General features: G+C 40.4%; 1 protein-coding gene across 2 annotated transcripts; it reads right to left on the reverse strand.

Annotated features, from left to right (window-relative positions):
* Positions 1–406: 406 nt before the first annotated feature.
* CMTM8 (CKLF like MARVEL transmembrane domain containing 8) lies at positions 407–31,504 on the reverse strand. 2 transcript variants are annotated; one of them, XM_058183766.1, is made up of 4 exons: positions 31,101–31,504; positions 5,077–5,250; positions 3,605–3,721; positions 407–1,064 (listed from the first exon to the last, which is right to left on the reverse strand). In XM_058183766.1, the coding sequence occupies exons 1-4, from the start codon at positions 31,263–31,265 to the stop codon at positions 981–983; spliced, it is 540 nt and encodes a 179-aa protein (XP_058039749.1). In that variant the 5' UTR covers positions 31,266–31,504; the 3' UTR covers positions 407–980. The 2 variants fall into 2 exon arrangements, with proteins under 2 accessions (XP_058039749.1, XP_058039750.1); XM_058183767.1 differs by lacking the exon at positions 31,101–31,504 and adding an exon at positions 15,470–17,724.
* Positions 31,505–58,405: the final 26,901 nt, after the last annotated feature.

Here is a 58,405-nt window from a genome sequence, read left to right on the forward strand (position 1 = left end):
AAAATAATATTCAGTTCTAGCATTGTGAAAACTAGAAAAATTGTTACCTGCTTTTTCAATATTGCATCATTTACCACATTCTTATCATTTAAGAAAAATGATTTAAAAATAACATTTTAAAGTGAAATTATTCATGTCCCTGATTATTTTAATTCTTTTTTCTGCATCTTTTCCAGATCTAAAGTGAAGTCCAGTTATTAGAATGGAACACAGTGTTTTAAGAGCGATCATACTACAGACTTGTGTAAGATTATTAGTGATGCATTTTTTATTCAGTTGGTCTCCTAAATGTATGTATCCCAATGAATTATTAATTATTCCCATCTTTATCTAACTGTAATAAATCTACAGCCTTGAAAAGTTATACACATTTGCAAGAAATAGAAAGGTTATATAAAACAGTAGATTTTTCTAATAAATAAACAAAAACATTTATGAAGATCACAACTGTGAAGTCCACTGATTTTGTTACAACACTATACACTACCTAAGGAAATAATATGAATTGATACAAAGAGTAACAGTTACAGTATTTGATCTGAGGATACATGTGTTTCATGTTACAAAAGTTTTCAGATTTTAAATCAGTCCCATCAGATAGTGGCCCTGGTTGTACAATGCTCTTCAACACTATTGACAAGAATCCTGAGATCTGGAGCAGCTTTCAAAGGGGTACAATACTGTATGGAACTGCCCCCAGTGCAAACAACATTGAACCGCTTCCATGCTTTCTTCTCTTCCCTCCTAGATCATCAATTCTTCCTTCTGCTTGTTTCTAGTAACTGAACTATGTCACAACGATTAATTCAAATGAAGCTGATAGGATAACAGTGTGTAGAACCATTTCTGTCAGGAGAACTATCCTTTCCATAATTTGTAAAAATAACTATTTGTTTTTGAGTGAAAACCATATTACCTAAGTATTTTCAACAAAATTATATAACATTTACATACAGAGCTCTTTTATTAGAAGATAATACTTATTGCAAGGTCCGTGATCTCCAAGATACAAAACTAAAGTAGGTATTTCCACCATAGCAGGAAGCAACAACGAAGGCAAAGAACTGCATGGGGGGAGGGGGGAGGGAAGAGAGAGAAAATTATTAGAAAACAGTAAAAACCTTCAGCCAGATTTTTATTTATATTCAAGTATAATAGAAGAGTTAGTACAAAAATAAATTTAAAATCACATTGTTTCCATTCCTAGCGGGACACTAAATTCTGTGGAAGAAATATTGGGCTTTAATTTATTCATAATATTAGGATGATCTTTGCAAGAAGCAATTTCATGGTGATGTTAGTGAAAACGAGTGACATTTTTTATTGCTGTTAACTGGAGGAAATGAGTAGTTAAATAATATTGCTTCTTTACTGTTTTGTAATGTATTTGACAAGTTTGTTTCCATGGTGCTTTATTCCATAAAAGTGCACAAAAGCGTGGCTTAATAGCACTGCAAATGCTGATTTTGTTTGCAAGGGAAAAGGAAATAAACATTTATTAAATGGTCTTGTATCTAACAGTCCAATAGGTTAGAGAACAAAAGATTTTATGTGTTTGTTTGATTTCCAAAGCTGCCTAATTGCCATGTGACTGAAGCATTTTCCAAATGCTGAATTTCATGCATAACTTCAACATAAGAATTTGGCCTTTCTAGGCAATTTTAGTTTTAGAAGTTACTTTGGGAGAAATAACAATATTTAAGTAAGATGATTTTCTGCCTTGGAATAAAAGCAAGAGATGAAAGAGAGTTGGAAAATGAAATACATCAATGGGATGGTAACATTTTTATTTTACCCAAGCATAACCTATTGAGAACAGCAATGACTTGGGCATAGATATCTGCTACAGGGACATAATTGTGTAAATCTAACCATCTTAATATTCCCTCCATGCAAAGATAAGGGAAGGAAAGTATGATCACACCTGTTTGCTTCTATCATTCTACCTCACAATTTGTTATACAAGCCATAGTAGCCTAGTTAATATTCTACCGTAAATCACAATAATCTGCTAAACCAAGATCAGATCAGCCACTTTATACCTTAGCATATACCTAACCTAGATCGAAAGTGCTAAGATTACAAACTCAGGCATGATCCGTACTTGAACAGGAGACTAGCTAAAAATCACAGGACTGTAGGCGGTTTGCTTAAGTGAAGACTGAAGACAGTTATTTCAAATGCTTTTGAGTCATTTTATGCCTCCTGGCAATTGCCTAAACCAGTGATGGGAAACCTTTTTGGCACCGAGTGCTGAAAAGGTCACATGGAAATGTTGCACAAGTGGCTGTGCGCTTGTTGGGACTGCAGTCTGGAAAAGCTGAACTTCCGGGTTCTACCGTGCACACGTACCTAGCAATCAGCTGGCCAGTGGGCATCAGCAGGCAGGTTTTCAGCACTGCCACGTGCGCAAAGGATCACGCTTCAGAAAAGTCGAACTTCTGGGTTCTATTGCGCATGCGCGCCCAGCAATCAGCTGGCTGGAGCACATGGGTAGCACTACCATGCGCATGAAGGGATCACACTCTGGAAAAGCCAAACTTCTGGCTTCTGGTGCGCAAGCACACCTGACAATCAGCTGGCCAGCATGCATGCACCCACTGGTGTTCAGCACTGCCGCACACGCAAAGGACAGCTGATCATCATGCGCGTGCGCCAGAAACCCGGAAGACAAACAGGCAAGGCCATGCGTGCTGGGTGACATGGCTTTGTGTGCCACTTTGGGCACGCATACCACAGATTCACCATCACGGCCTAGACTATTACTACAGTTTTCTTGACCAGATATTTTGGAAGTGGTTTGCCACTGCCTCCTTTCTAGGGCTGTGAGAATTATTGACCAGTCCCTTAGGCAGGACTAGAACTCACTATTTCCTGGTTTCTAACCTGATATTTTAAACACTACACTAAGCTGGCTCTCTATGGGGAGCTTAGTTTTACTCAAAGGAACTTAGTTGTATAGTATACCTCATACATAAAGGCAGTCTGCTTCATCAAGAATTCCAGCCAAGGGCCATATTTAGTATTGGGATGCAGGAGACCAAAAATTGCAATATGGTTGGGACGATCTTATAGCCAAGTGACAGAGCTTTTTTGTTTTTTTCCAGCATTTTGATTTTTAACTGCAATTTGCTGACTTTACAACTCATATTACAATTTTCATTTGATTCTCATCTCCATGACAGGTTAAGGTGTCAACAGTTGTGGTCAGGAGAGTTACTGTGCAAGAAGAAACCGGATGCTATGGGTTGCCAGTCTCTGAACTATCTGCACTGGCTCCTTTTTTCAGATTTTGGCTCTACATTCCAAGGTCCAAACAGCAGAGCAATTAAATAAGGAAAATTCTTCTCATTAATAAATAGAGAAATTATTTATTTCATATGTGATATAATACAAAAATCTTACATGAAGTGGCAATTAGCACTCTGCTAGGTGAAAAAAGCAAAACTGAAGTAGTACTTTAAACAAAAGTTAAGTACAATTTTACAAATGTCTAATAATTATCAGTTATCTTGAATCTTCTTATATCTGATTTTGGAGGTAAATGAACCAAAGCAAAAACACATTTCTTCCCTCACTGCTGATATTAAGTTTGTGATCTTACCGAAGATGCTGCCCAGCTATTGTAATTGTAGTAGTCAAGTTCTTTGGTGACTGCACATGCTTCTGAAATAGCAGCAATTAAGTACAAGAGAAGGGCACTGCCATTAAAATACAGACCCTATAGGATGTAGGAAAAAAAAATCAGCATTCTCCCTCCTGCAAACATTATTCTATGCACATTATTTCTTAATCTGAGATAGTCTAGCTAGACATGAAGGAGATGTATTCCCTCACATCCAGAGAGCATCAAGTTGGGGAGAAAGCCACTGCGGCTAAGTATTTGTCTGAATTAATACCTTAAGGAACATAATTTCTCAAGCTAGATTTGCTGGTTAGAAAAGCCTCCAACCGACTGATTAAAAAGAAGAGGAAAACCTTTCTCCTACACAAGATTTACTGTACAAGCTGTACCCTTCCCATTATTGCATACACAGCTTCATGTGATACCAGGATGGCCTAAGATCGGGATAAAATACTACCGGTTTGGACTGGTTCGGCCAAACCAGTAGCGATGGTGGCAGGTGGTTCGGAGAACCTGTAGCGCCGGCAGCGTGAGGCTCTGCCCACCCACCTGGTCATCATTTTTTACCCTCTGCGCATGTGCAGAAGAGTTTGCACATGCGCAAAGGGTCCACATGTGCACTTCTGAACCGGTAGGGAAGGTAAGTAGATTTCACCCGCCTAAGACACTGGTGATTGCAGCAGAACAATCAAACGGTAGCCTTGCTTTAATTGAGTTAAAAGCTGGCAAAGAAAAACAATTAAAGCAGGGCTGTCAAACTTCCAGGCTGTGGGCTGGATGAGTCACATGCTGGCCAGACCCATCCCCATTTCAGCAAAGGGTAAAAAAGTCCCGACACATCACATGATGCTGCTGTGATGACTTGAGTTTGACACAGCTCTTTGATAGTGGCTTTGAGTGAGTAACAATCGATTTTGGCATGCAAAACAGTAAAATTCAAGTATACTGCCTTTCAACCCACTAGTGCCAGGGAAATTACAGACTAATTTATCAAAAAAGGGAGAGGAAGGTAAGCTTCTTGTATTCTTTTGGTGGCTAATACACGGGGAAAGGTTTATCTCCATTTAACTAATCCTCCCTTGTCAAATCAATATGTGGATTTAAAAAAAAAACCCTGGCTCAGGTGGTAAGCAATGTTTCATAAAATGATGCTATGCCAGCAGAACTTTTGACATAAATTGGTCAAGTAAATGAAAGATGGTTGTGTTTCTCCCTGCAAAATGGAAAACACAGCTCCACTTAGCATGTATTGTGCATTTATTAATGGAACTGCATAAGCTTCTGCATCCATCTTCTTAATCTAACAATGCCAAGCCAAATATTACAGCCTCATCCACTGTACTTGTTTTAGGAAGTGTCAAAAGGCTGCTACAGATCTGTATGAAAGTCACAGGTCCCTCTTTTCTGAAGTATATATTTGAGTTGCCTGTAAAAAATGAACCTGTACTCACAACTGTGGTCCATGGCACTTGAGGTATCTTCGTATAGGTCATTGTCATATAGATGATCAAAAAAAAGAGTGTAAGAATCCAGTAAAACACAGCCACAAACATTATCCATCCAAAGACAGGGTACAGGAAATAGTTGGTTCCAGCAATCAACATCCACACTAGCAAACCTAGTACCTACAAATATGTGAAAAAATAAGATATTATTATTGAATGCATACAAATATATGAAGAAAGATGTGATTATGGTATGCGAAGTAAAATATCTAAGAATTGTTTAAAAAACTTTAATAAAATCTGATTCCAGAATATGAATTTTCAGGTTTAATTTTTCCCTGCTCCATTAAAATAAAATATCATCCTATCAAATAAAATATAGCCTATAGTGATCTTAGCCAATCATGAAAACGCTAAGCAGAATTGGACTTGGGTAGACTACAGCTTGACTACAAATTCATACAGAATAACAATTGCAGCCACTGGAGGTCACCACTGATCCACAGAGATATTTGTTTTGCATCACTAAAGTGATAAATAATATTGGACATAAAATAATTTTTATAGTTTTCTATTTAATTTGTAACAATGTACAGTTTGAAGTATAGACCCAAGCACACATGGCTACAATTGTCTCTCTCTATTTAACATTACTGAGCTCAGTCAGTTTAGTGATTGAGCTCAGTATGTTTATCTTCATTTTTTTCTGAATTGCTAGATTTATGAATCCAACCATGGATACAATTCTGGTTCTCTACAACATTATCATTTGGAAGTTCTAAGTTAAAGTCAGGAAAGCAGATCCATCCTGCCAAAATAAACTACTTCTTTTTATTTAACAGCACATGTTCAAACATGCTGAATCAGAGGTGGGATCACTTACCTTCCCTACCGGTTTGCAAATGTGAGTGCGTGTGTGGCCTTATCAAGGCATTATAAAGTGGTATTAACATTTAACATGATCTTGATTCTATCCCTTTGTTTATGCAGCCTGAACTGTGTTGGCTTTTTTGGCATCTGCTGCACACTGCTAGCTCAAAGCATGTTTCCTGGAAAATAAGATCCTGTCTTATATCTTTTGAACCCTGAAATAAGCACTTGGCCTTATTGCCATGCAATAGGGCTTATTATCAGGGGATGTCTTATTTTGGTGGAAACAAGGTATTTAAATGGTTGTCCGCTCCAAGATCCCTCTCATAGTTACTACTATTGAGCGAGGTACCACATATACTGTACCTTTGCATTTTGTTTTTCTTGCCTAAATATAGAATCTTACTTTTTTTCACCATTGAATTTCATTTTTTTTTTTTTACATTTATATCCCGCCCTTCTCCGAAGACTCAGGGCGGCTTACATTGTGTAAGGCATTTTGTTAGATAGTGCCCAATGTTCAAGTCTGTCAAGATCCTTCTCTTTCTTAAGCCTATCTTCTGGAGTGTTGGCTAGTTTGGTGTCGTCTGCATATTTGATGAGATCCCCATCTATCCCCTTGCCCAAATCATTGATGAAGATATTGAAGAGTACTGGGCCTAAAACAGAGCCTTGGGGTACTTTACTGCATACTTCCCTCCATGTAGATGTAGTTTTATTGAGGACTACACGTTGAGCATGGTTGGTCAGCCAGTTACAAATCCATCTGGTGGTGATGCTGTCTAATCCACATTTTTCTACTTTATCTAGTAGTAGGTTATTGTCTACTTTATCAAAAGCCTTACTGAAGTCCAAGTAAATTATATTGACAGCATTCCTCTGGTCCATTAATTTTGTCACTTTGTCAAAGAACGCAATAAGATTAGTCTGGCATAATCTGTGTTTGACAAACCCATGTTGGCTTTTGCTTAATACTTTGTTTGCTTCTAGGTGATTGCCAATTCGTTGCTTGATGATCTTTTCCAGAATCTTTCCTGGTATTGAGATCAGGCTGATAGTTTGTAGTTTCCTGGATCTGTTTTTTCCCCTTTTTTGAAGATGGGAACTACATCAGCTCTTTTCCAGTCCTCTGGCAGCTCCCCTGTGCTCCAGGATCTTTGAAAGATATAGTTCAGTGGTTCTGAGATCTTGTCTTCCAGTTCCTTCAGAACCTTGGGATGTGGTTCATCTGGTCCCAGTGATTTGAACTCATCTAGGGCAGACAGGTGCTCACTTACAATTTTCTTCCCTATTTTAACTTGTGTTCCTAGTCTGTTTTTTGTGGTGCTGTTTTTGATAGGTTGGACTGTTTTTTCCCTTTGTGTAAAGACAGATGCAAAAAAAAGTTAAGTAGTTCTTCTTTCTCCCTATTGCTTTTCACCTTCTTGCCACTATCTCCCAGCGATGGACCAATTGTTTCCTTGACTTTTTTTTTTAACATGTTGGAAGAAGTTTTTTCTTGTTATTTTTTATTTTTGTTGCAAGCCTTTGTTCATTGTGAACCTTGGCTTTCCTCACTTCATCTTTGTAGGCTGGGGCTATTTGTTGATATTTTGCCTTAGTTACAGACCCCCCTTTCCACTTTTTATACTTGTCCTTTTTGTATTTCAATTTGTCAGAGAGATCTTTATGCAGCCATGCTGGTTTCTTTTGAGAGCTGTTATTTTTCTTCATTGGTATTGTGCTAGATTGGGCTTTTATAATCTTACTTTTCAAAATTTCCCAAGCTTCTTCAGTTGTTTTCCCCTTGAGGATTCTCATCCATGGAATCCTTCCCAAGCTCTCTCTAAGTTTATTGAAATTAGCTCTCTTAAAGTCCAAGACTCTAGCTTGACTAGTTTTTAAACTGTCATCTTCCAAAAAGGCTATAGATATAAAAAGTTAAGGTTGTCAGAATAACGTAATTTTATGATTAATGTTTTTATATAACATCCTTTTTTATTAGCTTAATTAGTTGACATTCTCTATGCTTTAAATTAAACTAACTGCAATCACAAAGGGCATATTAAATGTATTAATATATTAAAATACCACAGTACTTTTTGCTATGCTAAAGGATAGGCGGGACTGAGTAGTAGTCTTAAGGTTTTAGTTCTGCTGTCTGATTCTCATCAGTGGCAGAATTGTGTTTTCCCCTCCTAAGAAAAACACCCAGATAATATAACTTCAGGCACGGTGTGAGGTCTGAGGCGCTGTTCATTTATTTTGGTCACTGTGTTGAGATATAATGGAGTAAGAGATAGTTGACATTTTCAGCTTGCTCAGGAAAATGGAGGACCATATTCTCCTGAGCCTGACAAACTTCAAAATAATATTACATATTTCTTGATTAGCTTTTAAAAGGTCAGGCTGGATATTCTCAGATAAATTATATCCAATCCATAGCTGTGAATAGGTAGGTAATACAGTGAACAGATTTCCATAGAGTTTAAATGTCTCTTGCAAATTGATTTAAGATTCACAGGCCCAGCCAACTTAGGAAATATATTAGGCTCTAATACCACAGTTATCTAGGAAACACAACAGAACAATCCTTTCATTCTTAGCCACTGCTTGGTAGGTATGTTGAAGAACTACCTACCACAATTATGTAAGCTTGTCTCATAATAACCTGATTGTTCTTTGTGTTGCTTTGATAGTTTGTGGAATCTGATTAGTTTCTTATTGTAGTCTGACATAGTAGTAAGAAAGAAAAGGATGCATGTAAAAAGGTTATTGCCTGGAATTCACAAAGAAGTAGCTTTGAACCATACTAATGTAGTTTTGAATTATTATGTAGAAGAAATAAGTCTTAAGTATCATTGGCAGACAATAAAGCTGGGTAGCTTTAGCAAATGCTGCAGAAAATCCCCTAGAATTTGCCAGAAGTGATAATCCTGTAGCCTTCGAGCTTTCTGCTGGTGGGCACCAAATATGTCTAAACTGAAAACCATTCCAGACTACTTGCCCAAAGTGTAACACACCTAGACAAAGTAGATCTGGTACATATTGCAAACAATCCCACAGGGAATTCTGGAGTCTGAGCAACCTTGGAGCCTCCCACCACATGTTGAAGATCTTTCAGGCTGGGTAGCTCCACCATGTATTCGGGGCAATCAGACAGACCCAAATTCAAAGAACAGCAATTTGGCTACCACAAAAGAAATAAGCAAAAGTGTAAGTCAGATCTTGCCCAGTTGAGGCCAGCACTACATTGCCAAATTAAAGCATAGTCAGTAGACTCTTAAAAATTCAAGAGTTTAGTTAGCTCCCATAAGTTTATAAGAACACAGCAGTATTGTGGGAAACTACACATTCTGTTTACTAAGTGAGCCATGTGGCTACTTAAGCTCTAGATAGCCAAGCACCATCTTAGGTTAACAGATGTATAGTTAACTTACTGCTGAGAAACAATTACTCCCTAGGAACTTGGCACTTCTTCATCATTCAGATCACTTCATCATTCTCTTCCCTTTTCTCTGGTTTAGATTCCAGCAGCATGGATGAAAATGTTCTGGATCAAGACGTTTTCTGTGGGCATCTGAATTCAACTTCTTTTTTATTCTAAGTTGTGTGGGGCGGTGTCATTTAAGGGCTTTGGATAACCTTAGGTAGATAATTTGGAAGAGCTGAGAGCTGCAGTAGGCAGGTTACAATGCACAATGGACAAGTCTTCCACAAAGAGACATTTCTTTTTCCAAGTTTTGGGAAGAGTTGAATGTTTCATTTTTAAAATCTGTGCTAACCATATTTAATAGCTTACAGGATAGCTTTTGTATTTTAAGTCTTAAAAAGGTAGAAAATTGGGTTGCAAATTTTATCAATTGTACCATGACACATGTGCAGATGGGAAAAACTCCTCTATCAAAAAGCAATCTCATAAATATTTCCCTTGAAATAGAAAGTTCAATGCAATTTTCAGGTGGAAAATTAGTCCCTGCTAGTGAAAATACTTCAAGTTAAAAGTAAATACTGCGGTATCCCAAATTATACTTCTAATGGCAGCATTATTTGCTTAGTCAATGCAATGCATGAATAATGCATACAACATCCTTGTTGTTACTGTCATTATTAAAGAATACTAAACAATGCCTATGACTTCTTGACCAAAACTCTTATTTACATAAGCCAGTTTGTTTAAAGAACTTCTAACTGCTTCAAAAGAACAATGCTTCTTTGCTCATAAAGACAAGCTTTGTTGTTTTAAAATCTCCATCTTCCTGTTATGGTTGTACTCCTTCTATTTATAGATAGCAGCAGCATTGTTCTGTGAATCTTTTTTTTAAATATAGGAAACGGTCTCCCTAATGCAAATAACAAATGAAAATTGCAAGGGTTCCTATTATAATAAAATTTTACAGTGTCAAAGATTGAGATTGGACAACATAAAAGGCATATCCTATGGGAAGTAGCATTTTTTTAAAAAAAAAAATCAATTTATTCCCTATGTTCCTACTTTTCTGCAATAGCATGATTTTGACTGGATGAATGGACCCTTCATGAATGCTTATGAATTACGGTAGAGAATTTTCAGATACTATGAGCAAAACAATATAACAATTGACTGTTAGCAGCATCCCAAAATCCAAAGTTTTAAAATATATTGCAGAATTAAGTCCATATATTCATGAACTGAAATGAAAAAACTGTTGAGTCACAGGGAAGTCCCAGTTATTAAATGTCAAAAGACAGAGTATTTTGAACATAATATATATTTGGACAGTGCATTGTAAACAAATCGCAACTGTGTTTTTCTCATATATTCAGTCATTTCCAGTCAAACTGATTGGTTTACACTAACTTATAATTTAGCATGATGGGTTAACTCAGTCACTATTCCATAATTTTTAGTTAAAACAAGAAAATGGCTTGACATGTGAATCAGCCAATGGCAAGATTGGTATTGAGAAGATGCATAAAATGTCCAACACCATCTTCTGTTGGCTTACTTGTGCCACTAACATCTTCAACTTGGTGACATCAAGTTCTGTTAGACTGCAATTGCTGTAACTTCCATCTCTACCAGTTACCAAAAATACAACTGAAATGCTGGTCATGAAAAAACAGAGCAACTCCTTGTGTAAAACAATAGAGTTATGTGAGAAGAGCCAATATTCAGTTCATTACTTGTCCACAGAATTCATTAGATGTATTTAGATAGATTACTCTTTTTAAACCACATTCACCCACCTCATAGTTAATGTAGGCATAATATTAGAGGAGATTCTCAGGTATTGCTCCTTAAGATTTCAAGAGAAAAGACAGGAAATAACTATAGTAAACAATGATACAATTGATAGCAGGCATGAAAATAATCACCTATTGGGGCCTTCCTGTTTTAGCCAGCTTTGCTATCATGCATGTAAACAACTAAATGGCAGTTGAGTTTAGTCATTTAAGTTTTCCACTGGACCTCAAAGATCCTAATTCAAATTCTCATGAGAACAGCAATGCCAGATCAGGCCAGGGCTATATTAGTCCAATTATTATAAATCTAATAATTATTATTGTTTTATTTATGCAATATTAAGATAATTATTGATGTCAACGTTGACATCAAAACTGATTTAACTGGTACTAGAATAGATGGGTAGTTAGCTTACGAAAATGAACTTTCTAGAATTTCAGTCTGCTTTTAGAGTATGGTTGGCTGGGCAATCTCCAAAGTCCATATATTCATGACTGCACTATTTCACTGATCATACAAGAAAACATTTCAGTGATACAGTTAATACACAATGTTGTTAGCAAGAATAAAAGCCAATATGCTATTAAAATAGAATATTCCAATACTTTATATCTATACAAGTGCATGTCATAAATTAGCAATAGAATCTGGTACAAAAATTTAAAAAATTCCATCCTTTCTCTAAAATGAGAACTAACACTCTGTTATATTAAAACATATTTCTAGTAGCTAATGTAGGAAGTTTATCCTATAGGAAAGAAAAATAAGCACAGTATAAACAAGGCATTTAGTCAATTATATTGACTACTGGATGCCCAGACCTCATCTGGCATTAAAAAAAACACTCTAGAAAAATAGTCAAACACAGTATTATGAAACATAATATACATCATCTAAATCCCTACGCTCCTCTTTCTCATTCCAGAATTTAAGTATTATTAAAGATCAGAACTGCAGATCTTTGTAATGAGAGTTGTCCATGAACTTCAAGCTGTATGTGATGTAAAGTAGACAGAATAACTGTACAAACTCATCCAGTATCCTTTTGTATCCCCACTCCCACCCAAATATAACCACAGAGTTGATAGGCCCAACCAAAATTGGTACCTTAATGCTTATAAAAAAGCTTCTGAATCAGTCAGGCAACATTATAAAATCACTAATCATACCTGCAGTTCTCAAGACTAAAATAATGTTTTTTTAAAATTGTTAGCTCTTTAAAATTGTTAGCTCATTTTCCTGACTTTTATTTCAGTCATAGTCATTCAAGTGGAAACATCTGAATTACATCTTCTATCACTTCGTCTAATTAGCACAATTTAAAATTAGCACTTAGCAACAAGTGATCCCATTGAGCCTGCACTACTCCTGCATTCTACTGTAAGGCTACTACAGATGACATATTTAGAGGTTAAACCCATTTCTTTCTCCATATTTTGTTTAAACTTTACCCTAAAGAGACATTCTTGTGAACCAGCAGCTTGCTCAGAATTTTGTGACATTTCATTGGTCTTTAAGTGATTACCTTATCTGACCTTTTCATTTTGAATTTTTCCCTAGTGAAGCAATAAAGTCATCTACATTTTTTATACCATGCATGTTTGAATGTAGTTTTTCATTTGTATTAATTGGCAATAGTCCATCAATGCAACATTAGTCCATTCTAGGCTATGGTTCTTAAGTGCTGCTTGAAAGCTTGCAGCTCTTCTAATGTTGCCCAACAAGAACATTTCCTTTCAATCATATCCCATCTAGAAATATTCAGAAAGTGGACACTATAGCGTAAGGAGGTCTGGTGAACAGAAAGGAAAGGAATTATATGGTGACAATCATCCATTTTTTTTCATCATAGCTTCTCAAATGCAGCAGAATTCAGAAAACGAATCACTAGATTATTTCATAGATTTCCTCACTTTTTTCTTTTGCTTTCTAATTGAAAATCTGCTCTCTTTTTTTTTAGCTCAGAGAAAAGCAGCCCCACCTGGAACTATCACATCATCTGTATTCAGTGGTGAGATCAAATTTGTTAACAACCAGTTCTATGGGCATAGCTGGGTGGTCATATGACTGGGTAGGTGTGGCTGGGTGGTCATGTGACTAGATGGGTGTGGCTAACTCAACATTAGTCATGTCGAGGGCCGTGTGAGAGCCTCATCCGGCCCCTCCCCTCCCAGTTACTCCTGGTCTCAACGTATCTATAGTTCTGTAAAAATGTTGTTCACCTTTTTTCAACTTTATTATCTGCATGTACATACTATAGATATATTTTCATGGATCATTGAAAGCAGGAAATGGCTCACATGCTTTGCCCAAGCATGTGATAGGCAGGTGACAAAACAGGCTTTTGAGGGGCTGCCACAAAGAAGGGGGGGACAATGTATTTTCCAAAGCAGCAGAAGGCAAAACAAGAAGCAATAGATGGCAACTGAACAAAGAGAGAAGCAACCTGAAACTTCCTGACAGTGAGAACAATTAACCAGTGGAACTATTTGTCTCCAGATATTCTGGGTGCTCGATCAGATTTTTAAGAAAAAACTGGATAGCCATTTCTCTGAAATGGTATAGTGTCCCTCCCAAAGTCCCTTTTAAGTGTTATTCTGACACCTTTCCCAGGCCCTCCACTCAGATTTTGGCATCCTCAATTATTATATTATTCCTGAGAAACACACACTCTCTCTCTCAATTTAAGGAAATTCCCTTGTTTTGGAAACTTTAGAATCAGAAAATACTTTGGAGGTCTTATAATTCAACCTTCTGCTCAAGGCAGACCTCATACATACGCTGGTCTGCAGGCATCCCGGCTTTGGCTGCAAGAACTGCAGGCAGCCTTCCTCAACACACACTTCCTTCTACTGCTGCCCCATGCGAGGCAGGAGGCCTGAGACAAAGTACCTGGTCTGGACACACAGCCCTCCATGATGGAGCCCTTCTCAGTAAGCAAGAACTTATTGATCTATCCTGAAGGCGAGCTCCAGAATGGTGATGGCAGTGGCGCTCTGGGCAGGCGACCCCCAGGGAAGGAATTTTCTCTCAGACCTCCCTCCCATCAAGATGTTGCTTAATCTCGCACCAGCTTCTTGTGGCCCTTGTTGTTGCTAGGCATACCTTGGGCGCTCGGGGAGATGCTCCACGTACTCTCCGGGTCGACAGCTGTTTCTCTCCACTGCTGCTTTTGCTGGGAGAGTGTCTTGCGCAGCACAGCAAAATTTAGCAGCCGTGAGCCACCATTTTCCTCTAAGGCACATCTGGAAAGCACTGCGGCAGAGAGAAGCAGCCAGGTTGAATGCTGTTTCGCTCAGCTGCAGCACTTTTGTGACTTACAGGACCCAAAATTGTAACTCATGGTTGCTAAATTTTGCTGTGCTGCACAAGACGCTTTCCCAGCAAGAGCAGTGGTTGAGAGAAACCACTGCTGATCTGGAAAACACATGAAGCAGCTCCAAGTTCTTTCTGGGTCTGTGGCTTCTTCTCTCCACTATTGGGAGAGCATCTTTCACAGCACAGCAAGCCTCAGGCATTCAGGGAGATGCTCCATGTGTTCTCCCGAGACAATGGACCGACTGGGCTGCTTCTCTCCACTGCAGAGCTTTACAGATGGGACAGTAAGGTAAGAACTGCTTCATCCCCCCTGCCCATGCTGCCCCCCCACCCCTTTGGCTGAGCGCAGCAGGCTGCAGGTTGGATAAATTGCTTCAGACTGGGGGGATGGTGTAGTTTGAGGCCAGGGCGGGGTTCTCTAGATGAGTGTGGGCAACGAGTGTAGATTTCCCGGGGGGGGGGATGCATTCAATGGCCCCAGAGGTGAGATATAAGTAAAACAGAAACTTACCTAACTAGGGAGTGGTGAAGGCTTAGGTTGGGTTGGGAGCAAGGAAGCCAGAGAGCAGCTGGGCCATGGGTGCCACATGGTCTAGGCTAGGGCCTAAGTGAGCTGCGATGGTTGAGGAGTCAGGAAAGCGGGTGAACTGGTGAGGGAACCGGAGAGGACCTAAGCGAGCTGTGATGGCTGGGGAGCCAGGAAAGCAGGTGAGGTGACTGGCTGGGCTGGGGGAAGGCAGGCAAGCTGGCTGGCCTGCAGAGACTGTGCCGTCAACACAATAGATGGGGCCAGCTGCACACCGAGGCAATCCAACCAGGGTAGGAAGCTGCTGCTTGGATGGGAGGTGGGCACAAGCCTACAGGGCTGGTTGCAGAGTGAGGCAATCTGATGGGGGTAGGCCATCTGCTCATCTTGGCCTGCTCCCAAGATGCAGTGGCAGGCGGCTGCAGTTCGACCACTCTTCCCAACCCCACTTTCCTGAGGGGTCACCCAGCTGTGCTTACCTGTTCTGCTGCTGAAGTGGTTGGGAGCAGCTGGAGGTGGGCGTTCGGGAGCAGGCCAAGATGAGCAGAAGGCCACCACGTTGTAGGCCGCGTCAAAAGCAGGCAAGCAGGCTGGGCCATGTGGCCATTAGGTCGAGGCAAGGGAACTGAAGAGCAGCTGCAGCTATGCTGCGGTGTGACTTTAAGGCACCAGCCAAGGTGTGCGAGGCAATAAATAGTGGCTGGGTGAGGCAGGGCCAGCCAGCAATTTAACAACCGGTTTGGCTGAAATTATGCAAACCGGTTGAAATCATCACTGTCTATTCCACCAAAACAACACTCAGGATAGCTTAAGAAGGCTCTATTCTGACCTCAGAATAAAACTTTTGGAACACAGACTTTGGTGCAAGTTTAGAACACCTGAAATGGCAATTATGCCTGAATAATTTGTATAACCGTAATGATCTGTTATTGTGGTGGAATGTAGTCTGGATTCCCAGGAGGAAGGACTGATTTTCAGAGGACAAAGAAGCAGTTTATGCAACCTAGCAAGATTCTATCTATATGTTGATATTGTTGTTATTATTATTGTATGACATTTTTTATATTAGCCAGTAGAGTACAATGTTAATAAAAGTAGTAGCTTGGCTGCCAATTTACTAGCTCTTACTAGCATGTACATGGTCACGTACTTCCCAAGGTGTGTCACAGGAGGGAGAGCTAGCTTTGCACTAGGAAGGAAGACAAATGGCTCTTCTTGCAGCAGCATCCAGGCCCCCTCCTTCTACCAAGGCTGCCTTGAAAATGTGATTTGCACCCGGGAAGTTTCAGAACCAACAGAAATCTGATTCCTACATGAAGCACCAGCTCATCTCCCCACCAAAGTGGTACCTGTTTATGTACTTGCATAGAACATGCTTTCAAACTGCTAGGTAGGTGGCAGAACTCATCCTGCAACTCTGTGCTGGGACTCAAACTGTTGCAGCAAAGACCATCTCTAGGGTCATTAAGCCATTGAGTCATCACGTCTCTTACGTCTATAGGAGAAGAGCAATAAAGGAAATTGCTCAGAAGTAACTCTACCTCTTATTCTTGGATCTTGGGGCCTGACATTATTTTATTCCTATAAGTCAGGGGAGCCACAGGAAGGGGAGTGTCAAAAAACTTAATGTGGCAGTTACAGTCATATGACTGAAGCCCTACCCCCTTTTATTCTAACTTCAGAAGCTTTATACATGGGTATCCCTAATTTTATCCCCACAACATCTAATCTGGGGTAGACCGAGAAGTATAATTTAAAATGAATCTATGAATTGTAGAGTCAAAGGGGACTTGAAGACCAAGTCAAAAATATAACCAATACATTGTACTGCAATGGGATGACATAGCATTATCCTTCAACCATTTGATGAATAAAACAAAGACATTTCAATATAAACTATTCATACCCAATCACTTTTTAAAATCCACATAAAACAATACCAAAAAACTACTGAATTTTCTATCTCAGAGCAGATAGAATACCGCACCGCCTCACTGTAATTAATGCAATAGGATTTTCCAAGTTAATTTTGGTAATATTGCTGTTATTTATTAAATCACTATGCCAGGAACAGTAAATACACTGACTTTTTTAAAAGGAAGCAAGGAACCCAAATCTCTGTCAGGGAAGGAAAAAAAGATAATTCCAGAAGTTGGTTTCAGTAACATTTGATAATCTAAGGCATAAACCTGATATATTGAACATCTACTGCATTTTATATTTTATGGAAAGAGGTTAGGCTATATCTTGTTTATCAAGATTTTGACAATTTTGATACATTTATTCTTCCTTTTATGCCCCAGACTAAGGATAGGAAATCTTCCCAATTTGACAATTGAAATAAGAATTATAACTTTCCAATATATTGTGAAAGCCCTTTTAGCAACATCTCTTGCCTGAAATAGTTGATCAGAAAAAAATGCCACCTATTAAAATCAATTGTGTGGGTTTAAAATTCAGTCTTGTAAGGAAAATGTAAATGACAAAATGTAACTAACTGAAAAAAATTCAACCTCATTCATCGAGTGTTATGAAAAGTTTTTAAACTGGCCTCAACAATGGCACTTTCTAAGCAGACTTTTGACCTTCTAAAGATTCATCTTGTTCTGCAAATATTTGTCCCTAAAGCCTGCTTCTGCAGGACAAAGGGACAAGAAATTACCTTAGCACAAAGTGTCTGTACACTTTTAATATAACTAGACTCCAGAAAGAAATCTTCAAATTGTAATAATTAATCAAGTGTGCCTTATTTCAAAATAAAGAAGTAAAATAAACTTTTTAACACATTATTGATATCACCAAATAATTTGTCATTTAAAATATATGATTAAAAGCTGACTTTTACTGAAACCAGTATTAGGATCTGTTCTTATTTCATATAAAATTTTTATAAGATTGAGTAGTCTATTAGAACAGTTACTTTTTATCAGTAAATTTTTTGTTTTGAGGAAAGAAATTAAAATATATAGATATATTTTGGACTACCATAAATCATAAAATAATAATATTTTGTATTTATGTTATTATATTTGAATACAGAACAATTCCTTTATAAATGTGGAAATTATTGACTATTCTTTTGTTATGACTTTAGAAAGATACAACTTTTTAAGAAGCATGAACTTTATGGTGATAATATATTACAAAGAGTATAGATCTTGGGTTAAACAAAAGCAAAAAAATAAGAACAAAAAGTGCATCTATCAGATTTGTTTTGTATTCCCTATATTTTTCTTTGGTAATATTTTTCTATCTAAATTATTTTGATAGACGTATGCCTTTACCAAAAGCAGTGTTATGTGACAATGTTATCTTCTTTCTACAGTGTGAAAACTGAGCAAATACCATATTGAAATTTGAGACAGAAATTCACATAATTTCACATAATATATCATTTCAAATAAGAGGTATTGTGATGGGGGAATCCTCAAAATGAAACAAAATGAAACTTGAAAGGAATTTCTCTTCTTCTCTCATTAAAATTGTACTTTAAAGCAGACTTTTGCATTAACTCAATAGCCCTGACAAGTATTACATAGATTTTTTGTAATAGCTCAAAGTTGCAATTTCATTGCATAGGAACGTGATGGCGAACCTATGGCATGCATGCCAGAGATGGCATGTAGATCCCTCTCTGTGGACATGCGCGCTGTCACCAGTTGCTCTTCTGGTTTCTGGCATGTGCATGTGCCCCAGCCAGCTGATCTTTGTGCATGCCGGAGCCCCAGAAACCCAAAGACCAGCTGCTTCGGGTTTCCTGTGCTCACGAAGACCAACTGGCCGGTGTGCATGTGTGTGCCAAAAACCACAATACCAATATTTGATTGTGGAACTAGATGGGTGGAAGTGGAGAGCTAAAGGAAACAGTTTTAGTACCTCTCGTGTGAGAGGCAGAGAAGGACAGCAGTGATTTCTCTTGGTCATTCTAGTCCACTCCCACTTGTAATAAGACTCTTCTCATGCAAGAGTGTATTTTGGAGGGCTTGTATTATTGAAACATGTGTGGCACAGAAAGGGAACTCAGGAGCCTTTCAGGAATGTGCTCTTTGGCTTTGAATAGCACAGCTGAGATCAAAGAAAAATGGCTGTTATTACCTCAGACATTTTACCAGCTTTCATATATTAAGACAAAAGGGTGGTGACAGCCTTGATTGTGCCTGCATGGTTTGTCTCTGTGGATCCTGGAGAATCCCAGGTTTTTAGAGGGGATCTGGGAGACGAAATGACAGAAGAGTGTGATGTCTCCCTTGGACGATCTTCAGATTTTTCCTCGGAAGTTGGCTCAAGGGAGAATGAGCTCATTCCTGGCACATCAGGAACTGGGTTAATTAATGACTCTGAACAGCCAGCGAAAGACATTTACAGGGGACCAATTGCTGGAGACAGGTTGCAGGGGCAGATGGTCAGTGAAGAGGAGGAGCTGCCTTCCGTGGTAGATCCAAGAGCATGCAGGGCAGAGCAAAGACAAGAGCAATGGAGATCTGCCAGATTTCTTAGGAGAAGGCCCCACCCATCTTGATGGGCTGCACCAGAAAGTTATTTTTCACAACAGGCAGAGGGAGGCATTGCTGGGAACAATGTGTTTAGTTTCTGGCTGTCCTTGTTCCTCATATTTCCTGCTGGACTTTAGAGACTCTGAACTTCTCTTGCCAAGTGAACTCTTGTGCATATATTTCAATTTGGCCTGGTGGATTAAGTTTTTTGGTGGAGTTATTTCTTGGAGCAACTTTTCATTGTTTTATGGACTATTGGCCATTGCTTGTAGCTGGATTTATTTGGAACAGTTCTGAGGCTGGTGAAGGGAACTGTTGGGGAATATTAATAAACTCTTTAAACCACACTTACATGTGTGCGTTAGTGGGGCAGCACAAAGAGACAGCAAGAGCTATACTGCAGGAAAACAAAGAGTGAATAGGTAAGAGCCTTCATTAGGGAGCAAACTATTAAATATAAACTTTGCTAGTTTTATGATACCAGCAGACTGCCATCCAATTATCTTTTAAAAGGTGATTTGATCCTTACTGGGGAGGACTGGGTTGTAAGATCCCCTGCAAGTTGTGAGGATTTTTTAAAATGAATCTATTGATTTAAAACAGTTTGAATAGGCACTCTGATTGTGCAAATCCTGTAGCAGTTAAGGCATGATCTGGTTATTTGGAAAGTGTTTGATGTTGTTGGATTTGAAATAAACTGGCTCCTTGGAGCTGTGAGTGGATAAATCTGCATTTTAGACCTAGGCCTATTTGGGAACAGTTGGCTCCAAATGGTGACAATCTTCCCAGAGAGACAAGATGGTCTCATTTGTTCTTAAGGAAACAGTAACACAACCCCTTCTTAAGTAGCCATTGTGGGATAATTTCTGATCTGTCTCCAATAGAAAGAAAGGTTATTGAGAAAGTTGCACTGAACCTTTAAAGAGCCCTAGATGAAGTATATTATTTGGATCCCTTTCCACTATTTCAGAGCTGGCAAAGTATAGAAACAGGATTGGTCATGGCTGTTGAAAACCTGTGATAGAACTGGGATGGAGCTGTTGAATCGAAATTGACCCTCACTGATCTCTCAATAGTCTGATATCATGGATCATGACATATAACTCCAACCAGTCCTAGCAATGCCAATTATGAGAGATTATAAAGTATGCAGTCTAACAATAGATTTTAAAGCTGCAGGATCATATGATACATACCCTTGCTGCCTAAAGGAGATACCAAAATTCTCTTGAATGTATAGAATATATAGAAATTGAAACAGATGCAGGAAACTCTTTTCTAATTGCTTCATTGCTTAATATTTGCCAATTTCTTGATTGAAATGAATTTACAAGTATACTATTATCTCTAAACATATTGGCCATGTTTAATGTAGTTTGTTTGGATGTCTGTCTTACTGTAATGCAATCTAATCCAGAAAGGAAAATACAGGCTATTTGTTCATATTTTATGTTAATCTAAAGGTGAATTAATCACATTAATAGATTAACATTATATATGAACTTTAATCAAAGTTTAACATTAACGTAGCTTATACATTAAATATGAACTTTAATCAAAATGTCTGGTTCATACACAGAGTTAGATGAAAAGAGGCATCACAGGGAAGAGCATAAAAAACATAGCCCTAACTTTAACCAAAATTCTCAGTTAAAACAAGGAAATTCAGCTCTACTGATATCATAACTGGTCTATTCCCGTGATGGTGAACCTATGGCACACGTGCTGGAAATGGCACGCAGAGCCATTTTTCCGGGCACGTGAGCCGCCCATTGTTTTTCCAATTTCTGGTGCTCCCACACACGTGAAGACCAGCTGGCCAGCGCACTGGAACCCGGAAGACCAACAGCTTGTGTGACCAAAGGAGAGGGGATCCTGGTGGTCGCTTCCTAAGGAAGCAGAGCTGTCAGCCAGGATGGATGGGCCAGACTTCTCTCCCCCCACCTGAGCTTCTTGTGCAGCCCCAGCCCATGGCACCGCCGCTGTCCCCAGCCCGCTGCTCCTGCCACCACTGGGGGGTGAGGGGTGACAGCGATTCTCATGCTGCCACTTCCAGCCGGGATGCTGGAGGAGCCACCATCAGGGAGGCGAGCTGCCCCAGGCGGGCCGGAGGAAAGCGCAGTTTCTCAAGCACGGAGATGCTACCAAGGACCCAGCTTGCCAGCAGGGGAGCAGCTGCAGGGGCTGGCCGGTCGCTCCTGCCCCTCGCCCTGCAGCTGCCACTCTTCTGGGGCATCAGGGCTGTGCAGGAGCAGAGTCCATGGAGGAGGAACATCTGTCCGGTGCTGGGCTCAGAGGCACACCGGCCGGCAGAAGTGGCGGGAAGGGGGGCTGTGCTGGCTTGTTCTCAATGGCAGGCCTGGGGGGGCACTTCATTGGCACTCTTCTGGTTTATGGCACATGCATGCACACTGGCCAGCTGGTCTTTGCACCTGCATGCGCACCAGAAACTAGAAGACCAGGTGGCCAGCGCGTGCATGCAGCTACTCATCTGGTTTCTGACACGCGAGTGTACATGCTCCCATTTCGGCACTCGGTGCCGAAAAGGTCCGCCAACAATGGTCTATTCAGTGAGGCCCTGATTAATCCTCTCACCAAAATGTTCCTCTACCACCAAAAATTGCTGATTCCTGCACTAAGCTTTATCTTATTAGTAATAATTTAGTGAATAAAATGCAATTAGCTGGATTCATACTTTAGTCTAATTTTAAAGTCCAGTGAACTAGAAACATTGAAATAGCTGTAATATGTATTTGCATTAATATAAAACTTTGGAAGCACTGGGGGTGGGGAATATGCAGGATTATTACTCTTCAAAAGTTAGTGCATAGGAAAAATAAATATAGAATACAAAGCAAACATCACTCCCAAATGACAGGAAACACTGTATAAAACAAATACTGTTCTAAGAGAAACAAATACATAATGGAACAGAATAAAAAAATCTTAGTAAGCTTTTCCAAGCTCAACAGAGCTCAAATGATGCTTTTATATGAAAGAAACATTTTTTTAAAAGACAAAAGAGAATTCCTTAAAGCATTGAGCTTATGTTATTCTTGTTTGTTCTGCAAATCTTCATTTCAGACAAGGGTATCACTACATATTGCATTTGAACTTCAGATCAGTAGCATTTAATTCCATGCCATTGTCTCCATTTTATATACAGCTCAGTACAATGTCAATAGAATTACTGTGACTGAAATTTTGGATCAGGAAAATTAGAATACTTCACTGTTAGAAGCAACAGTCTTTCCCATTGATGGGAATGCTGGCTCCTCACCCTCCCTGTGGAAATGAAGCCCCCCTTAGTGCTAAGGTAAATAGACTGCACTTACAATCATTAGAGGAGTAGGAAGATCAGAGGACAATCTAAGAAAATGGGGCTTCCTTACTGAAGATACTTTATATGAATGTGGAGAAGAACAATCCATCTCACATATGCTACAGTACATACAATGTTCTTCAACATGTATGGAGAAAGACTCATGCTGGCAAGAGAAAATGCTTCAGTGTGGTCAAATGCTAGGTAAATGTCCTTTAGTTTTAACCCTGTTTATTTTACATACTTTTTACACATGCTGTATTTCTATGACCCTATTTATTTGCCTAATGTTGAAAGTTATGTTTATAATTTGTAGGTGCTTCTGACGCAAATAAAGGAAGTGTTAAGGAACCATTTCAGAGACCCCTATAATATAAATAGCCATGCAGCTTCTCATCAAAACAAGCACTTTACTTCCACCCATCAACCCCCATTTAATTTAATTTAACTATATGAAATATGGCTACGGAGGAGGGATGACAATGGATAGAGATTGATTTTTTGAGTCTCTCTTGATCAGTAGGAAGGACTATAGCTTTGCTCTGGCATGTCAGTCAGTGGTGGTGAGAACAATTAGGGTTAGTTCAAAGACTAGCAGTGTTGAAGTTCTCTGTGTGTGAACAATTTAGGAACAGTTTCTTATGATCAATTTTCCTGAGTTCTTTATATGCAGAATGCCTTCTGTGTCACATTCCTCTTGTGTTTTCTTCTATAATCTCCAATTTTGAATCTTATGGACAAGAAAGGCTAATTAACAAATTTACTCTTTATCACTTCTTCTGCAACAAGGTAATATGAAAATCATTTAAATAAAATATTTAATCTCAAAGACTTCAGAATATTTTAAAGTACACTCTCATTTACATTGCCAAAAATGTATAGCAAGTAATACTTTATATTTTCTACTGATAAATATGTTCTATGGTATTGAGTGAGATTTACTCCCAAATAAGAAGAAAAGTGGATTCTAGCCAAAAACTTTTATCATTAATGCAGCATACAATCTGTACACAAAAGATAATTCTAAATTGCCATTACCAGTTTTTACCAACATTCTTTGGTAACTCCCTATAAAAGGAGTTAACATTTGATAAGAATGCTCTTCCTGCAATATGAAGCTGTTTCCCCAAAATCTATGATGACTTCTTATTTCTAGTTATTCTTGCAAACAATGGCAAAAGGATGCATTGAATAAAAATTCTATTTTTATTCTCAAGACATAGATATGTCAAAAATAGTTTTTGCATCAACCCACAGTAATTTATAAAGGTAGGGCAAAGTGCTCACCGAAAAACAAGTGGTACAAAGTGTCTTAGGTTCTTGTAATGATTAATCACTTAAAAGCCAATGGTACTGGGGAAAGACATGCACATACTCACCAACCCAAAAATTACAATGGTATCTGTATAATCCTTTGAAACAAAATTAATCATCACAGTGATAAATGACATTTCTATTTTATATGTAAATAGCTTTGGCCTATTTACTATTGGCCAATAAAAGTAAAATATTTAACATATTTTAATATACAGGTATCATTAAATATATTAGATATTAAAAAGAGACCCAGTGTGGTTTAGAATTTAAGGTGACAACAGAATGTGAGTTTTATTGTTGCTTTAAGTATGAAAGCTAGCTGGGTTACTTTGGGGTAGTCACTTTCTCTCAGCTGAACCCAGCTGACAGGGTGATTGTAGTGAGGAAAATAAGAGGAAAGAGTATTATATGTTTGCTGCCTTGAGTTTGTTATATAAAAAATAGAATGAAGGTGAGGTAAAAAAAAATAAATTAAAAAAAATGTTTCCACTGTACATACTAGATGTTACGATTATATTAGCAGCACAACAATAATCTCTCAGTTTCCAATCTCTTACAGGAATTTTGGCAGAACACTACACTAAGGGTGTGGCAGCTAATGAGTGTTTCAGGAGAGAACCCCACTCACTGACTATTCTTTAAACCAGAGCTGTATTCGAACCTCTTCATCAGAGGCAGCTGAAGCAGGAGCAGTACAGTTCGAACTTGGTTGTGTGACTACATTCAAACTAAACTTCTATAAAAGAACAGTTTAAATTATCTAACCACTTTGGACTCATTGCAAATTAATTCAAATTTATTTGTTAATTCTAAATAAATAAATACAAGGTTAGACTTTAAAACTGTCTACTAAGGCTGAGTCAAATGTTTTATTTTCAGTCTTACTATTCAAAGGGCATCATCATTCAGTTTCTTAATATGAAATGAAATTATAAAACTGCTTCAGACAACCCAATCAATAAACAGCTGAGTTCATATAACAGATTAACTCCAGATTGGTTTAGTTATTTTGCTGAATACGCTCCAATTAGTTGGATAGATATACTATTTATTTATTATTTATTATTTAAATTTATATACCGCCCTATCTCCCGAAGGACTCAGGGCGGTTTACAGGCATTTAAAAATAGATAAATACAGTCTAAAAACAATTAAAAAACTTATTCTAAAAGCCTAAATTAAAAATATGAAAATAAAACCCAATTTAAAACCCGTAAATTAAAATCTAGCTCAATCCTGCGCAATTAAATAAGTATGTTTTAAGCTCGCGGCGGAAGGTCCGAAGGTCCGGAAGCTGACGAAGTCCTGGGGGTAGTTCGTTCCAGAGGGTGGGAGCCCCCACAGAGAAGGCCCTTCCCCTGGGCGCCGCCAGACGACATTGCCTCGCTGACGGCACCCTGAGGAGTCCCTCTCTATGAGAGCGCACGGGTCGGTGAGAGGTATTCGGTAGCAGTAGGCGGTCCCGTAGATAACCCGGCCCTATGCCATGGAGCGCTTTAAAGGTGGTCACCAAAACCTTGAAGCGCACCCGGAAGGCCACAGGTAGCCAGTGCAGTCTGCGCAGGATGGGTGTTATACGGGAGCCACGAGGGGCTCCCTCTATCACCCGCGCAGCCGCATTCTGGACTAACTGTAGCCTCCGGATGCCCCTCAAGGGGAGCCCCATGTAGAGAGCATTGCAGTAATCCAGGCGAGACGTCACGAGTGCGTGAGTGACCGTGCATAGGGCATCCCGGTCCAGAAAGGGGCGCAACTGGCGCACCAGGCAGACCTGGTAGAACGCTCTCCTGGAGACGGCCGTCAAATGATCTTCTAGAGACAGCCGTTCATCCAGGAGGACGCCTAAGTTGCGCACCCTCTCCATCGGGGCCAATGACTCGCCACCGATGGTCAGCCGCGGATTTAGCTGACTGTACCGGGATGCCGGCATCCACAGCCACTCTGTCTTGGAGGGATTGAGCTTGAGCCTGTTTCTCCCCATCCAGACCCGTACGGCCTCCAGACACCGGGACAGCACTTCGATAGCTTCGTTGGGGTGGTCCAGTGTGGAAAAGTACAGCTGGGTGTCATCCGCATACAGCTGGTACCTCACGCTGAAACCACTGATGATCTCACCCAGCGGCTTCATGTAGATGTTAAACAGAAGGGGCGAGAGGATCGACCCCTGCGGCACCCCACAAGTGAGGCGCCCCGGGGCCGACCTCTGCCCCCCTGTCAACACCGACTGCGACCGGTCGGAGAGATAGGAGGAGAACCACCGATAAACGGTGCCTCCCACTCCCAATCCCTCCAACCGGCGCAGCAGGATACCATGGTCGATGGTATCGAAAGCCGCTGAGAGGTCTAATAGGACCAGGGCAGAGGAACAACCCCTATCCCTGGCCCTCCAGAGATCATCCACCAACGCGACCAAAGCCGTCTCCGTGCTGTAACCGGGCCGAAAACCGGACTGGAACGGGTCTAGATAGACGGTTTCATCCAGGTGTAAGGGAAACTGATATGCCACCATACTCTCTACAACCTTCGCCGCAAAGCAAAGGTTGGAGACCAGACGATAATTACCTAAAACAACCGGGTCCAGAGAAGGCTTCTTAAGGAGGGGCCTCACCACCGCCTCTTTCAAGGCGGCCGGAAAGACACCCTCCACCAAAGAAGCGATCGTAATCGCCTGGAGCCAGCCTCGTGTCACCTCCTGAGTGGCCAGCACCAGCCAGGAGGGGCACGGGTCCAGTAAACACGTGGTGGCATTCAACCTACCCAACAACCTGTCCATGTCCTCGGGAGCCACAGGGTCAAACTCATCCCAGACAATGTCACCAAGACCACCCTCGGGCGCCTTTCCTGAGTCACCGCAATTTTGGTCCAACCCGTCCCGAAGCTGAACGATTTTATCGTATAGATAACCGTTAAACTCCTCAGCACGTCCCTGCAGCGAGTCATCCCGCTCCCCCTGATGAAGGAGGGAACGAGTCACCCGAAACAGGGCGGCTGGGCGGTTATCTGCCGACGCAATGAGGGAGGAGGCGTAGCAACGCCTCGCTTCCCTCAATGCCACTAGGTAAGTCCTAGTATAGGACTTCACTAGTGTCCGATCAGCCTCTGAACGGCTAGACCTCCAGGAGCTCTCTAGGCGTCTTCTCCGACGCTTCATCCCCCTCAGCTCCTCGGAGAACCAAGGAGCCGGTTGGGACCTGCGCCGGGTCAGAGGCCGCAAAGGCACGACACGATCTAGGGCCCCCGCCGCGGCCCATTCCCCGGCCGCAACAAGTTCCTCAGACGTGCCGTGAGCCAGACCCTCAGGGAATGGCCCAAGCTCCGTCCGGAACCTCTCTGGGTCCATCAGGCGCCTGGGACGGAACCAACGCATCGGCTCCGTCTCCCTGTGGTGTTGAATGGCGGTCAGAAAGTCCAGGCGAAGGAGAGAGTGATCTGACCATGACAAAGGATTAACTATAAACTATATTGAATGAACTACATGATGGCTAACACATAAATATCAAAAAAACATCAGCCCAGCACAAAATGCCATAAAATCCAGGCTCCATCTACATGTTGATGCAGCTGCCTCATTTGGCATCATGTTCCTTGAAACTGAGGACCCAAGTCTTTTACAAATGTGTAGCTCTGGCTAAGAAGGCCCACCATTATTTTTAATATACTGTATGAAACCAGTAAGTAGATAACATAAATTTTTGCTAAGGTAAAACATATCCCTATCTTTCTACCGTAATGTTCTCATAATAAATTACTCCAAACATCTCCACATTCCCTTCTCTTTCCAGCTGTTCTTCTACAGTGCCCATTACTGGAGTGGATTTCTAGGCTGAAGTCTGTATTCCTTAGCATCATTTTACCTCTTCACTGTCAGTATGTTAACAGAATAAGGTATGACCAGCGTACTAAAGTGTTTATAGGAATAAAGCCTGCCCTGCATGCATAGTGTCATTCTGCTCCAGGAACAACAGGATTCACCTGATGCTGTTTCAGAAATAGTCCTTATTAATCAAATATCAATAATGATCACTTCATCATCCTATATTCCCTCTTGAATAAAACTGCTGAAGTGAAACCCAAGGAACTTTCCAACTTTTTCATTCCAGCACTGTTTATACATGCTCCAGCCAGCTTCTTTGTAGACTTTCAACTGTCTTGAACATGAATGGTTCTTAACAAATGGAGAAAAGCAATTACTAAAGAGTGTCAACTAGACATATAGAATGGAACTACCATGTTTCCCTAAAAATATGACATTTCAGAAAATAAGTCCTAGCTGGATTTTTTGGGGGTTGACCTAATATATGCCCTACCCCAAAAGTAAGCCCTGGTGAAAGGGTGGGTGTGGCCAGCACAGGAGGCAGCCCTTCCCTTCCCAGGTCAGCTAATGGCACCTGGGCCCCTTAATTGTAAGCCACAGATCAGCTGAGCTGATCGGGAGCTGCCTCTTGTTCTATCTTTCTGGGCATCCGGAGGTGTTTCTTGCATACTCTTGCCAACCATGGGCCTGCCACAGCACCAGGCAACCTTGCAGCCAAGAGCCCCTTGTTGAGTCCCAATCTGGGGCTCACCATACCTGGAGATGGTGGGAGGCATGGAGCTGCAACCATTGGAGCTGGCAACTCCAACGACAAACAAGACTGCGGTAGCGGGACACGTCAGGACAGCGCTGGCCAGCCATTCTTCAGCAGGCTGCTGTCCTGGCCAGGTCTGGCCATGAGTGGCACCTGCAGGCAACAAGGTGCACAACCGGCGCAAAGAACAGGGAGGCAACAGGTCTTCCGGTTGCAGCACAACACAGCGGCTCATCAGCTGTTCGCCCCTGTGGCCATGCACGCACTTCGAGCCCTGCTTCCCAGGACTCTGCACCATGCTGTCAGCCTGGCCAGGCTGCTGCAACTGGATGTCACCTCCCTGTTCTTTGTACTGGCCATGCACTTTGTTGACTGCTGCTTGCGGCCAGACCTGACCAGGATAGTGGCCTGCTGATGAGTAGCTGACATATCCCACCATTGCTGCCCTGTTCTTTGCACTGGCCGCGCATCTTGTTGCCTGCCAGTTCCGCTTGCAGCCAGACCCGGCCAGGAGAGCAGCCTGCTGATGAACAGCTGACTGGCACTGTCCTGATGTGTCCCATCGCTGCAGCCTTGCTCATCATTGGGACTTGCCAGCTCTGTACCCTCCCCCACGGTAGTAATGGTAGATCTGGGACAACTCATCCCACACCAAGCAGGAGCAGTCCAGCAGGACGGCCAAATGCAGTGCTCTCAGGAGGACGAAGAGTCCCCGCAAGGCCAGCAACAGCACAGGCAGCTGCTCAGCTGCCTGTGGCCAAAAGTGTCCCAGCAGCAGCCGGGTCAGCAAGCAGGAGAGGCGGAGGCTGGGGCACGCCAAGCACTTAGGCCATTAAAGCTGATTGAGGTAAGACTGTTCTTAAAGGGGGCACAAGATGTGTGGTGCCTACTGCTGCTTTTGCAGCCTCAATCAGCTTCAAGAGTGGCCGGGATTCTTTGAGGTGGGGGCAGGTCACCCGCTGATCAGCTGTTCCACGGACCAAGCTGCTGGTAAGAGGGGCAGCTTCCCCACCCCACCCCACCTCCCAGTACATGGGGAAAAATAAGATCTCCCTGAAAATAAGGCCCAGTGATTATTTCGGGGGTCAAAAGAAAATAAGACCTGGTCTTATTTTAGGGGAAACCCGGTAAACTGCAGAGTTAAGAAATCAGATGTAGCACTTCTGAAAAGGAGCCAATTTAACAGTAGCTGCCTACAGATCTTATCTTATGGGAAGACAGGAAAACTCTTCTACTTTTCAGTAATGGCCCATAAAGCAATAATTCTTACCTTTCTTTTTTATAGGGCAGAGGAGTAATATATAGGAAACCTATTTATTACAAAATTTTAGGTAAATAAATTATATTATATATAGTGGGCTTGAATAAATTTATTAATCCTTAATTTGCTAGTCGTAGCTATATTCTTTGTTGTCTCTGGTGTAATTGACAAATAGAGCTATTCTTCAGAGGGAAAATATTTTATTTTCTTATAAGATTTAGAAATAAATTACACATTGCTTGATTATATAATTTGCACAAGACTTGGTAGTAAAAAATGGTTTCACTATCAATAGTCCTGGCATATTTGAAACAATTTGAAAGTTTTGCACATATTCAGGGTATTCACAATGTGAATTGACTATCAGTTGAGGGTGGGGGAATTGCCTTCAAGTCAGTCTTGATTATTACAAGAACAACTTCCTATTCTTGGCAACATTTTTGAAAGGGTTGACTATTGTCTTTGTTCTAAGTCACCCAGATGATTTCTTATCAAGTAAGATGCTCCCAGTCCAGCACCTTAACTACTAGCCCAAATTGGCTTATTTCACAAGCCAGAATGAATAAATAAGTTCCTTCATAATTTTTAAATATGGCTAGAAAACATATCATTATATTATGTTGACTTATTATATTGCTTAGATGTTTAAAACATTCTTCTGAATTTTGAAGCCTCACCTGTAGAAAAACTTAAAAACCATATGTGAAAAGAAATGAAAATACTAAAAGGTCATACCAGTAATTTGAATGGTTTTTGATGAAGAGGGAAAGGGCTGCCTAAATTTAAAGCTTCCTCCTCAGTTTTAGCCAAATGCCCTTTCTTGCTGGCTATCTTGGCTGTGGAACGTATTTGTGTTCTGCTTTGAGTGAAGAGTGGTAGGAGTAAGGTGGAAATCTCAAATCCTAGCAGTTGTGTTAACAAAGTTAAAACAAATACCAAGATTTCCGAATTGCAAGTCATACTGACCAGTAAGCTAAGCACTTTAGCTGCGTACGCAAAGCCCCTAAGGCAAAATGGGGCTTGAGGTAACGTGCGAATACAGGCTTTTGTTGGCGCGTATGTTTATATTCCAGAAGCCAAGTTTGTGAGACTTCTACCCAACGTATATTTGCATTGCTTACGACCGCCCCTTGGGAGTGCTGGACTTACTATCTCAACCACCATGAGGACTCCAGGAATCGTCTTCAGAAATTCTTTGTCGTAGGCGAGCGTGCTGGATCTGGACGTGAAAGTAGTCGCAAAAGAGCTGCTGATTGTGGTCACCATGTGCGAACGAGCGCGCTCCTGATGGCTCTCGCTGGGCGTCTGTTCCATCTTTAGCGGCAGCAGGACACCGTCGAGAGCTTGACTGCCAGCTGCCGCAGCCAGAAACAGGCTCTTCAACCCAAAGGCTCTGGACTTGCGGCCGAAGGTTGGCGTCCGGAGAAGCAAATTACACTAAGGGCTGTTAGGAAGGTGCAGGTTTTAGCGCAGCGTCCGCAACCGTCGCTTGTGAAAAGCCCCGCCGGCGGGAGTCCTGGGGGCAGAGCTAAGGGGACGCGCGCGGACGGGGAGGGGAGAGGCCTCCGTCACCTGGGGCCGTACAGTTTGGGGAGGGGTCGGGGAAAAAGAAAAAGGGTTATGCTAGTTCCAAGCGGTATTGCTGCCTGCTTCAAATTGGGGTCGGTTTGGATTTTTTTCGACCTAATAAGAAACTTATCTTGACCGACTTCACTATTGATTGGGAACGTTTAACTGGGTAAGCGCCTCTGAAGTCAGTTCGAATTCCGAAAGAGGTAATAGAGATATAGTTGGGTCGAACAGAGACCTTGAAGGATTACATCAGAAAATGCATAATTGTCGTTAATCAGTATCTCCTCCACCTTCTCCTGTTCTTCATTATGATTGTTAGCGACGAGAATAACAAATAGAAAACCAGTTGCAGATACAGACAGGCTCTCTTATTTTCTAGGAAAATATAAATTTCTTGCATATTCTCTTCGATATTTATTATTCTTGGTTTTGCTTTGTTTATTTATTTATTTATTTATTCATACTTTTATACCGCCCTATCTCCCTAGGGACTCAGGGCGGTGTACAGCCATATAAAAAACACATAAATATACAAAGTAAAACATTAATCTAAAAAACTTATTAAATAGGCCTTGTTAAAGGCCTATTTATTAAATAACTTGTTAAATAGAACAACCGCCCCTCAGAATCTAAGCGGGACTTTCAGTATAATTTTTGAATATTTTTGTGAGCCATTTTGAGTTTTATATAGTTTGTAAATCAGGTTGCACATTTTATAGTAGCTAATGAAGCAGATTAATTGTCTTTTGAATACAGGCATGTATTGTATGCTTGGCAAACCAAGCAGTCAATACAAAGACTATATATTTGATCAAACTCAGCATAAAAAAATGGACACTAACGCCTAACCCTTGATGTAATGCCAACTCCCAATTTATCATGTGGCACTCCTAGTACATGGATAATAAAATGGGCTGATATTCAACAGAATAACCCCCAGAATATCAACTTAGTCCTTAACTAAGTTACATGACCAATGTATACTTCTCTCGTTTGAACAGTCTACAGTTTTATGGCTATAAGCTATGTATTAGAAGTTAAGAAAAATATAAACTCCTGAAAGAACAAATTTACCCCTTTAATTTTTCCCATGGAAACAACATGATCCTGCCCATGCAGTCACTAAGAGTTAGGTTTAAATAAAAATAAACTTTACTTGCAATATGTAGCAATTTTCACACTGATTTCAATCAAGTATCTTTACATATGAAATTCCCACAATAAGCTACATTTGCCTAACAACAGTTTATTGAATGTATAACTCTTGGTTCAGACAAGCAAACATACTGTATTTTGGCTTGAATCCAGTCTATAGTGTTTGCATCATAGCAATTGCAGTTCATTGTTGCTCATGACTAATATTTAAAAGACACATGTTATAATCCTTCAAGGATTTGCAGTTTCCTGCCTGGTGCCCACCCCACTGCTGGCTAGGAATTATTGGGCGGGAGGGGGAAATAAATATGTTTTTTATTCCACTTTTATTATTTTTATAAATAACTGACGGCAGATAACATATCTAATACTCCCTTCTATTTTCCTCACAACAACCACCATGTATGGTGAGTTGGACTGAGGGAATGTGACTGACCCAAAGTCACTCAGCCAGCTTTCCAAACATAAGGTGTGACTGGAACTCACAATCTCTTGTTTCCTAGACTGGTGCCTTAATCAAAAAGCTATGCATGTGGACAGTTTATTTTGAGGGGATAAACAACACATCATTCCCATGTTGACATTCCGATGTACTATGCTGTTTCTAAATCATTAGAAATTTTAAAAATCAGCCCTCTGCAAATTTTAGTTTGTATCCATGATGAGGAGCTGTGGTGGCACAGTGGTTAGAAGACAGTACTGCAGGCTACTTCTACTGATTGCTGGCTGCCAGCAGTTTGGCAGTTCGAGTCTCATAGGCTCAAGGTTGACTCAGCTTTCCATCCTTCTGAGGTTGGTAAAATGAGGACCCAGATTGTTAGGGTCAATATGCTGACTCTGTAAACCACTTACAGCGGGCTGTAAAGCACTGTGACGTGCTATTGCTATTATACTTGTAATCCAAATGTCACCTCAATGTTGGGATCAGATTTGCATCTGGGTCTAAGTGCCGGAACCAAAGATGCATAAGCTTGATTAATTTTTATAAGAATATTGGGGAACAGAGATCATGCACTTTGAACCTCTGTGCACTGGAATCTATGCAGAGAAGCCCCTGTACAGATTTGGCATTCTTTTGGTCACCGGTCATGTTGGGACCTAGAGCTAGTGGACATACTCCTATTTTATATACATGCATATGCATTTATATAGGTGACACATGATTCAACAAAGATGTATTCTTTTTTAATTCTTGTTAGGAGACATGGAAGGTATTTTTGCAGAAATGTACTTAGAAAAATGATAAAGAAGCTAAGATTCATTTATAGCAGTGGTCAACCTGGTCCCTATCACCCACTAATGGGCGTTCCAGCTTTCATGGTGGGCGGTAGGGGTTTTGTCCAATACTGAATCACTTTCCTTTTTCTTTAATTTAATTGACTTTAAAAAAAAATTTCATAGCATTATTTAAAAACATTTTCATTAGGTTTTCATAAAATTCCCCGTGACAATTTAAATTTCTGAAAATATACTATTTGCACTGCCCGCGCATAAGTTTAGTTCACGTTACGTAAGTAAAACTAAATGGCGCTATAGTGCGACTGCAAACAAAAGAGCCTCGTCCCAGAATAGCTCGTGCATCTCCCCCCAAACCACCCAGCTGTAACAGACAAGCAGAGCTGGTAGCCAGCGCCCCACCTCCACAAACCCAATCGATGCGCAAGAGGCTTGCACAGATGATGATACACTTTATAAATCACCATTACTGTGGAACCGGTGGTCAGTTAGAAAATTTTACTACTAACAGAGATACAAAAGTGGGCAGTAAGTATAAAAAGGTTGACTACCCCTGGTTTATAGGATTCATTTTGTTAAGCAGGTTGTCCTAATTTAATGCTTTCTACATGTGTTGGAATAGGTAATAGTTAAGGTGTTGGACTGGCACTAAGAATACCAAGTATTATTTTAATTTTAGCGATGAATTTCAGTGGGTACTTTAGGGCCAGTCCCTCTCAGAACAATTTTCTTCCAAGATCACACTTTTGGGATAAAACAGGAAGCAAGGACTTTCTCCTCAAGAAATTAGCTGCAAAAATAATTTATTTCCTATTGGATAGCACTTCATTTTTAAAATACAAAAATAAATTGCTTTCAGAACAAAACAGCTATCATTAGTTTATTCCCCTCCCCAAGGAAATTTCAAACCTATTTTACATTACTGTTCATTTCCACCAGTTGGCAAATTGACCGAGATTAATGTAGATTTCTTAAACATATCAAGGTTGTTATTTCGCAAAGGCATCATTTCATACCGAAAGGCCATGTTGCATTTTAGTGGCTGACATTCAATAAGACTAAATTCCTTACATCCCCTTTGTTATTCTTTTTGAACTGCACCCATTGGAAGCATTCTTTAACTTAAGGAATTCCTCTTATCCCATCATCATCATCATCATCATCATCATAATATTTTAATTTGTATACCGCCCTTCTCCTGAAGGACTCAGGGTGGTGAACACCCAAAATAAAATACAAAAGAAACAATACATACAATACTAAGAACAACCCTTAAAAAACTTATTCAAATGGCCAAATTTAAAATACAATAACACCCTATAAAATTGATAATAATAATAAATAATGGGTCAGTTTTTCCCAGATCAATTCTGTCAGGTACAATTGTAATACTTCACTTTGCAATTACATAGTTAAGAAATATTTTTAGCACTTTGCCCAATTATCTTAGCTTTGTTAGAACTCAAACCAAGAAACTTATTTTTTTGTACTGCAACTTTATCCTGACAAATAAAATTGAAAGTTGCTGAGAGACCGACAAAAATGACATTTTTCTTACATATAGATATCATCACAGACAAAATAATTAAATGCTGCCACCTGAACAATCACCCTTTTATTGCCATGTAGCCAGTGAAAAAGAAGAAACCTTAATATTATATTTACCTTAATATTATTATTAACCATTCAAGTAAAAATGCAGCATAGTTGTTATAGGAAGTCAGTCAATGCTTTACCTATACTTGTTTCATTAAGACCTCTATCATTGGAAAGAAAGTTCTACATGTATAGATTCATCCAGGAATGAAATGCTCCCGGTTCGGACCAGATCGACCCATCTGATAGTAATGGTGATGGGTGGTTCAGAGAACTGGTAGCAAAAATCTGTGGCCCTCCCACCCTTGCCCATCCAATGCCTGGTCACCCGTTTCCCCACTTGCCACTTCTTTTAAAAAATGCTTTTAAAAGGTAAAAAAAGAGGCTCTGACGATCACAGCTGAGCCGCACAATTGTCAGAGCCTTTTTTTTACTTTTAAAAGCATTTTTTACAACCTATTCAGCTGAATTCACTTTTAAAAATAATTAAAAAAAGATCACGGGCCACAGCTGATCACCACCACCACCCCGCGCGCTGTTCTACTTACCCCATGCCTCCTTTTGGCTTGTACTACGTATATGCACACCTTGCATTTGTTGCATGGTGCGTGTGCGCAGACAACAAACCGGCAGTAAAACGGTTCAGATTTCACCACTGGATTCATCTATGTATAAGCCTGTAAAATGTGATTGCCATTTTAGGAAATTAGCATCCACCCCTCTCCTAGAAGAATGAGATATTCTAGGAAATATTAAAAAGGCAGAATATTATACCTCCCAGGATGAGAAAAGAAGACACATGCTCTTGAAAAGCAGACCCCACCTTTGTTAATAACCCCAGAAAGAATGATGCCAACCTATCTACAAGACAAAAGAGTGAACCATCTAATCTACAAAAGACCTTCAGCTCCAGGGTGATAGGATTAGCCTTTTCTCAAGATCCAAACCAGGACAAAGCCATTAAGCCATAATAGGAATTGCCCAAAGTCCCTTCATTATATCACCCAGCAAGATTCAACCAAGCCTGGGACTCAAGACAACCTACAAAGTTAGTCCTGCATGGCCCCATGGGAGTCTGACAACCAATCAGAGTACACTTCTTACACAGGAACCGGAAGCTCCAAGGTGGGGCCCAAGAGAGGGTATAAATCTCTCTCTTTCACACACCCCCATATGCTTGATTGCCCAGGACGTCAAACCACATGGTCCTGTCCACCATTAAACCATCTTTCCAAACAGCTTCCATGTTTCCAGTGTCCTTCTCCCCTCTTGGAACTGAACCCAGATGAACATTTCTTCCAACACCATAATCCCTAATCCTGAATTCATTTATCCAGCAGAGATATTTTATAGAGTACAAATATATAGAGAGATTTTATATATGTATGATGAAAAGGAATATGAAAAATTCTTGGTTTGAAAAGTACAAGTTGCATAGCTTTTTATAGAAATTAGTTTTATTCTCCGTTGAATGGAAGCAGAATGTATTTTAAATATTTTTAATACAAATACATTATGTTGATAATAATCCTGTACAAAAACACTAGAATATTCCTAGAGCTTGGCATTCAGATAAATCAGCCATTAACAGACACATTGAAAGAAACTGTATTTGTTGTTGTTCAGTCACTGACGTGTCTGAGTCTTTGCAACTCTATGGACCATAAACACCAGGCCCCCCTGTTCTCCACTGTCTCCTGAAGTTTGCCAAATTCATGTTCATTGTGTACTGTACACTAAACAAGAAACTACTAAACTCATCAAAACTGGCAGGGCAAGTTAATATATATAAACAGGGAGCAAACCTCACACCCACTCACATTGATGATGTTAGTTGGATAATGAAATGTCTACAAATAAACAACCAAACTCAGCACAAAGGATTCCACATTGAGTATTGTAGAGTTATGTATGTTGTCCTTTTCCAACCTGGTTCCCTCCATATGTATAAAATCCCAAATTATTGTCATTCTAGTTAGCTATTGATGAGCATCCATTACATCTAGACAACAAGTTGGCTGTAAAATTAAGTAAAAGAAGTTACTGTAAAATTTTCTAAAAGACAAAAATTAAGGAAAAGAACACTAAAACAACAAAGGCACAATTATATATTATTAGTTTGCAGTGTATATAATACTCTCTTGAAAAGGGACAGATATAACTCAAAAATAATCCCAATAAAGCTCTTTTTGGCAACATTTTAAATATTCTTCCCAGATGATTACCAAGCTATACATGACCATGAAGGGGCACAATGGCTCAGAGGTTAAAGACACTGACCTTATCAGTGGGAAGCTGACAGCCTGGATTTCAGACACAAGTGCTATGTGATGGGGCAAGCTCCTGTTAATTGCCCCAGCTTCTGCCAACTTTGCAGTTTGAAAGCATGCAAATACAAGTAGATAAATAGGTATCACTTTAGTGGGAAGGTAACTCTATTCTGGATGCCTTGGTATGCAGTCATTCTGGCCACATGACGTGGAAATGTCTTCGGGCAATACTGGCTCTATCAGCCAAGAAATGGAGATGAACATTGCCTCCTAGAGTCAGATGTTATTGGACAGGGGAAAACTTTCTTTTACATGACCATGAAAAGGAGAGAAAGCCAAGCCAGCCAACTATTCCCAGAAATCATATAATTTTAGCAAAATTCCACAAGAAAGCTTCATTACCAAAATGGATTAGAAGAGTGGATATAAATTATTCAACATGGCTAGGAAATACCCCCTCTCAAATAACTGGTACTAATGTACAAAAACTAGTGATTTCTAGAATCTGCTAAATTGTATTTACAACTGGCTAAAATTTGTTCTGGCTTCATTCTGCTCTTCCAGATTCCATTTTAGTTCTGTCCCTATTCTGTTCTATCCTTTTCTACCTTGGTTCTTTTGGAAGAAACCTTAAACCAGACTCTGCTTCAAGAAGGAAATACATCTAGACTTGCACCTTCCTGAGAAGAGAGAAGTACTGACTAAATCTCAATCTGCTATATTTACAAAGCATAAAATATTTTTATGTTGAAGTTTTGATATTCTTAACATCTTTCATTAAATAGACGTACCTATCCATAAATGTGACAAATATGAAGCAGCATGGAAGATACTTTAATATGTTGTACTGGTTTTTAGCAAATGTTTAAAAGTGGCTGGTACAGAGCAAAAAACAAGAAGCTAACTTCAGGTGAATGATCTTTGATAACATTTTAAAAGCAAGCAAATGATGCTATCTTTTGATAAAACTGGAAGTTTAATTAAGTTAAAACTGGAACCAGCAAATGTGAACAATGGTTATGTAAATCTACAGAATTTAACTGAAGGAATACAAAAACTGAGAATACTTGTACCTTTAATCTGTACTAAAACAGAATCATTCATTATGAATACTTCAAAATTATTATACAGTGGTACCTTAGTACTTAACTGCTTTGAAACTCATAGAATTTGGTATTCAACTTATACTGATGGGAAATTTTTGTCCTAGTACTCATTATTTGTTTGGTACTCAACACACAAGCTAGAATTTGTTCGTGTTGGCTATCTTGTGACTCACTACATTATTGAATTGAATTGAATTGATTTTATTTGATTTCTATACCGCCCTTCTCCCAAAGGACTCAGGGCGGTTTACAGCCAACGTAAAAACAATTTTATAAATAGAGTTAAAAACATTTTAAAGATCTAATTCAATTTGGCTAACCCATTTAAAACTATTAATAGAAAAATGATAAAAAACCCCAATTAAAATCATAATACATTAGGCCAGTCCTGCGCGGTAAAACAAAAAGGTCTTGAGTTCATGTCGGAAGGTCCAGAGGTCGGGGAGTAATTGTAACCCCAGAGGAAGCTCATTCCATAGGGCAGGTGCTCCCACAGAGAAGGCTCTCCCCCTGGGGGTCGCCAGCCGACATTGTTTGGCTGATGGCACCCTGAGGAGACCCTCCCTGTGTGAGCGCACAGGTTGGTGGGAGGCTATCGGTGGCAGCAGGCGGTCCCGTAAATAGCCCGGTCCTATGCCATGGAGCGCTTTAAAGGTGGTAACCAACACCTTGAATTGCACCCAGAAGACCACCGGCAACCAGTGCAGCTTGCGCAGGAGAGGTGTTATATGGGAGCCACGAGTAGCTCCCTCTATTACCCGCGCAGCCGCATTCTGGACCAGTTGGAGCCTCCGGGTGCTCTTCAAGGGGAGCCCCATGTAGAGAGCGTTGCAGTAGTCCAGGCAGGAAGTGATGAGGGCATGAGTGACCGTGCATAGGGAATCCCGGTCTATGAAGGGGCGCAACTGGCGTATCTGGTGCACCTGATAAAAAGCTCACCTGGCGACGGCCGTCATATGTTCTTCTAATGACAGCCGAACATCCAGGAGAATGCCCAAGTCGCGAACCCTCTCCATAGGGGCCAATGACTCAGCTCCAACAGTCAGCGATAGAACCAGCTGGCTGTACCGGGATGCCGGCATCCACAGCCACTCAGTCTTGGAGGGATTGAGTCAAAGACCGTTCCTCCCCATCCAGACCCGCACGGCCTCCAGACACCGGGACATCCCTTCAACGGCCTTGTTAGGGTGGTCAGGGGTGGAAATGTACAGCTGAGTATCATCAGCGTACTGATGATATTTCACCCCAAAACCACGGATGATCTCACCCAGCGGCTTCATACAGATGTTGAACAGGAGAGGCGAGAGAACCGACCCCTGAGGCATGCCACAAGTGAGGCGCCTCGCAGCTGACCTCTGTCCCCCTGCCAACACCGTCTGTGTCCGGTCAGAGAGAGAGGAGGAGAACCACCGAAAAACGGTGCCCCCCCACTCCCAATCTCTCCAGCCGTCGCAGCAGGATACCATGGGTGATGGTATCAAAAGCCGCTGAAAGTTCTAATAGGACCAGGACAGAGGAACAACCCCTATTCCGAGCCCTCCAGAGATCATCCACCAACGTGACCAAGGCCGTCTCCGTGCTGTACCCAGGTCGGAAACCGGACTGGAATGGGTCTAGATAGACAGTTTCATCCAGGTACCGGGGAAGCTGTCGTGCTACCACATTCTCGACAACCTTCGCCACAAAACGAAGATTGGAGACAGGATGGTAGTTCAATAAAATAGCTGGATCCAGGGAAGGCTTCTTGAGAAGGGGCCTCACCACCGCCTCTTTCAAGACGGACGGGAAGACACCCTCCATCAAAGAAGCGTTAACAATTCCCTATAGCCAGCCTCGTGTAACCTCCAACCTGTGGCCAGTACCAACCAGGAGGGACATGGATCCAGCAAACATGTGGTCGCATTCAGCCTCCCCAGTATCCTGTCCATGTCCTCGGGAGCCACAGAATCAAACCCATCCCAGATAACATCATCAAGAATGGCCTCCATCATCCCACCTGGATCTACCCAATCGGAGTCCAGCCCATCCCGAATCTGAGCAATTTTATCGTGCAGATATTGGCCAAAATCCTCAGCACACCCCTGCAAGGGGTCATCCTGAGCTCCCTGATGAAATAGGGAACGGGTCACCCTAAACAGGGCAGCTGGGCGATTATCTGCTGATGCAATAAGAGCGGAAAAATACTCACGTTTTGCCACTCTTATCGCCACTAGATAGGTCTGAATATGAGACCTAACTAGTGTTCGATCAGATTCAGAACGGCTGGCCCTCCAATCACTCTCTAGGTGTCTTTTCTGGCTTTTCATCTCTCTCAGCTTGTCGGAATACCAAGGGGCAGGTCAAGAGCGATGCCAGATCAGAGGCTGCAAAGGCACGACTCGGTCCAGAGCCCCTGCCGCCACCCTTTCCCAGGCGGCGACTAGTTCTTCCACCGAGCCATGAGCTAGGTCCTCAGGAAGTGGCCCAAGCTCCATCAGAAACCTCTCCGGGTCCATCAGGTGCCTGGGACGGAACCAACGAATCGATTCCGTCTCCCTGCGGTGTGGGTTGGCGGTTCTGAAGTCGAGTCGAAGGAGCGAATGGTCTGACCATGACAAGGGGTTGATGACTAAATTCCCTAATTCTAGATCATTCAGCCACTGTCCAGAGACAAAGATCAAATCCAGTGTGTTTCCCCCATTGTGAGTGGGACCATTAACTAACTGGGTCAGGTCCAAGGCTGTCATGGAAGCCATGAACTCCCGAGCTGTCGCCGATGACTCACCAACCGACGGCAAGTTGAAATCCCCCATAACCATAAGTCTGGGGGTATCATCCGCCGTCTCGGCTATCACCTCCAGCAGCTTGGGCAGGGCTGCTGCCACGCAGCAAGGAGCCAGGTACATGATCAGCAAGCCCACTTGCATCCCCTGACCCAACTTCACAAAAAGAGACTCACATCCGGCTATCTGCAGGACAGTGACCTCCCTCCATTCTTTATGGGAATAATTTATTTGGTGCTCATCATTTTTGGTACTCATCGGGCCTCCTGGAACCAATTAACAATCAGTACAGAGGTGCCACTGTATATAACAAGTTCACTTGAAATGGTGATGAGTACTGAAAGGACACGTCAAAATATAAATATACTCCAGCCAATTATTTTTATTTTCCCATCTTTTAATTTTCTGATTGCTGTTTTGGGATTTCTCTCCTTTTATTGTCTGTACCTATAGAGATACTAAAAATGCATTTTTTTAAATTACCGTATATACTCGAGTATAAGCCGAGTTTTTCAGCACGTTTTTTGTGCTGAAAAGCGGCCCCCTCGGCTTATACTCGAGTCTACGTCTTCGGGAACCCGCGACAGGAGGGGTACCGAGCGGACTCCATGGAAAGGCTGGGACACACCAAGCGCGCCAAGAGCGGCTAGCTGTCCTCTCCTCGCGGAGGCGGCACGGGTTCACGAGCGGGAGGAGCAGCCGGCACCGCCCGCACCTGGCAACCGCAGGCAGCTGGCAGCGCTGCCCGGCGCTACGGGAGGGACGGGGAGCGGCCCGCCGAGGTCTCGGGATTTGTCGCCCAGGCAGCCCCCATTCCCGTGTCTGGCGGGCGGACGCAAGGAAGAGGAAGCACGAGCAGACCACGACCAGACCGCCAGCGAGCACCGCGGACGGCGCAAACTTGGCGGGCTGCTGCTGCTGCTGCTGCTGCCGCGCCGCCACCGCCACCGCCACCGCCACGGAGCGAGCCCGACCTCCTGCCCGAATCGCGCCGTGCAGTGCTGATGGGGAGCTGCCGAGTCCGCCTGAGCTTGGCGGCTGCTAGAGCGCGAGGCCCGGGAGGCTGAGCTCGCACAGCATGGGTAAGGCGGAGAGGAAGGAGCCTTCGCCCATTACTCCGATGGAATGACCTTTTCTTCTGGCCTTTGGGTGGCTCTCGCGGCGGCGGCTCGCATCGGGAAACCCTCCCTCCTCAGCCGAGAAGGCTGGCGGCTCCCGCCCGCCTCTCACTGCACCGCCAGGCTTCCCCGCCAATGCACAGCCTGGCGGGAGTTACTGCGGCTCACCCGGCCCCGCCCCAACTGGTGGTGTCGGGCAGCCGCCGCCGCCACCGCCACCGCCACGGAGCGAGCCCGACCTCCTGCCCGAATCGCGCCGGCGAGTGCTGATGGGGAGCTGCCGAGTCCGCCTGAGCTTGGCGGCTGCTAGAGCGCGAGGCCCGGGAGGCTGAGCTCGCACAGCATGGGTAAGGCGGAGAGGAAGGAGCCTTCGCCCATTACTCCGATGGAATGACCTTTTCTTCTGGCCTTTGGGTGGCTCGCGGGCGGCGAAGCTCGCGCGGTCGGGGAAACCTCCTCCTCAGCCGAGAAGGCTGGCGGCTCCCGCCCGCCTCTCACTGCACCGCCAGGCTTCCCCGCCAATGCACAGCCTGGCGGGAGTTACTGCGGCTCACCTGCCCCGCCCCAACTGGTGGTGTCGGGCAGCCGCCGCTTAGCAAAAAGGTCGCCGCCCAAAACTCCTCGCCTTCTCCTGGGAAGGGCTGGATGGCTAGCCGGAAGGGTTGAATAAGCCAACCTCCTCCCTCCTCCCTCCTCTCCCCGCAAGCGAAAGAGCTGCTTCCGTTTTGCCGCTTGGGAGGGAGGAGGAACACGAGCACCGCCGGCTGGCATTCCGGGATTTCCCTTTGTTTAGAGCTGGGAATCCTCCTTCCTCAGCGGCCTTTCCCTGCCCCAGTCCTCAGAGCTCTCTCTCCGGATCGCTTTTCTAGTTGACCCTATACTTTAGGCTGGAACAAGCGGTTTGAGAACTGGGTTATTGCTTTACTATCTTCTCTTGCTTTTTCATGTTCGGGCAACCCTGGGCTTTCCTCGAGTCTCATTTCCCACCCTAGGCTTATACTCGAGTCAATAGTTTTTCCCAGTTTTTTGTGGTAAAATTTGGTACCTCGGCTTATATTCGGGTCGGCTTATACTCGAGTATATACGGTAAGTGAATCTATGCATGCACTCACAATCCATTTATCACATTTTTCCAGTTTTTTCCAGTTTTAACTTTAAGTGTTAGACTTTAACTCCAGGATTAAATGTACTTTGATTCTAGTTCTCCAAGATATACATGAGCATGCATGAACACTAAAGCCCAGTGTCCTGCACAGCTTTGGCAGTAAGATTCATTTTGAAAGGTTAGGATAATGTTCATTTTTATGAAGATCACTTTGCAATCTTGCAATGGTCCAAGATTATAGCTTTTGATTTTTGAGGATCTAAACATAAAATCCCAGGTATTGTCCTTTTCACTTCCTTTATATCTTCTTCATCAGTGAAGATCAATCTATATATGCTTAAAATTTACGTTTTACAAGAAATACAACTGCATTTATTACAAAAACAATTTAAAATTCTGAATTATTTTAAAACCAGATTGCTAATTAGTTGCTTCAGCAATTTGTAAAAGATGTATTATTATGCAATATTCAAGGAAGATTATACCACTGGATTGGCTTGGTAATTGAAAATATGTTGATGCTAAAGACCGCTATGTCTTCTGCACACTTTGTCATTGGATAAAGGAAAGTATATAATATTTGAAATATCCATCACAATGTTTCAATAGCTACATTTGATACAACCTGTAAGTGGAAATGATATTATTGTAATACTTTGTCAAATGTATACAGTAAAACCAGAGATTACAATTTAAGAAGACTTTCTAAAGGCTACAGGACAGAATATAGTTGAAAAAATAAATAAAAATGAACAAAATGCACAATGGCTTTATTGTCCATTACCAAATGTGTAGCACTCCTTTCTAACTTGTGTTCATGATATATGTTGAAAAAGAAAGCAAAAACATTTGGCAAGAGGTGATGAAAATTCTAGTCCTACATCTTTGAAGGGTGCTAAGCCTGGAAACTGTGACATACAAACCCATATTTATAGGCCCTGTATCAATGAAGATTTTCAACACAAATACTAGCAGTAAGTAGCTACCATGAAATTCTGACTCAGCCAGTTTTCTTCATTACAGATAGACATCAAAGAATTTGTAATATTTATTATACAGTAGATATGTGTTTGACAAACAGCTGCAAGGAGAAATGTCAGTTTCTGAAAATAGCTTTATTTATAGGTAAATATAGTGTTAAGATCAGAGAATCACCAGGGATCATATCAAGCAAGCTGCTAATGGTCTAATATCACCTCCATCAAAATTATTATATTTTCATAGCATTTTCCATTTGATTCAAGATAAATTTTACTAATAATCAAGAATATGGTCCATAGGGTCTAAGACAACTCACTGCCACTACCCCACCCTGCTGGTCCCAACCAACTCATGTACAACTCACCATTGGCAACTTGCCACAGGACAACTCACTGGGAGAAGGTAGGAGACCCCTCCTTCAGTCTCTATCTAGTCATCTCCTACATCTATTCCTTGAATTATGACAGTAATGAAGTCTGACCATTATTGTCAGAAGTTAGGATGATTTTTAAGTGAACCACCCCATTAATAACTTTACTATCCCTGCTTCCCCAATGCATTTGTTAAAAGAACCCATGGGTCATTAAGTGGAACATGGAATGCCTCAAGAATGGGGGAAGTGTCTGGGAAGCCTAATGTAGGCATAAACATACCTGTATAGGACTCCCAAAGCCTTTCCATGTACCCTGAGATATTCCATGCTCACAGGCTTATATGCAGGAGTGAAATCCACCAGGTTCTGACAGGTTCTGGAGAACCGGTAGCGGAACTTTTTTTTTTAATTGAAAAAGTTATTACAAAATTTTTAATCCCCCTTTTCCCCCCCTCCACCCCTCTCCCCTCCCTCCAAAACCACCCTCCCCCCCCCCACGACTTCCCAGAACAAACACAAGGTATAGTTCAAAAAACAATCATTCACTAAATTTTCCCTTTCCCAGAACACCCATAAGGTATAGTTCAAAAACAAACATAAGCTAAATTATTCCAAAGCAATTATACAAATGTTTCCTCTCTGGCTCTGACTTCCCCCTTACATAACCAAAATCCTTCAAAAATAACAATTAACATTAGTAAAATATATTCAATACAGCAGATTAATCTTAAAGTATTTAAAACCAGATAATGCTTAAAAATCCAATCCAATTCAGAGAATATCTCCCTTGTAACTTCTATAAACCATATAATCAACCCATTTTCCCCCCAAATCTTTCTTACATAAAGTCTTTCGAGAATATTCTATTTACAATTCAGTAAAACACATTACATAATTTCGATACAGCCAATTACAATCTCTATTCAACTTTAGTCGTTCCTCCTCTGACCATTGCCATTTTTCTTAGTACACAAGCTTAAGAGAAAAAAAAAAATCCAATATAATTCCAAATATCTAGTCTTTTGTGATATATATCAAACATATAATCAACCCATTTCTTCCAGATCTTTCTTGCATATAGTCTTTCAGGAACGCTAATATTTTTTATCTGTTAATATTTTAAAAAAAACTTCTTTCAAGAATAATACTTTTGTCTCTTGCCGTTTTTTTTTTATGCATTAGTCTCTGTCTTTCCTTCATTACTCCTTTTAAAAAGTCAATCACAATATCTCCTAATGGTTCCTTTTGTACAGCAATCCACAAATATATTCCATCAATCCGGAAAGAAAACTCTTTTTTTTTTTTTTTAATTAAAATAGTTTTACAACAATTAAATTTTTTCCCCTCCCCCCCTCCCTCCTAAACCCCCCTCCCCCCCCCCGGACTTCCCGGAGCAAACACAAGGTATAGTTCCTTAAACAAAACAGTCTTGCATTAAATTATTAAGATCTAACACAATTATAATCTTTCTCTCACATAACCTGACTTCTTCCATTAAAATCAAAATAACATCCTTCATTCAAAAGCAATCCGAAATTTCTTAATCTGATATCTATTTTGAATATAATCAATCCAGTTCTTCCATTCATTTAAATATTTTTCTTGAGTACTGTCTTTCAAGAAGGCTGAGATTTTAGCCATCTCAGCCAAATTGGAAACTTTCAATATCCATTCTTCTATTGTGGGTAATTCTTTTTTCTTCCAATATTGTCCAATCAACAGTCGTGCTGCTGTTATTAAGTTCAAAATCAACTTAGTCTCAATCACTGTACAGTCCGTTGTTATTCCCAAAAGGAAAAATTGCGGTAGGAACTTTATCTTCTTCTTCAGAACATTCTGCATAATCCACCAGATTCTTATCCAGAAAGACTTAATTTTCTTACAAGTCCACCATACATGAAAATATGTAGCATCATCACAATTACATCTCCAACATTTCGCTTGCATATCTGGATACATACATGATAATTTCTTAGGATCTAAATGCCATCTATAAAACATCTTATAAAATTTTTCCCTTAAATTCTGCGCTATGTAAATTTAACATTTCTAACCCAAATTTTTCCCATGTTTCCAACATTATTGGTTCTTGAATATTCTGTGCCCATTTTATCATACAATCCTTTATTAAATCTCTTTCAGAATCTATTTCTATCAACACAGTATACAATCTCTTTATATGCCCCTGAGTTTGATTTCTAATTTGTTTAACCAAATTTTCTTCATTTTGAATGATACCAATTTTCTGATCTTCTTTCCATCTAGCCTTTAACTGTCCATATTGAAACCAAGTATAATTCCTCCCTTCTTCTTTTAATGTATCCAAAGATTTTAGTTGTAAATTTCCCCTCTCATTGTATAAAAGATCTTTATAAGTAATCATTTCTTGTTCCTGTTCTATATTTATATTCTCTACTGCGTGCCTAGGACATGCCCATATAGGAATTTTGTAATTTAACTTATAATAATATTTTTTCCAGACACGCAGAAGAGAAATTCTCAACACATGATTCTTAAAAGCTTTATCTACTTTCTTATCATACAATAAATATGCATGCCAACCATATAATAAATCATAACCTTCTATATTCAAAATCCTTTCCTCCGTCAAATTAAACCAATCACTTAATACCGAAAGAACAACTGCTTCATAATACAATTTTAAATTAGGCATTTTAATCCTCCTCTTTCCGTGTATCTTGCATTATTTTCATTTTGACTCTCGCTTTTTCCCTTCCCATATAAATTTATTAATTCCAATCTGCCATTCATCCAAATTTTATCTTTCTTAATTATTGGTATCATCTGAAACAAGAACAAGAATTTAGGCAAAACATTCATTTTATAGCTGCTATTCTCTAACAAAGATAATTGTAATTTTTTCCAAGTATTCATTTCCTTCTGAATTTTTTTCCATAACACATCATAATTATTCTTATACAATTTTCCATTTGATGAAGTAAGAAAGACTCCTAAATATTTAACCTTTTTTACAATTTCAAATCCTGTTATTTCCTCTAGTTTTTCTTTCTGGTTCTTAATCATATTTTTGGTTAACACTTTTGTTTTATTTTGATTCACTTTAAACCCTGAGACCCTTCCATATTGATTAATTACTTCCAACAAATATACACTCGAATTTATAGGCTGAGTCAACATAACAACCAAATCATCTGCAAATGCTCTGACTTTATATTCATATCTTCTAATTCTAATACCCTCTATCTCCCTTAACTCTCTTATCTTATCCAATAAAGGTTCCAAAGATAAAATAAACAATAAAGGTGATAAAGGACACCCCTGCCTTGTTCCTTTCGCAATTTTAAAACTATCTGTCAAACTACCATTAATTTTGTTGTTGATTAGGTGCATATATGCCAATCACAAGTGTCTTTTTTCCTTCTAAAATCAATTCAATAGCAATATATCTTCCTTGAATGTCCGTTTCAATTAATTTACTTGATATATTTTTCTTCAAATATATAACTATACCATTTTTCTTATTTGGAGCAGAAGAAACAAAATGTTTACCTAATTTCGAATTAATCAAATATTTCTGATCTGATAATTTTATATGTGTCTCTTGCAAACATATCACATCATTTTTAAATTGTTTCAAATAATGGAATATTTTTCTTCTTTTCTGTGCTGAATTTAAACCATTAACATTCCATGTCAAAAATTTATTTGCCATCACTGGCCTCTTGAAGCTTCTGAGCAATTAGCTGAAGACCCTCACTCTTGACTTGGCTCCTCCCACAGCTTCAGTAGTAGAATCCGTTCCTGTCTTTGAAGTCGTTCCTCCATCTCCTTACGCCTAATAGCTCCCTTGTCACTCTTTGTTCTTGAGATTGTTCTTGAGGACTGATATCACAGGTGCAGTTTCAGCTTCCCACTCTGTTTCTCTTGAAGACTTTTATCCACTGTTTCTACATCCACTTTCAATACATTAAAAGAAAATCTTTGCTTTCAATTCAGTATCAATTCGATATCTCCTGCCTTGAAAAATACTGTTAAACCAATTGGAACCTCCCATCTATATTGAATCTGATGCTTCTTAAGCTCTTGTGTAAAAACCTAAAATCACTTCTATCCTTTAACATTTTAGCAGGGATCTCTTTCAAAACCAACACCTCCTGTTCTGCTATTTGCAATTTCTTTTGGTATGTAGCTTGCAAAATCTGATTTCTTATTGTAGAAGTTAAAAAATAAATTACAATATCTCTTGGGAGCTTTTTCTGCCTCGCTACCCAAGAATTAACCCTGTATGCCTTATCAATTTGAAAATCAACTTCTCGAGGGTCCATGCCTAACATTTCAGCTAGGGCTTCTGATATAACTTTTTTAAGGTCTTCTTCCTTTCGGTCTTGAAGACCCCTAATTCTCAAAGCCTTCTCCAACGCTCTATATTGCAATACCACCACATGATCCTCATTTTTATCCACTTTATTTTGAAGCTCTCCAACTTTATTATCCAAATACTGATTTGCTTGACTAATTACTTCCACTTTATCCTCCATTACTTCCAAATTTTTTGCCAAACCTTGGTAAACCATCAATAAATCTTCTCTAATTTTTTTATTAGTCTCTTTAATTTCTTCCCTAAGTTGATCCTTCACACCATGAATATTATTCATAATTTCTTTAAATCGCTCTTCAGAAACTCTGTTCTGTTCCTTTAATATATCTTCTAAATTAGTTTCAGACCCCCTTCTCGTCATGGGAGCTTTTGGTGGCTTAGAAGCCATTTTAATTTAAGTAAAGTCTCTAATTAAAATTAGGAAATCTCAAAGTCTCAAAAAGTCTCCAATTAAAGTTGTAAAATAAAAACTTTCACCTTGCCTCCTCTGGAAAGCTTCTATTCAGCTAAAATCCACAAAGACGAACTTCGCTTTCTCTCACAAGCAGCCTCCAATCCACTTCCTTTCAGACGCCATTTCTTCCTTCACTAAGTTCAAGTGAGAAAAAGTTTTCCCCTTTTAAAAAGGAGTAGAAGTCAGCTCTCTTCTTGCTTCCCCAGTAATCGATCACTTGTATTTGCCCCGTCTGCTTGAAGTTATTCAAAACGGAATCAATTGAGCAGAGGTGGGCGTTTTCCTCTTGTCCTGCTTAATTAACAGGATCGAGCCGAGTCTGGAGTGGGGCTGGGTTATGCAGGCAGCCCTCCGAGACTCTGCATAAGAAAGCAGAGCCCCTGGGGCAATCTTCCGCTCTCCAGCCGCTCTGGCTAATCTCTTTCACCCAGAGAAAAGCTTTGAAGCTGGCTAACAGCCGTTCTCCCGCTGTTTCACCAGCTTTTACAGAATCTCAGTTCGGGACGCCATTCCAGGCGTCCTTCTCGGGGAAAACGAAACCACCGGAAGTCCGGAAAGAAAACTCTTGTAAAGCATTAGCCCTGTGTATTTTATCGGTTCGGGAAACAACCTCTTGTAACGCAAATTCAGGTGTTTCATCCAAATCTTTTGAAGAAAGCCTCTTTACATCATCTTGTTTATTCATAATCATATCTTCATTTTTATCCACTTTTGCTTGTATCTCCTCCACTCCATTTTCCAAGTACTGATTGGACTGATTAGTTTCCTCCAAACTCTCATCCAAAACATCCCGATTTTTTGTCAATTCATATTTTTGGATAATTACATACATTTTCTCTCTATATTCCTGTATAAAGTCACGAATCCATTCTTCTGAAAGAACCTTCATGGCCAAATTCTTACTGAGAGTCCGCTTCTCAAATACCTAAGCAAACTAAAGTAATCCAGCAGTTTAGATCCAAATAAAAAAAGAAGAAATTAAAAATAAGCAAAAATCCAGTCTGCTCTGCTTACAGTCCAGCACAATACAATAGAGTTTCCATTCACTTTTGCTTTCTCAGCAACTAACGAGCGCCATTTTATTTCAATGTTGATTGTAAGCGGAAAAAAGCGGATCTCTTGTGTTTGTTTTGTCTGCTTATTAAAATCCATAGCAATCATTTAAAGCAGAGATGTTTTCTTCTCTTTCTGCCGAAGCAGAGACACACTGGGTCTGGAGCTGCTGCAGAGGGATTTCCAGGGAACTTTCCCCTTTGAGTTCCCCACTTTCAAATCGAGAAAGCGGGGCCTCTAGGGAATTCTTCCTATCCCTCCTCTGCTCTTTCATTTCCCCTTTACCCGGGGAAAGTACTTTTAGCCGGCGAACAGCTGATATTCGCTGTTTTCACCAGCTTTTTACAGAATCCCAGCGCGGGCGCATTTCAGGCATCCATCGAAGAGAGCGGAGCCACCGGAAGTCGCAGTAGAGGAAATTTTGAGTAGTTCGGAGAACTGGCCCCAAAGTGGGATGTGAATGGAGATTTTGCAATATCCTTCCCCCAGAAGTGGGGAGGGAATAGGGATTTTGCAGTATCCTCCTCCTGCCACGCCCACCAAGCCACACCATGCCTACCAAGCCACACCCACAGAACCGGTAGTAAAAAAATAAATAAAATTTCACCACTGCTTATAACGCCTCTCTCTACCCCATCCTGTCACAACTGTGCACTTATTTTTTGAAAGTCCTCAGAGTTCAGGAGGTCTAGGTAGGGTTGTGACAAACAGGTTGTTCTGTTTCTGGGCCATGTGGCACAATTGAGAAGAAGAAATCCTGCCAGTTTTCCTTTTGTTGCTTAGCCTTAGCTCTCCAAGTGTTAGCTGTGCTAGCACTGCTAATGCTGGGGAGCTAAAGCTGTTGCTAGCAAAGAGAGCAATTCCCACTGGTTTTTTTCTCATTGCCAGCATTCACTTCCCAAAGGGTAAGGGCCGGAATAGCTCAGGCTGTAAGGAGCCTGTTATTAGAACACAATAGCCTGCAATTACTGCAGGTTCAAGCCCGGCCCAAGGTTGACTCAGCCTTCCATCCTTTATAAGGTAGGTAAAATGAGGACCCAGATTGTTGGGGGGGCAATAAGTTGACTTTGTAAATATACAAATAGAATGAGACTTATGCCTTATACACTGTAAGCCGCCCTGAGTCTTCGGAGAAGGGCGGGATATAAATGTAAAATAAAAAAAAAATGTTAGCAGTGTAAAGCTAGCAAAGCTAACACTGAGGGAGCTAAGGCTAGTGATAAAAGGAAAACCAGCAGGATTTATTCTCCTGCATCATGTGGCCCAACAATAGTCCAGCAACAGAGCAGTCTGTCTTCCTTCCCTATCCTGACTTCAGAGCTCTGGATACCTTCAAAAGGTAAATGAGTGAATGGTGACGGGGAGGAGTGTCTGGAATCTGGGGGGGTGGCAAAGCAAGCCCAGTGCCTGTAGGAACCTGATGGGGCAGGATGGTGGGAAAGTAAGTTGGCAGATGCAGTTAGTTGCAAGAACAAATGACCACAGGTGCGCTGCATACATCGTAACTTTAAAACAGAGTCATATTGTAGCTTTTGGGTGGCTTATTGTAATTTCAAATAGTCATTAAATGCTATCATACCTCGAGGACTACCTGTATAGAAAGTCACTTACACTGTATTTCTGTTGGTTGTCAGCATGATGTTTTAAATTCACTTATGTATCACTTTATTGCAATCCCCCTTGATTTTTCTTGGAATTAATGGAAATAAAACATAAACTTTATACAGACTCTGCACTACTTTTGCAGCCTCCAAAACATGATCTGAGCTATCATCAGCATAAATAGCAACGTATCTCCTACAGAATGCCAACTTTGTTCCTTAACTATTCTCTTAAGAATCACTTATTACATTGTATTTCTTTTTCTGGGATATTAGTTACTGAAGTGAATTGATTTTGGTTAAATCTTTGTTTCTTTTCACTCACAAAATTTCCTTTGTCTCTGATTGCCACTGCTCCCCCAGAAAACATAATAAAACCACCCATATTTAACTGTGCAATAGATGACAGCCTATGGTAATAGCCTTCCCCTATTTTATAATCATGAATAATATTCATTTTCAAATGTCCAGTCAGCTGCTAAGACGACTCAATAAATGTGGGGAAAAAATGGAAATACCACAATTTGACAAATAACAGAGTCAGAATTCCTTTTTCCTGGCAAAGTAATCAACTATCATTATTTGGGCCTTATTAACAACAGAGAGGTTTTTGCTTTTAAATTGCATTAAATCAACAGGGAATGTCCAAACTTTTATACCTTTGTGTTGACTTTTATTATTCTCAATCTATGAACAGCTGCAATAAAATAAAAGTCTGCATGCAACTTTGCCAAATGTGTTATATTTAACTTTGTCCCGAGCAGAAGTTGTGTCAGCGAAAGTTTCTGTCATGAAGAGAACTCTTGAAATATACAATTTGACTCAGGTACTGAAATGTTTGCATGCAACGTTTGAATATATATATATGTCAGAGAGTAATAATAGTGACCAATATTATGTTATCACTGGGAAGAATGATTTCAATATAATGGAAACTTTCTATACAAAGCTAACATTGTCCCAAAGCACTTAGCAACAGTGTTAATATGGAAAGTTAAGAGCCATATAGCAGCTAACTAAATCACCATGTCAAAAGCACATGTGACTTTTGATGATGCACTGGAGTATTCATTGCAGCTTATTCCAGTTTCCTCATTACTTTCTGCCAGTCAACATGGGAAAATAATTACTTATGATGTATAAAGAATGAGGAATGGTGAAAAGACTCTTAAGATTCCTCTTTGTGGAAACAAAGAGAATCTCCATAAAATCCAAATAAGCTAATTTTTCTTCTCTGGATTCAATTTAGTTATTAGGAGCAATAGCACATCCTGGCCTTAGTGTATCTGAAGACAACTTCTTGCCTTCTTCACCTATTAATTTTAAAAACTATTTAACTAATAGAAAACAAAGCATAGGCTTCTAGTATCTTTATTTACAAAAATGTTTTAAGCTTCACATACACCTCTTCAGGAGGCGTGGAGGCTCAGTGGTTAAGACATTAGGTTAGTTGGCTGGAAAGCCAGCAGCCCAGGTTTAAGACCTGAGTTCTATGCAATGGAGTGAGCTCCCATCTTCACCAGCTCCTGCCAACCTAGCAGTTTAAAAGCATGCAAATCAATGGTACTATTCAGCTGGTTCTATCTGGTTCTACCCAGCGAACTGGTAGCGGTGGCTGCAGGAGACTCCACCCACTCATCAGGATGTGATCACATTCCGTTTTTGACACTGTGCATGCGCTCCCATTTGTGAACCAGTAGTGACGATAAGTGAATATCACCCCTGATGCAAATGCAAGTAAATAAATAGGTACCACTTTGGTGGGAAGTTAACAGTGCTCTGTGATGTCATGCTAGCTACATGACTGTGGAAATGTCTTCAGACAGCACTGACTCAGTGGCCTTGAAACAGGTGAATACCCTTCCTACAGTCAGCAGTGACTAGTGAAGTAAAAATCTTCAGGGACTGCTCTACTATTACACCACTTCAGGTATTCTTGGAAATAGAAGCAATGAGAGACTGCAACCAGTGCTTTATTTGAATTTTTTTTTTTTGTCACAACAGTATATATAAGCATAAGCATGAAACAACCATACAACATATGGTTGTTTCATGCTTATGAACATATGAACATATGAAACAACCATACAACATCCCGCCATTACGGCCACCCTTAAAGAAGCTTCTTCAACCACCCAATCTCATCATTTTAAATTTCCCGCCAAATCTCACCGTGACCATAGTGATTCCCCATTACCATAGCAATTGCCAAATTGATTACCATTGAAAGTTAAAGAGAGAGATATAAAATTAAAGAAAACTGATTAAGTGACAGATACTTAATCATTACTAAAATTGGAAAGAGTGTGAAATAAAACAAAGGAATAAAAAAGATTATCATTATGCCAGCCAGAAAATCCAACGCTGATAAAATCTTAGAAACAAGATTAATAACTATTGAACAAAACTTAGATAAAAGATTACAAGCTATTGAACAAAACCTAGAAAAAAAATACAAAATATTGAACAAAACTTAGAAAAAAAAATTAACAGTTATTGAACAAAGTTTCGCAAACTTGATAAAACAAATTTCAACACTAAAAAATGAAAACTCAAATGATCTAAATCTCTTCCCAACTCATCTATCATCACATAATACACAACCTAATGCACAACCTACAACTCAACCTAGACAACAAATTAATACAACACAACCTAAACAACAAATAACTACTAACCAACTAATCAGAGATGCAATGGAGAGAGGACAAAAAATAAATAATGCAATATTATTTGGACTTGAAAACACTAACGAACCAGATATCAATAAGATTCACAACATCATTGGAAATTATAACTCATCAACCATCTTCCCAAATGAAATAATTGCTGTCTCCAGAGATGGACCAGAATATAAAAACAGCGATGGGTCAACAGCACCAAGATTTTGTACAGTCACATGCATAAACAAGGACAGTAAACGTAAATTCATTTATACTATAAACTCAATTGCTAAAACCAACCCTGCCTACAGTAAACTTAGATCACGTCCTGATCTATCTTTCCTACAACAGATACGTTCTCGTGAACTTCGCACAGAACTTAAAAGAAGACAAGACAATGGTGAATCCAACCTATACATCGACTACCGTGCTGATTGCATAAAAAATAAAACCTACAATCAAAAAATCACCTCCAAAACCCCCATCACCCATAACAATCAACTAGCCATCCCAATATTCAACCAAGTACCCATCACCCTACCACCCATTCAACCAACCATCTTGCCAGCCATCCAAACAGCCATTCAACCAACAATCCAAGCAGCCATCCAAACAGCCATCCAAACAGCCATTCAAACAACCATCCAAACAGCCACCCAACAATCCACCCAACCATCCATCCAAAGAACCATCCATCCAAACAACCAAACTACCATCCAACCATCTATACAACCATCCGTTGTACACAACCCCCAACCTACTAACATCCAAAACTAGGTATGCACGCCCCTTACCTCTTCAACACCAATCACTTCAGATCTCAAATGCAGATTGATAAATGCAAGAAGCATTGTCAACAAATTACCTGAATTTATCCTCTTGTTAAACAGTGACACATTTGATATCATTTTTGTTTGTGAAACATGGCTGAACTCATCCCTTCCTGACTCCATTATCTCAAACAAAGAATATCAAGTCTATTGATCAGATTGTGAAAACCGAAGAGGTGGTGGAGTGGCTATCTTTTACAAAAAATCACTGAATCTAAAAAAAATCCAAGTAGCACATAAACTTTCTCTTCCTGAAACTATTGTATGTGACCTATCCCTTGACACTACTCTTCGATTCTTACTATGCTACAGAGCCCCTGACTATGACATTAACCATGCAAATATGCTAACCTCAATGCTAACATGGGCTACCTCTTGCCCATATCCTCTCATCTTCCTGGGTGACCTAAATCTACCTCTCATTAACTGGATAACTAATGAATGTGCAACTGACCCAATCCATACTACACTATACAATGCTGTTACAAACCTAGGTCTTGAACAACTTGTAACCAACAGTACAAGACTCAAAAACTGCCTTGATCTCATCTTCTGCAACAATTCAAATTCAATTTACGGACTACAAATTAAAGAACCTTTTTCCAACAGTGACCACTGCATGATTGATTTTCGTCTCAATATAGGTCCATACTTAAATCGTCATAACAACAGTGCTCCCAACTACAACTTCAAAAAAGCCAATTACGACCTTATAAACAACGATCTTTCATTTCTGAACTGGCAAAATCTGTTTGCAACCTGCATAACCGCTGAAGACTACTATAGAGTCTTCCTACTTGAAATCAATAGAGTCATTAAACTATATGTACCACAAATGACTACCATGATCAGGAAAAACAAACTACCCATATCAATAAAAAAGCTTCAATCAAAAAAAAAATCCCTCTGGAAAAGAAACAAAAAAGGCTATGTTGCAAATTTCAAAAACCGCTACAGAAATATATGCAACCAAATAAAAACTGAATGCACAAATTACCACACCAAGCAAGAAGAGAACCTTCTGCGCACAAATTCCAGTCGTGCCTTTTATAATTTTGTTAACAATAAACTTAAAGACTCAAGATCCATCCCTCCACTAAAAGATTCTAACTACAAAGAATGCAATGACGAAACAATCAAAGCAAACCTCTTCAACGTTTTCTTTGGCTCAGTTTTTGTTAACTCCGATAACACATATCCGACATTCCACAAACGTACCAGCAATGATTATGATGACCTAACTCATAGATTTCACAGAAGATAACACTGGAAAAGCTCTTCATAACTTAAAACCATCGCTATCTATTGGACCCGATGGACTATGTGCATACTTCTTAAAAAAACTTTCCATTAATATAGCTGAACCCCTAAGTATTATCTTTGATAAAGCTTTCACTACCAGTTCCCTTCCCAAACTTTGGTCACTTGCCACAGTCATCCCTATCTTCAAAAAAGGAGACCCCAGCTTAGTCGAAATTACAGACCGATCTCTCTTTACTGCGTTACCTGCAAAGTCATGGAATCAATCATTAACCAATCCATTACCTCACACTTAGAAACTAACAACCTACTCTCCAATAAACAATTTGGTTTCAGGAAAAAATTATCATGCAACTTACAACTTCTCCACTGTAAAAACATATGGACTACAAATCTTGATCAAGGCAAATCAATAGATGCAATCTACATAGACTTCTGCAAAGCTTTTGACTCAGTAGTACACGATAAACTTCTCCTAAAACTAACATCCTATGGCATCTCAGGACCCCTTCACAAATGGATATCCGCTTTTCTGTCTAACAGACAACAAGTGGTCAAAATTGGCAATGCTTTATCAAATCCTGTTCCTGTCAAGAGTGGTGTTCCTCAAGGCAGTGTCCTTGGACCAACACTCTTTATACTATACATTAATGATCTTTGTGACCACATCTCAAGTAATTGTGTTCTCTTCGCTGACGATGTCAAACTATTTAATACCACAGACAACACTTCTATCATTCAAAACGACCTTGATCATCTAACTGCTTGGTCTAAAAATTGGCAGCTCCAAATTTTATCCAGCAAATGCTCAGTCTTACATATAGGAAAAAAGAACCCAAACACTAAGTACATACTAGATGGACATTACCTTACTGACGACCCCCATCCCGTTAAAGACCTTGGAGTTTTCATGTCAAATGATCTAAGTGTCAAAGCCCACTGCAACTACGTAGCAAAAA

This window comes from Ahaetulla prasina, chromosome 4 (genome assembly GCF_028640845.1).
Source record: "Ahaetulla prasina isolate Xishuangbanna chromosome 4, ASM2864084v1, whole genome shotgun sequence".
Lineage (NCBI taxonomy): Eukaryota > Metazoa > Chordata > Lepidosauria > Squamata > Colubridae > Ahaetulla > Ahaetulla prasina.

Bases quoted from the DNA above. Each gene is read 5' to 3' on its own strand.
- CMTM8 (XM_058183766.1), bottom strand. From the start codon at position 31,265: ATGGAACAGACGCCCAGCGAGAGCCATCAGGAGCGCGCTCGTTCGCAC. The intron at 3,722-5,076 runs GTGAGTACAGGT...TACATCCTATAG, and splicing joins AAGTGCCATGGACCACAGTT to GGTCTGTATTTTAATGGCAG. The intron at 1,065-3,604 runs GTAAGATCACAA...CCCCCCATGCAG, and splicing joins ATAGCTGGGCAGCATCTTCG to TTCTTTGCCTTCGTTGTTGC.